Source organism: Lontra canadensis, unplaced genomic scaffold, assembly GCF_010015895.1.
Source record: "Lontra canadensis isolate GAN:19392208 unplaced genomic scaffold, GSC_riverotter_1.0 scaffold58, whole genome shotgun sequence".
Lineage (NCBI taxonomy): Eukaryota > Metazoa > Chordata > Mammalia > Carnivora > Mustelidae > Lontra > Lontra canadensis.
In genome coordinates this window covers 3,150,355-3,205,656 of record NW_022631052.1, presented here as the reverse complement: position 1 = coordinate 3,205,656, position 55,302 = coordinate 3,150,355, and the positions used below count along the sequence as shown (strand labels likewise).

General features: G+C 46.5%; 1 protein-coding gene across 4 annotated transcripts; it reads right to left on the bottom strand.

Annotated features, from left to right (window-relative positions):
• Positions 1-3,966: 3,966 nt before the first annotated feature.
• On the bottom strand, positions 3,967-49,252 carry FBXO21 (F-box protein 21). 4 transcript variants are annotated; one of them, XM_032876190.1, is made up of 12 exons: positions 48,980-49,251; positions 47,957-48,092; positions 45,767-45,861; positions 38,504-38,625; positions 35,694-35,840; positions 35,252-35,388; positions 34,185-34,321; positions 25,280-25,459; positions 24,049-24,181; positions 16,801-17,012; positions 15,211-15,368; positions 3,967-6,388 (listed from the first exon to the last, which is right to left on the bottom strand). In XM_032876190.1, the coding sequence occupies exons 1-12, from the start codon at positions 49,216-49,218 to the stop codon at positions 6,201-6,203; spliced, it is 1,884 nt and encodes a 627-aa protein (XP_032732081.1). In that variant the 5' UTR covers positions 49,219-49,251; the 3' UTR covers positions 3,967-6,200. The 4 variants fall into 4 exon arrangements, with proteins under 4 accessions (XP_032732081.1, XP_032732082.1, XP_032732084.1 ...); XM_032876191.1 differs by having other exon boundaries at positions 16,801-16,991; XM_032876193.1 differs by lacking the exons at positions 45,767-45,861; positions 47,957-48,092; positions 48,980-49,251 and adding exons at positions 40,762-40,841; positions 42,041-42,258.
• Positions 49,253-55,302: the final 6,050 nt, after the last annotated feature.

Below are 55,302 nucleotides of genomic sequence, written 5' to 3'. Positions count from 1 at the left end.
TGTAAGAGGCCAATGAGGGCAAAGACTGTGTAATATGTACCCAGAAAGGCCTTGAGAATATGTAGATTAGCACTTACAGGGGACAGAAACAGACGTCTCCTGGCACAGCTCCTGGCACTAAAGGTGGGCACATTAAAAGACACTCAAAGGGGCACATAGGTGGCTCGGTTGGTTAAGCGTCTGCCTTTGGCTCAGATCATGATCCCAGGGTCCTGGGATGGAGCCCCACTCCCTGCTCGGCAGGGTGTCTGCTTCTCCCTCAGTCCCTCACCCTGCTCATGCTCTCTCTCAAGTACGTTTTTTATTTAAAAATTTTACTGAAATTAAAATTATTTTTAAAATTTTATTTAAGCTTATTTTTATTTAAATTTATTTATTTAAATTTATTTAAAATTTTTATTTATTTTATTTATTTGAGAGAGAGAGAGAGAGAGAGAGAGATAGCACATGCATGAGCAGGAGGGAGGGGCAGAGGGAGAAGCGGGCTTCCCGCCGAGCAGGGAGTCCGATGCAGGGCTCCATCCTAGGACTGTGGGATCATGACCCGAGCCGAAGGCAGATACCCAATGACTGAGCCCCTCAGGCACCCCGAGTTGTACATCCAGGTGGCCCAAGATTTCTGTCATTCTAAGGGAAGTAGATGGAAAATCTGACCATGCAAGGATTCTGTAATGCATGCTCTTCCCACTGGTTCTCCCCCAAATTTCTTTCCTTTATTCTGTCAACTCCTTAAGTTCACTAAACTGGCTTTTAGCTCTTTCCTGTCCCCAGAAAACCCGCCATCTTGTCCTCCCCACCACCCCCCCCTCAGCCTAACAAAGGAGAACTTCCCATGGAAACATTAGCCCACTTTAAACTCAACCACCCTCCCCACCACCCTGGCCACAACAAAACCCCGGGAAGGGGATTGCCGTAACAAAAACCTGGACTGTACGGAGTCCGTTTGGCCTCCAGGCACACAGACAGCAGGTTGGGAAGTGGGAGGACTGTGTTTGGGCTGCACGGGGTAAAAGGTGGGCTTACGGTCTGCAAGGTGGACCCGCTGGTGCTGCAGCTGGTCTAGGGGAAGCAGGTGAAGAGGGAGAGGATACAGTGTGCTGGTTGCCCTTTGCAGCTTACACAAGGTACGACATGGGGTGGGGACAGGCACGGGGCAGAACCGCGAAGGAAATAAAGCAGACCCGTTCAAGTTCTGGAAAAGAACTTGGGCTACAATCATAGGCAGATAGGTTAATAGCCTGCTAAGTGTCCAAAGGAATCATTGCCGTTAGATTCACAAGCTTGTAAAGATACACAGAAGTCTGGGGCTGGCCCCCAAACCCTGCAGCAGGCAGAAGTACACAGTGCAAGATGCCCACCTCCCAGAGAGGATGCACCCCCAACCTGTCCTAGTGAGGGGACAAGGGAGGCGCAGCAACCACTCTCCCCACACCTGCCAGGACGGTGGTGGGGGTGGGGAGTGTCTTCACAGTGCCTGCCCAGCAGGATCTCATCACTGCGGCTGCCAGGTCTCCACATCCCCACATCCCCACCGAATGGGTACTGGGGGGATGGGTCAAAACTTCTGGGTCATGGGGCTGGTCCCCAAGGAGCCATGCTGGACTGACCCTGGGCAGGATGCAGGAAGTGGGTAGGAGAGGCTTGCGGGGAGAGACACAGACCAGGCAGAGCCCCCAACCTTTCCTTTTTCTCCTGGGCACATGGGAGGCCATTCCCCAGCCTCATCTGGAGTTAGGTTTTGGGTCTGTGACTTGTCTGGTTACCGAGGCAGAAGTGACATATGTGGCTTGGCCTGGGACCTCCTCTTTCCCTCCCATGGTCATCTGATGCAGTGACAATGGACGGTGGCTAGCAGCAGGACCTGTGAAGACTCACTCCCACCGCCTGGGGGCCGTGGTGTGGCAGGAGCTAGCTGTATGTTTCTGGTCGTCACAGCTTGACCTCACAGAGGCTGTCTCCCTGGGAAGGGGGCATGTCCTGCTGTGACGAGAGCATACCCAGAGTGGACTGGCCACTGTGTTTCTGTGTCTTCATTCCCAGCCTCCTTTGCGAGATGTGAGTGGCTGTGCCAAGGGCCACCCCCAGCCTCTGTGCTTTGAACCCTCCCAGACATGTCTTTCCATGCTCGCTCCCCTTCGGGGCCACACAGCTTCCAGCAGACAGACAGCCGTCTCCCCCCAACCCCATTCCCCTGCCTGGTGGCAGGTGAGCAAGAAAGTTCTTTTGTGTTCGAGCCACAGGATATTTTTGGGTCTATTTATTACAGAACTAGCATTACCCTAATACAATCATCGCTAAATGGCCATAATACATTTGTTCTATAATTGCACAGAATTTTATTCACCAAAGGAATGTCCTTTCCTCTCAAGAGTCTAAGTGTTAAAGAACTGAAACGTTTAGAAGTTGAAGTGGCTGCAAGGCAGAAGATCAAACCAGTGCGAGGTAGTTGCTCAAGTTGGCAGTAGTGAGCTTGCCAAGATCGGAGCTCGGAGGTCACACACCTGGGCGTCCCACCAGCCGTGCCGCCTCCAAGCGGTTCGCTCCCGACCTCCCGGCTGGACAGTGGGATGCGGGCAGGCCTACACCTCGGCGGGGGTTGGCAAACTGCGGTCCATGGGCCAGACCCAGCCCACGGCCTGTTTCTTTACAGCCCTCAAGCTGAGAAGGGTCTTCTACGTTTTTGAAAACAAAGAACATGTGACCTTCTGGGGCCCGCAGAAACACTGACGACCTGGCCCTGCCTTAGGGGGTTGCTGTGAAGAGTCTAGCTGAAGCCAGTGCCGGCTCGAAGGAAGCTTGGATACAAAAGCACACACGCAACACAACTGCTGACGTCTCCAGAAAGAAACCGGCTCACAGCCAAATGCTGCATTTTGTCTAGGTGAACATTCTCTCCTTTCCTCCAAAAAAAAACCAAAAAGTAAGACATGAAGAGCTACATCTTGATTATTATGGCCACAGGATATCTCTAAATTAAAAAGTTGCTGGTAATCCAATTTTAGTTACTTAGAATATGGAGGAAGGAAAAAAGAGCATTTCGCCTTCTGATGGTAGAAGAAAGCCTAGAACGTGAACGTTTGACTCAATGTAATACGTTAAGAAAGACTGAGACATTTTAAAATTAGAGCAAGACTTTGAGTAGATATTAGAAAATGTAAAACTGACGGAGCAACAGTGTTAATGCTGGTTTTCATGATAAAACAATTTTGCTGTGTAAATGCACTTATAATGAGATCTGTCATGAGGTTCAAGCAGAGACAACATGAAGCCGGCTGTCCGAAATCCGATTAGATGGAAGTTGTTCAAACAAGACACTTGGCCAAACTGGTCTGAGGCAAACGGAGACTAGGTTTGGACATAACTGATGACACAGTGTTTCCCAAAGTACGTCCACAAACACTGGACCTTGGGGCTGCTCTGTGTGTGTCTGTGTGTGCGTGTGTGTCGGGGAGGAAGGTTCTAGGGGCTAAGTAGGTAAGTCACGGCACATGACATTCTCCTCTCACAAAGTCACAATGCACGACAGTACGTCCCAGGTCTGGGACCCACCGCAGCGCAGATACTGGGGACTGGCCTGTGCCTGGTCCTCTCTGCACAGCACACAGCGCATCACCCGGGGACGGGCGCCCCGCGTCCCGCAGCTATCCTACCAATGCTAACAACGCACCGAGACCCCGCACGTCCCGAAGCACCTGCCCTTCCCATTGCACAACACAGACTAACAACGGACAAGCTGCGCTGTTCGCGCGACAACCACGTGCTCTCGCCTCTCCTAGCCGGCTGACGGGAACTGGCGTCGGGGAGGAGCCAGCGGAATAAAGGTGCCCTGTGCACTCACCAACGTTAGGAAAAATTGGGTAGAGCAAACGTTTGGATGTTTGGAGCAGAAGAGAAGCCAGGGACACTCTGCTGTTGTCAAGGCCGGACTTTCTGTCCCGAAACGAAATTGGGCAGAGGCCGCTTGTGGGTTTCTCTGGGTAAGTTCCATTTTATTAATCATTGTACAAAAAAATCTTGGCATTCATTTGAAGAGAAAAGAAGTGACTATATCCAAATATTTAATATTTTAACATCGTGAAAGTCCTACTTTGTTGTAACAGGGCTTTCTAAAATGGAGAAAACTTTTGGAAAAAATTTTAAAAAGAAACTTATGATTTATTAGAGTACAGGAGATCCAAAACACGTTTTTAGAAAAATATAAAGTGCCCAAATACCAACTTACACAGGTGACACAGGCTTCCTGGAGCCGAATGAAGCATTCATGAAGAAACACATTTAAAAACGGTCTACATACATATTTACATTGGGTCAGTAAAATTAAAACCATCCTTCTTGGCTTCGATGTTACTCTAAGAAAAAAAGGAAATCAAACCAGAAAACCCAACGGTTACAACTCAGCATGCTCCATAGTTTCTTAGTAACGCATCTGGTTAGTATTACCTCCGGATTAACTAGTTTCTCACCTTTAAACGAGAGTAGTGTTAGACCCCCGGCCTCAGCAGGCAGGGCACTGTGAGTGGTCACGTTGCCCGGGCAGAGCGAACCCATTGGGCCCTAGATCTGACTGCCGAGGGACGCCGACACTGGCGAGCGCGAACTCGGGCTGGCAGGAGCCGGCCCGCCAGACCCTCACCTCTAGTAACTGCTTACCAGCCGCCAGGTACCACTACGTGGTCTCAGGTGGCTTCCCCAAACCTCGGTCATCCCAGGGCTTCCAAGGGCAATATGAGAGGCAGTCATCAAACACGGCGTGGAAAAACAGCATGCAAATGCTCGGACGGGCGGCGAGGCGGGGCAGGATCCCAGCCCCCGGAGCCTCACTCACCAGAGCAACTGGGTTCTTCTCAACTCAGAGAGGAAAGTAACTAGGTCCTAACTCCAGAAGTTAGCTTCTACTGGTTAACTACGAATTAGCTAGCTCACTTGAGAACAGGCAGGGGGAGAGTGGCAGCGTTTGGAGCTGAGCAGGGACCCGGTGCCGTCACGCACAGGGACGGAGGGCACGGAGCAAGAGCCAGTGGTATCTTCGGAACAGCAGTGCTTCGAGAAAGCAGAAGGACACCCTGCCTCCTTCCCCACGGATCGGACACTCTTTTAAGACGTTTCGCTTGTTTCCATCCCGCCACACTCAAAAGGGTCTTAGAGTGATTCTTATGGATGACAGGGGGCATGGAACCTCCTCTTTCCTTTTTAAAAAACGTATAAGGTTCATTATTTCTTTTTTTCCAATTACAAAAGTGAAACCTCCTTTTTAGGTTTTTGGGAGACCACCGTGTGTGATTTCTAAAAGCAAACATTTTAACACCAGATTAATACTTCCTACAATAAAGAGAACCCATCACTGACTTAAGATCTAGTCATGATACTGGAACAATTTTTAAAATTAAAAGGAAACAAAAAGTAGTTATTTTAAAGGGAGGAACAGTAGATGAATGTGGGAAAACCCATCCATAAAGGCCATTATTATGCACTTTCTTTAGAAAATTTTATGTAATGGAACAGAAAACTAAGAATTCACAGAGAGATGAGCATAAGTGTGAGAGGAACACGGAAGGAAAAGCTATGCCATTCTCCCAAGTCAAATCAGGGAGAAGATAAAATGCCTGAAATCTGTTTCAAATATTAGAAAAAATAAATGCGGATGACTCTGATTACATTAGTCTGTTAATGTCCCCATCTCTCAGATGTTGCCACAATCACTCACCGCTTCCCCTCTGAACAAGCAACTAAATTCACGGTGAAAAGACAAGCAGCCCCGGTGTTCCGCAGAGAAATCAGAGAGAAAGTATTGCCAACACAGGACCACCCCCTTCCTGCCTGGCAAATGAAATGTTCTGAGACAGGTGGGAGACAGAGACGTATGGGAAGTGAGCAGGAAGAATGACTCTAAGAGCGTCGACTGTGAGACCTCATGAAGACAGAATGTCACGAACTGTCACCACAGGACAAGCACACAAGCCATGCCACTGAACACAGTGCCGTCAAATGAATTCACTAGTGTAGGCGGAGAGCGACATTGTCTTTGCAGCTGGAGGAGAGCACACGTTATTTAGACTTGGTAGGAGGCAACCAGCACTACTGGTTAAGTGGCTTTCCTGGTGGTGTGAATCCAGAGGGATCCGTGGAGACATCTTCTTCCGGAATCCTGTTCTCCTGGAGGACAGCAGCAGCGGCAAAGGTGCAGTGTCCTCTACCAGACGTTACTCTGTGTCCTCCTTCTTTGCACTGTAAATATTCTGCACCGTCTCATACACAGACTCCAGATCCTCTGGATACCGGATTTCTAGCTCTGCGTTCGGGATGTAGTGTGTGCCGGTAAACTCTGAGAAATAGCGTCCGACATCGGGGTGTGAGATTTCTTGAGGCTCCACGTTATACTCCAAGTTTTCTGTTGGTAAAGAGGCACATGGACAATTGCCGTTAAAATGGACATGGCTGCAGCGTCTTCCTATCTCTCACCCCTTTCGTGTGGCATTTTGACATGGAGGAAAAGGAGAGACATGTTTACGGAATCTGGAAGAGGTAAGAGGACAATGGCAGCGGGGGGCTGGGGACGGTGGGATGGGCCCCCGCAGCTCCACACTGAACAGAACGTTCTCCTATTCTCGAGCAAGAGGTTGGCCCCAGCAAATCTCCAGCTGCTTCTGGAGGGCCAGTGAACTACGGATTCGTCACGTTCCTCTGACTTGATCGCACTGACAGCCAAGCATACGGGACCAGGGCATCCGAGCCTGCCCTTCGTCTACCAGAGTTTCGACCTGGGAAGCCTCCACACTGTGTGGCTCCAAGTCTCGCACCTGCCACCGTTCTTGTCTGCTGACGGAGTGCTCCCACACAGACGGCACTCCTGCCCCTGGCTCCCTTCAATCCTGGCCGTGTTGAGAGCCCGTGGGAGGAGCTGGCGAGCGGCTCGCACCTCCAACCTGTGCACGGATGTCGCTTATCACTACTTGTCCAGTCTCCTAGGAAACCAGGCTACCTCCTCTCCCTACTAGCCATTCTGCCACCAGAGAAATAGCAAGACTCCTCTAAAATGGAATGATTACAACAAACAGATGACAATACAGGCAACGTATTCAGAAGGGTGAAATCCTTTCACACCACTTCTCCCCTGCAAAACTTTGAAAAACAGCTCCCCCTCGGGGCGCCTGGGTGGCTCAGTGGGTTAAAGCCTCTGCCTTCGGCTCAGGTCATGATCCCAGGGTCCCGGGATCGAGCCCCGCATCGGGCTCTCTGCTCAGCAGGGAGCCTGCTTCCCCGTCTCTCTCTTCCTGCCTCTCTGCCTGCTTGTGATCTCTCTCTGTCAAATAAATAAATAAATTAAATCTTTTAAAAAAAGAAAAGAAAAACAGCTCCCCAAAGGCCCAATGAAAGGATGGTGTCTTGAGCCCCCGACCCAGGAGTCGCTCAGCCACGTCCCCCATGACCTGGCACCACGAGGAGCTGGGCCAGGCAGATCCTCCCGCTCTGACCGGGGACCAGGACGGTGCCGGTTCTGGCCAACCCACAGCCACACCCCGCACAGCCCTTCACTCGGATGCGAGTGTGCCTAACACACGCAGCGCAGCCCTCGACGGCTGGGTCAAACATGCGGACACGCCAGTCCAGGGCATAGCGCCGTCCACGCAGAGGCCATGCGTCCCCGGCGTCCCCAGCCACCACAGGAACATCTTTTGGGAGCACGGACTTGCCCTGGTGTTGGGAGAGCGGGAAGGAGTTGCATGATTCAATCTAACTTTTTTTTCCCCACAGGACGGGGAGGGATTTACAGACATTTTGTGGTAACAGACTGCGGGTCGTGGAACCTGCTTAGGTATTCCAGGAGCTCCTGAGGGAGACGCACACGAACCTGGTACAAAGAAGAGCGCCGCACGACCGCCTTACCCTCACTTAGGAGAGCACGTGAGAGCAGTCGGACTGCCCACTGCAGTTCCCGGGGCTCACGACAGCACACGCGCTCCTCGGAAGACGAGGCCGCCAAAAGAACAAGTGACCAGTTTCCCACACGCTGAGAGGGAAGGGGCAGTAAGGCACCACACTGCTGGACGGCGAGCCTGGAGGCCACATGTCGGGGCCGCCCCGTCCTCAGCACAACTACAGATTGCCCGCGGGGTTTGCCCGGGGAGGGGGGCTCCTGCCACATCGGCCACTGTGGCAGCCGACCGGGCTCCAGCGCCCAGTGCGCGCACACACGCGGCCTTCCCCACGGGGTCCCTGCCGACTGAGTGAACTGTGACGCGCACCAAAAGCCCTGGCGCAGGAGGCAGCCGGGACTCGAATCCCAACAGCCCAGGACCAGAGCGGAGGGCTTCAGAGTAGGAGACGCACCAGAGCAGGGGCAGGGACGCAGGACAGGGGACTGACTCAAGGGCCCACCGTGGTCCTGGCAGGGCAGGCTCTGACTGACGGTGCTCTGTGGACACAGAAGCCCAAGGTTCTTCAAAAGGGAGACGGAGTAGCCTGCAAACCCTGACTGCTACTGCTGACGACGAGATCTCTGTAGAGAACTTGAGCTCCTCATGTAAGGGTTACAGGTTTCTAACCTTCCTGCATCTGCCCCTGGCGCCCCTCCCTGAGGGCAGCACTGCAGGCGCACGGGGTGGAACCACGGCCGGTGCCGTAGCCAGGGCAGCTGCTGAGGGCCTCGGGGTCCCCTGCAGAGGAACGCAGAAGTATGGGGGGGCTGGGCTCAAGTCTCTGGAGGAACTACCACTACCTGTCATCAGCAGGCAGGATGGAAATATTTAAAAAAGACTCAAGTCAGTAATTCAGAACAACAGCTCTGCTGCCAGTCTACGGAGAGCAGTGGTTCTCAACAGGAGGCTGTTCTGCCCCTAGGAGAACAAAGAAATAGCTGAAGCCGGATCCGGCTGTCACCACTGGGGGCTGCCACTGACATCAGGTGGGAAGAGGCTAGAGTCACTGCGAAAGAAATGCACAGAACGGTCCCCACCACAAAGAACTGTCTAGACCAACATGCTGACAGCAACCGTTCAAAAGAATTCAAACGTATGTTTTAACATTGTCTCTCCCTCCCCGTTTTTGTGTGTATTAAGTAGCAGCTCGAGTACTGGGAGGAGAGAAAGGTCAAGGTCAGATTTTGATCATGGATCTGGAAGGATAATGTGAGCCAGTAGTGGCTGCGCAGGATTCTGTGTGTGGGCCGGAGAGGCACGGGAAGCACAGACAGATTGTCTGGGAAGCCTTGTGAGGGGTCAGCAGCAGCCCAAGGCAGTGCTCGTGGCCCCCTGCCTAGCCAGTAAGAGGGACAGGGGCTGGGTTCTGTGCATTTATTTACCTGCCCAGGCTCCTAGCAAAACAGGAAAGAGGTATTAATAAAAACATTACTTATTTATTTTTAAGATTTTATTTATTTAAAGGCTTAACCCATTGAGCCACCCAGGTGCCCCAATAAAAACATTTTTTAAAAAAATATTTATCTGGGGTGCGCCTGGGTGGCTCAGATGATTAAGCATCTGCCTCCGGCTCAGGTTATGATCTCAGGGTCCTAGGATTAAGCCCTACAACAGGCTCCCGGCTCAGTGGGGAGCCTGCTTCTCCCTCTACCTCTGCCTCTCCCTCTCCCTCTGCCTCTCCCTGCTGCTCCTTCTCTCTCTCTCTCTCTGTCTCAAGTGAATAAATAAATTTCTTAAAAAGATTTTTTAGAGAGAGCAAGAGAGCATGAGCGGGGGCAAGGGGAGTGGCAGAGGGAAACAGAGAGGGAGAGAGAATCTCAAGCAGACTCCTTGCTGAGTGCAGAGCCCAATGCGGGGTTCAATCCCAGGACCCTGAAATCATGACCTGAGATGAAATCAAGAGTTGGATGTTTAACTGACTGAGCCACCCAGGCGCCTTGATAAAAACATTTCTGAGAAGAAAAGATAATGAAGATAGCGACTATGTATTAAGAGGGGGAAATCCACTAAATAAAGTTTAAAAAAAAAGTTACCTGAAGGGGAATGAAAAAACTAAGCAATGTAAAACTTTCGTGAGAAAATATCAAACAGGGCCTACTTAAAAGTCCTGGAGAAATCCTAAGTCCTTCCCAATTTCCTTGACATTTTTATGGAAATGCGTCTGCTTATCTTATTTTAAATATTCAGCTACCCCAGGGCAGGCTGGTTGGCTCAGCTGGTAGGGCATGCGACTCAATCTCAGAGTCATGAGTTCGAGCCCCACGCTGGGTACGGAGCCTACTTAAGAAAAAATAAAATAAAAAACTTCAGCCACCCGGGTACACAAATATAGTTCTATACAACTATGGCAATACCACGTAGAGTCATCCCCTCCTGAGAAGAAACCACCCACTGTGAGTGTATCCTTCTAGACCCTCTTCTGTGAACACAAAGAGAAGGAGCTAAACATAACTACGTATAAAGAGAATTAGGATTGTTTTCAATTAGGATTGTTTACAGCATAACTGCATACATGTACGCATGTGTGTGCAGTATTATACCACACGGTAAGCATTTATCAGCAACGGGACTGACTGCAGCTTAGCATTCCAGAGTTTGGACAGATCCCAGTTTACCAGGGGAGTTGCACGAATGATACCTTTGTCCTAGTATAAGAAGAATACAGAGACCTGTGTCACTGTGTCTCCAGTGGACGGACCCAGGGGTGGCACTGCTGGGACACGGCAGAATGGGCACTTGAGATAGCCACAGTTTAAAACAAACAGCCATGCCCCGCTCGGCAGTGGCTGGAAATGTATACTCCACCTGCACGCCAGCACATGTGGACTGCCACGGACTGCTCGTGGGTGGAAACTCGTTCTGAAGCGTCAGACGAAGGACAGAAAGGGGAGCTGACGCTTGGCGAGGCCTACCATGCACCAAGCATCCTCTGAGGCGCGTGCTCATTCTTACACAAGACACACGTAAGAACTGGGTTCTCACACTGCAGGGAATGACGGGCCTTCCAATACGGGCAGCTGACTTGATTCTGACCACCTGTGGTGCTCACTTTCTGCAGTAGCTAAGAAGTACAGAGGGAAGCTGAGATAGGATGCGCTGCTCCCCCCTGGTGTCCAGAAAGTACTAAAGCATGCCCCCTAGTGGGAACAAAAGTTAAACACATGCAAGATGCTATCTACCACCCCATTTGGATTTAAGTACAGTCTAACATATTGAGAGAAAAATTCTCTTAATTATGTAGACTAAAACTATTTGAGGATCTCACACATGCACGTGGCTTATAATTCACTCTCTCAACTCTCTGTGAAGGGCTTATAATTAGGGAGGCATTCATCAGTGGGCTCTACCCAAGTTAAAAGGATTACCTGAGTCACAGGCTGAAAATTTAAAGCAAGAAAAAATTTAAAAGCAAAATAATCTGATGCAAATAAATTAACCCAGAAATGTTCAAAAACATATTGAAGTAAGTTGGTTTTTTTAAAAATATTTTATTTTTAAGTAATCTCTATACCCGACATGGGGCTCGAACTCAGGACCCCGAGGTCAAGAGCCGCATTAGCAACTGAGCCAGCGAGGTGCCCCAGTATTTTGTAAACTTAAATTTAGCCTCTCAAGGTTTACGTTTGGCTAAACATGGGTTAATCTTAGCATAAATTGTCCCAAATGATTTTAACACATTGACTAAATAAAAATCTAGGAATTTATGGGAGGAGAGGCACAGAGACAAAGTAGAGGGATAAGTGGGGAGGGAGAAAGGGGATGGGGGGACTGGAGGCAGGAAAGCTCTTGTTTACAGAAGCATGGAAAACAACAGCAGTAAAAATCATCATGCTGCAGCTCTCCTCTAATAATTTAGGCAAGGAGATTCAACAGATGCTAAAACAAAATGAAGGACTGTGGTCATTGGGGAATGGGATATTCACAGGACGTGACAGTATTAGCTGCAAAGGGAAAACTCCCTTACACGATCTTAGCCAAGTGGCCAAACTCCACCTACTGACAGTGGGACATCAGAGAGCAGGGGCTCTGGAGAAGATGCACGTGACAGACACGCATCTGACAAGAAGCATTCTAGCCCAAAAAAATTAACCTGACCTAATCAAGCCTCAGACCTGATTGGCCTCCGGTTTACAGACAATACAGATAAGGAAACAGTGAGACAGATCCAGAATGTGAGGCAATTTCTATGACAACCGGCCTGGAGAGTTCAGAAAATGAAAGTCACATGAAAAAGGAAGAAAACAAGGTGAGGAATAAGGAGCTAACTGGTTTTATCAAGAGAGGACTACGCCTTTAGAGAGACAACAGAAACCAAGTGCGGAATCATTTGTGTGAATCCTGGCTGGATCATGGCGTGAAAACAAACCAACAGCTATCAAAGTTACACTGTGATAATCGGGATGTGACCACTGACCCAGGATGAGACAGGAGGTCAATGTTACTTGCTACGTGCAGTGATGTAACTACAGTAACGCAGAGAAGCATCTTATTCTTAGAAGATGCGTGATTCAGTATTTAAGTCCTGATGTCTGCAAGAGTCTTCAATGGTTCAGCAAAAACCTAAAATCTCTATCTATAGATAAAACACAGACGCTAAATGCTAGCTGTTGTATCTAATGTAAGGTGTATGGGGTATTTGATGTTTTAGCCATATTTTAAGCATATTTGAAAAATATGCTTAACTTTAAGAAAGACATAAAAAAAGCTAGCACCTGAGTAGTGACCTGCTACTTACACGCATCTCATTATCATGCACTTCCGTTTGCAGGCTACTCTGTCAGAGATGTGAACATCTACGGGGACTCATCACGGGACAGGCAGACTGGGCTCTGGTTGTGCTCTCATGGAGCTTACTGGGCTGAGAGCCAGATGGTTCGATGGGAAACACTGCAACTCTCCCAAAGGTGTGAGGACTCAGAAGGGGAGGGTGTCAGGGAGCTCAGGGCAGGGACAGATGACCCGATCTGAGCCTGTGGGGGAGTGGCAGCGGGGAGAAAAGAGCCTGTTCACAAGGGACAATCACCTGTGTGAAAACCTGCAAGTAGGATGGTCTCAAGGAACCACAAAGGTTGATGGGCTGGGAACAGAGATGAGGCTGTGAGGGAGGGTCCAGGTCACCTCTGGGCCCTGCAGGGGAGTCTAGGGGATACCACTGAGAAAGTTGGCATGGTGCGGCCAGGAATATCTATAGCCCCGTGCGAAGAAGCGCTGGGAATAGCCACTAGTGGACGGAAACACGAGGGACAGACATTCAGGAGATGGAGTTGGTGTCATCTGCAGACTACCGGGACTACAGAGGAGGGGGAAAGACAGAGAAGTCAGAGATGCTGCCACAAGAACTTGAGACCCCTGAGGCACCCCTGAGCACGTCCAAGTGCCCAGGCCCAGGGTGCTGCCTGGACCCATGATGCCGCACCGACCTGGCACGCAGCAGATTCCCGGGAAACCGCAGGCCGATGGGAGCCCTGGGAGAAGACGGACCGCTCTCACAGGGGAATTCCAGCTGTTCACGTCAAAAACGTTCTGAAAGTCTCAGAATTTAAAACTAAAAAAGGCAACTTGCTGACATTACCCACAATCACTTTGCTCCATTTCAGTTTTAGAATGTAAAACTGCAACCAGATATCAAGTGTACTATTTTTTTTTGCAAAGTCATTACCATATCATAACTCTAAATTTTACATTGCATGTTTACTTAGATCTGTTGAGATGAATTCCTGAATCTTTAACAGACACCAAATTCAGAACACCTAAAACCTGAAAAGCCTATTTCATTTTATGTTATTTTTTCATTTTTAAATTTCTTTAGATTTTTTTTTTAAATCTTATTTTATTTATTTGACAGATAGAGGTCACAAGTAGGCAGAGAGGCAGGCAGAGAGAGAGGAGGAAGCAGGCTCCCTGCTGAGCAGAGAGCCCGATGTGGGGCTCCATCCCAGGACCCTGGGACCATGACCTGAGCCGAAGGCAGAGGCCCAACCCACTGAGCCACCCAGGTGCCCCATCACTTTTAAATTTCTTTAAAAGATTTTACTTATTTATGGGAGAGAGAGTTAGTGAGAGAGGCAACACAAGCAGGGGGAGTGGGAGAGGGTTCCCGCTGGCTCGCCGCTGAGCAGGGAGCCCCATGTGGGGCTCAATCCCAGGATGCTGGGATCATAACCCGAGCCCAAAGGGAGACGCTTAACTGACTGAGTCACCCAGGAACCCCTATGTGATTTTTTTTTTTCTTTTTTTCTTTTAATATGGCACGACTTCAAAGTCAGATAACCTCCCTGTCTGCCCCTTGCTCTGACCCGGGCACACACACTCTCCTACAAATTCCGTTATACTGAAGGAGGTTAAGTGACTTGCAGCCTCAATGAACAGACTTTCTCTTGATTCTGTATACAATTCTCTCTCAGCTTCTGATGAATCAACACGAATAGGAAACTTCCTAGTCTTTTGATACTTCTGAGATTTTTACACACCCAGTATCTTCATTATTGCCTTTTCCAACAGCTGTGGACTGCAGTTCCCATCATGGCCACTGGAGGGAGTCTCCACACAGGCGGGGTTGGGGGGGCCTTGGGAGGGTGTGGGTGGAGCACAACCGGAGGCCAGTCTCAGGGTGCCAGAGGCTGCTAGGGTTAGTTCCTCCCAACAGTGTCCACTCATTGCCCTCCAGCTCCAACAGGCCATACGCGCATGGCACAGGCTGGCCCTCTCTGCCTGGAGGGAGCCAATCACAAGGCCTGGCAAGCAAGACTTTCAGGAATTTGACTGGCAAAGGGAATGACCAATCAGAACAGAGGTCGGCAACAGTACTCGAAGAGGGTCTGGGTGTGGTGGTGATGGAGGGGACAATCTGGGGGATCTGGGGGCAGTGAGTAATTAACCCATGGCATGGCCACACTAGGGCACACCTATCCACGTTTAGCAGGGTATTGGCCCTGATGAGGTTAGCCATGGGACAACTGTCAATTGTCATCTCTAAACAACATTGATAACTATGCCCACAGTATCAGCGTGCTCAAATGTGTGCTTAAGATGTGCCTAAATGGGCTGCCTGGGTGGCTCAGTGGGTTAAGCCCCTGCCTTCAGCTCAGGTCATGATCTCAGGGTCCTGGGATCAAGCCCCACCTCGGGCTCTCTGCTCAGCAGGGAGCCTGCTTCCCCCCCCCCCCGCCCGCCCCGCCTGCTGCTCTGCCTAATTGTGATCTCTGTCAAATAAATAAATAAAATCTTAAAAAAAAAAAAAAAAAAAGCATGCGCCTGCATGTCATTACAGGTACACAAAGAACTAACTACTTACCTTGGGCTGCATATCTACAAGAACCATCCTCCACCAGAACGTTATAGAAAGGCTGATGATGGCCATGAGGCAGGCTGTGAACGTTCATGTTTCGGATCCACTCGTGTCCCATCATGCAGGTGGGGTCCCAACCATAGATCACACAGTTATAGCCATACCTAATTAACATAAGAGCAATGGCAAATCAGTTCCCTGGGACCCTGTCACGGTGACTATGGATGTATCAATAATGGCTTGGTTCTCCTAAGCTCATGCCCTTACAAACTCACCTGCGTTTATCCCTGTTAAGCATTTTTCAGGACCGTCGTGGCCCCCTTTGTAAGCCACTCTTATTATCAACATAGCACCGCAGTTGGAAAAGAAAAAACTTCAACCAACCGTCATGGGACAATTGGTTATCCAAATGGAAAGGGTATGAAGACTTGGGCCTGAGAGCAATGCACAATGTTAGCGGGACGAAGGCCTAGATGTAAAATGCAGAATTTCTAAGATAGCTTCGTGACATAGGATGGGTTTAAGATTCCTTAAGCCAGGTAGGAACAATTCAGTCCCTAAGGATAGAGTCTCAATCCATTCAGTAGTATTATAGGAGCCAGATCCAAACAGGCTGTTAGAACACATACAGGCCACCAGGCAACAGGAACCCTGACCAGACTGTGACGAGGTGAAGGAACGGTCTTTCCTTAGGTGCGACAAGAGGACGGTAAACGTTCTTCTAAGCCACAGAGCAAGCCTATACCTTTTAGGGACATGAGATCCAACAGCTACAGAGGGAATGACGTCTGGTACAGGCCTGGGGAGGTGGGTGTGTGGTGGGCCTGGGGGAGGAACAGCGAGGCGAACCCTCGCAACGGCTGAGGCTGGGTCTGGGAGCACGTGCCCCTGGTTCGCTATACTCGTCTTCACGGGTGTATGTCTGAAATTTCCATAATGAAGTTGGAAAAAAAAATGCAATAAAAGAATGAGGAATGCTAGTACCGCACCAGGAATAGGTATTTGCCATGTACACGCATACAGACGCCAGCGGCAGGACACACGGCTACGAACCAACAAGAAAGGCAAATGACTCGGGTGAAAAGTAAGAATATTGGAAGAGACGCTTCATAGAAAGAAACCTGAAGGAGCTCTTTTTGTACGTTACGAGTCACTCTGGGAAACGCACACGAAAACCACGGTGAAATACCACTGGCCATTTACTACGTAAGCAAGTGCGTTCTCAACAGTGGGGCAAGAACACAGGCCGGTGAGAGTGGGCACCCGCCTCCCAGCCAGCAGGGGTGGGGGCATTCGGCACAGTTGCCGTGGAGACACTTGCATCTCGCCGTACTCCGCAAACCCTACCCAAGACTCAGACGCAAAGGGATGGAGATGAAAGGCAGCATCAGAACAATGAGGAAATGAGAGGGAAAAGAACCCTGCGGCTTACAGGTCCTCCTGACAGAACAAAAAGAGTGGATCCGGTTCAGACCAGTTCAGCCTTCGGTGGTTTCTGCCGTGGACACTCAGACGCAGTGGCTCCTGAGAAGCAAGCTCGGGGGCACTCCGGGCGTCCTCTGCAGGCGCGGGGGGATGGGCGGCACAGGCACTCACCTCTTATGCTTCATAATGAGCCCAATGGAGTAGCAGACGTCTCTGTGCTTCTCGTGGGAGCGCAGCTTCACCTCCACGCCCACCTCCTCCTTCTTGCGCTCAATGTGCTCTAACGTGTGCTGCACCAGATAGCCCACCGCCCCGTGCTGCCCGGGGTCTAGGGTCTGAATGTGCTGGAGGATGTCAAGCACCTTCAAGACAAGACAGAAAGACTAGGAGATAATATTTTCATTTAGGCCTTTTCTTTTTCACGGCACGGGATTTAGACCTACATAACCTGGCGAAGGACGGCAAGGCAGGGCCGTGCTGATGGCGCCCGCAGTCTGTGAGCTGCTGGTCGCCCTTCAAAGGCTGGGCACTGGCCCCAGACTCTCAAATCCGACCAGCAGGAACAGAGGAGTGACTCAGAAACTCGGTGCACTGCAGTAAGCACGGGGGAGGAGGCCGGGTGGCCACGTATGGATTATGGAACTCTAAAAGGTTCTAACGGTCTTGGTCAGTGTGGGGATTCGGTTTTTCATACACTAAAAGGAGACAATTATAATCTGCCACTTGTCAACTGGGGGGGGGGGGTAAGAGAGCTGCTAAGCTGCTTTGGTCCAGCTCAAGGGGACAGAGCTGCCTTTGCCGCACAAGGTGGAAGGGGTGACAGACAACACCTGAGTGATACGAATGAGCTGAGCTGAGGAAGACGGGTCTCAGGTTCTAGAAGCGTATGCATCCTCAATCACTGTAACTCCCCATGGAACGCTGTACATGAGTGGCAAGGAGAGACCACATCTCTGTGGAATGGAAATGACTAAGCCACTAGCAGCAGAACCGTCTGACTCCAAGGTCACGGTTCCTCCTACCGTACACAGTGCCTCTAAGGAAAACTGCAGATTCAAATGAAGCTTCACACACACACACACACACACACACACACACACACACAATCATCCAGCGCCTGTTCTACTACGGCATTCGGCAGAGGCTCTCAGACGTGCTCCTCCTTGGGGAACAGGATCTCTTCCTCTTTACGGAGTCCTGAGAAAGAGCATTCGAGCAGACAGAATGACCTGGATTCTAGTCCCAGATCCATCAAACTAGCTGTTTCTACGTCTAGTTTATTCACTTACCAAAAGATGATTAATAACTGTCCTATTTCCTGATACATTTTGACCCAGTAAAAGTGTTGTAAAGACTAGTTATTCGCAATGCAGGATGTTATTCCGAAACCTGATCTTGTCTTCCAGATCGAGACTTCCATGATCTCGGTATTTACTGAACGCTGCTTCTCCCCTGATCACTGTGCCCAGCCCACCACGTCTTACTTCCTTTACTCCTCCCAAGCTGAAGGTCGGCAGTACCATCATCGAGGACTTCCAGAAGAGGAATCAGGCACTATGAAGTTAAGGAGCTTGCCTGAGGTCCCTGGGCTGTGAGGGGAGGGAGGTGTGGACCCGAAGTGGACTTTCACTATCAGGTCTCAACCACCATCTGACCAAAGCGAGACGAGGAGCATTTTAATTCACTGTTAGGAAAATGGACCAAACGGTACAACCCTACGTACCTCAAATCCAGTTTCAACAAGTAGCACCTGACTGCCAGTTTCCTCCCACATCCCACCTCTAGTAGTGGGGGACACGGACAATATGCATACTTTCTAGCTGAAAGCATGGGATTTGAATGGTGAGCTTCTATTTCCTCTGCGTGCATATGGCTTCCCTTGTGTTCCCACTCGCAGTTCCAAGCACAGCAGACCCCTGGGCTTGAACTGTGTGGGTCCACTCACGTGACGACTGTTTCTAGTACAGGGCTGCAAATCTATTTTTTCTTTGTGATTTTCTTAGTAACATTTCCTTTCCTCTAGCTTCCTTTATTGTAGAACAATCTTACTTTATTAAGAATCTTACTTTATTAATCACACAGTACACTTTCATACAGCGTGTATATGTTCATCAACTACTTGCTACCAGTAAGGCCTCTGGTCGAGAGCAGGCTGCTAGTTAAGTTCTGGGGAAGTCAAATCCCGCATCGGGGGCCGGCACCCCAACCCCCAGGTTGCATAAGGGGCGACTACAGTTACTTTTAACTGCTCTTCCGTGACGTTCTACAGCTCCCCGCCCAAACCAGCAGCCCCTCCCCGGCAGGTAAGCGGAACAGATGTAACTCTTCTAAGCACGAAGGAAGTCTCCAACTCACCCGGAGATCAGAAGGAGATACGGTTCAGGGGTAATTACGGCCTCCTCCTCCTGATGTGTGGATGACAGGGTGAAGGGAGAGGGCAGAAACAGAAAAGAGAGCGGGCTGGGGCCCTGGTGTGCTCCTGAAGAACCACGGCAACCAAATGTCCGCGCCAATAATCCCAGAAGCCCACGGTCTTGGGGGTAGAGATCTTAGAACGAGGGGTGGAGGTGTCTATCACTCACATTTGGCAACCCTTGCTGTAAAGAGCCCGAGAACAAATGCTTCAGGCTTTGTGGGCCATATGGTCTACGACCCAACTACTCGTCTTTGCCCCCTGCGGCTGGAAAGCAGCCAGAGACGGAGAGAAAACAAATGGGCCTTCTACGAGATGTGCCTTCAAAGAAACGTGACAAAGCCAGGTGGCAGAGTCTGCTGGCCCTATTCTGTTCTCCTAACTACAGGTTCCCCCCGAGACTCTCTACGATGCGCTTGGCTCCGGGCCTCAGATATCCATTTGTCTGTGGCCTCTGCTGCTTCTGGGGCTTTGGCCACCGGGTGCTGATGTGAGGAGCCCCTGCCGAATGCCCTCAGACAGCTGCCCTCGATGGCCCCAGACTGTATCAAATCCGGCATGCCCCAAACTGGACACCTTCTCCTGTCTCTGAAACAAGTCTGCTGTCCAAACACTCACTCTTCATGTGGCCAAACCTTGTGGAAAAGCTGGACATCCTCTCCCTCATTATAAGTTCTGTCACTTTTTTTTTTTTTTTTAAAGATTTTATTTATTTGGGGCCCCTGGGTGGCTCAGTTGTTAGGCAGCTGCTTTTGGCTCAGGTCATGATCCCAGGGTCCTGGGATGGAGCCCCACACTGGGCTCCCTGCTTGGCGGGAAGCTTATTTCTCCCTCCACCACTCCGCCTGCTTGTGCTCTCTCTCTCCCGCTGTCTCCCTCTTTATCAAATAAACAAAATCTTAAAAAAAAAAAAAAAGATTTTATTTATTTATTTGAAGGAGAGAGAGAAAGAGAGAAGCAGACTCCCCACTGAGCAGGGAGCCTGATGCGGTGTTCAAGCCCAGGATCCAGAGACCATGACCTGAGTTGAAGGCAGTCACTTAACTGACTGAGCCACCCAGGTGTCCCAAAGTTCTGTCACTTCTTAATCATTCATTCCAGCATCTTTCTTGAGCACCTACCATGTTGTGGGAGCAAGGGAACACCTCCCTTCACCGTAGTGCTAAGAGCAAGGGCAGTAGCTACGGTGAAGAACAAAGCAAATGTGGTCCTTGTCTTTACAAAGCCTAGTCCGTGGCGAAGGCACAGTAAACAAACAGCGACGGTATGCTTACAGAAAGGTTTTCAAAACGACGAGCACATGGCTGGTGGGCCAGGGGAAGCTGACCGCCATGGAAGGGCCGAGGAAGGGCTTTCAGAGGCGAAGCTGAAGCTTGGCAAAAAGTAGCCGACACATGGGACTGAGGGCTAAGGAAAGGTGTTTTAGGCAGTGCTGCGGGCCACGCCAAGGACCAAGGCAAGAGAACAGGGACGAATGGAGGACACAGCTGGGGAGTGGAGCACCAAAGGGGCAACTGTGAGAGCTGAGAAGCTCAAGCTGGCAGGGCCAGACCCCCAAGAAACTAGTAAGCCGTACTGAACACAATGAGCCGGATCTGTAAGGCACCGGGGTAGCCACTCAGAGGGCTCTGAGCACTTTAGGAAGGAAGACTCTGGCTACAGCATGTTAAACAGGTTCAAAGGGTCTAAGGGCAGAGGGACGAGCAGTTAGGCGGCCTCTGCAATACTCTAGGAGACAAAGCCCTGTGCAGATGTGCAGCACACATGGGGGGTGTGGGTCTGGAGCCCAGGGTCCAGGCAGGACGTCGGTCAGAAGCGGTCAGCCTACAGATGGTAACTGAAGCAAGGAGGCCCAGCGGCCTTTCAGGGGAAGGAAGAGAGTCAGCAGAAGTCTAAGAAACTAGCCTGCAGTGAGAAGCCTCTAGGGAAGAAACACAGGACAAGGAACTAGCAAGAGCCTGAGAACCACGCGCCAGAGAGTCAAAGGAACGGAGCGTTCCAGGCAGGAGCGGCCCCAGCGATCAAGAGAGATAAGAAAGACAAGTTATCTGTGGATCTGGCAACAAGAATGGTCTCAGTACGAAGGGGTCATTGGCTCCCTTGGCAAGAGCAGTGTGTGTGGAGGGGGAATGATCACGGTGTTCTGGCGCACGGGAAGGAGGCAAGGCAGGTGGCCAACCCACCAAACGGTCGCACGTAGGCATAGCTGGCGGGGGCTTGAGCCCTGAGGGGGAGGAGAGAGATAAGGAGGCAGCCGCAGGGGAATGCCAGCAGGGCTGTCCTGGGAGTGCTTTTTGTTTTCTTCTCCAAGGATGAGAGATAGTCCAGTCAGTAGAATCCTAATGGCAGAGAGCAGAAACAGGGAGTTGCAGACAGAGGAAAACAGAGTGGGATCCAGGGCACAGACGGTTGCCTTGGACAACTAGAAGGACATCTTTTCCAGCAAGATGTAGAGGAAGAAAGGGGAAGGCAGGGCCAGGAGTCAAAATAAGCAGGAAGTCCAGCAGCAGAAAGCAGACTTTGCCTGGGCACAGGCTTTACCCTCTCCCCGGAGCCTGCTGGCGCACAGGGGTGAGGCATGAGGGTGGGCTTAGACACCAAACTGCTCTCCCACAACTCCTGAGCCATCAATACCTGTGCAGGTGGCCTCAGCAGGTTACCCGACTTCGGCTGCCTTGGTTTCATTATTTATAGAATGGCAAAAATCCAGCATCCATCCCACAGGGTTGGAAGGACGTGTCTGATAAGCGCCAGCGACTTTTCAGAATGTGACCATCCTACACTCTCTTCCCATCATGGCCACAGTAGCCCTGGATCTTGGCCACAGTGACCCAGTGGACCTGCGTTTCTTAGCTCTTCCTGATTTACTTCAAATGAACACAAGGGGACTCTCCCGTCTTCCCAGTTTGGAAACACTTCCCTTTTACCTAAAAAGGCCAAACTAAGGGGCGCCTGGGTGGCTCAGTGGGTTAAAGCCTCTACCTTCAGCTCAGGTCATGATCTCAGGGTCCTGGGATCAAGCCCTACATCGGGTTCTCTGCTCAGCAGGGAGCCTGCTTCCCTTCCTCTCTCTCTGCCTGCCTCTCTGCCTACTTGTGATCTCTGTCTGTCAAATAAATAAAATCTTAAAAAAAAAAAGGCCAAACTAATTCCAAGTCCTCCAGAAACTGATCCAAAAAAAAATATTTTACACACTCACACACACATAAACACACTCACGTTCATATGCATATATGTGTATAAACCCTCATCAGTTGGGTCTGTAGCACCGAGCTGGCCCACCTCTGTGCCATGGATAGGTGGAAATAACCTACTTTTCTGTCCTCTGAAACGGTTTCCCACCCTCCAAGGTCCAACTCAAACCCTTGTTCTGGAAAGGAGCCTTTTCTAACTGCTTCAGTGTCCCCCGAATACTTCCTCCACAGGAGCCCCAGTTTTGCTACTCCGTCTCAGGTCGCTCCCCTAGCTCAAGGACACACATATGGAGAGGGAGTCACCGGAGCAGAGAATGAGCTACTTTGCACTCCTGATTCCCAATGAGGGGGCGTCTAAGTGCTTGAGCCCAAAAGCAAATGAATGGTCATGGTGGGAAAAATGTTCTGTGCATAAGCAATCTGGAACTTGTTTGCGTGACATGTGCTTGGCAGGATGGCGTTCCTGGACCGTCCAAGGAGGATACGAAGTTACCTCCCCAGTGGGCAACGTGAGCACTAACTACACGGAGTCCGTCATCAAAGGTTAAGGATGTGAGAGCTCCTGTAGACTCTCCCCCAGAGCCGAGTTTCACCTCACCCCTTCTATGGCTCATGTGTAATTAAAGTACAGAATTTACTTATAAAAAACCAAGCTTTGAGAGGCTCTCTGCATTCTATAAATTATCACAAAATTCCTTAAAGAAAAAAGTGACAGGAACGAGTTACGTAGACCGCAGTCTCAAAAATAAAGTGAAAAAATAAAAAAAACAACTGAACTCTGGACAAGGGGCTTCTGGGAAGTGGACGGTCACTTCAGCAGAGAAACTAGTTCTACCAGATCACAGGATGTTCTGAGAGGACATCTGCTAGCTGGACAACATGGCATTTTAAGACAGATCCCTTCCCTTGGGATTTTCCTACTGATGTGCCCTTTCTTAGAACTATGTTAGACCACTGAAGTGGGGAATAAATAAGCCAGTTTAATTCTATGCAATGTGGAGTTGGACTATGTACCGCTCTCTAATAACATGAGCAGATGATTTTATGGCGACGTCCCTGTGAGCACTCAGTACGAGAATTCTCTTGGCAGGCTGCTCTACACAAACAAAATGGATTCCTAGCACATTCCCACCGCCAAGCCAAGGCATAATGGAAATGCGCAGCTGCCCCCATGCCGTAGCCGCCGGGCTCCCTCCCTGCTGCACCCCCAGCTCGCTGAGGAGTGTTTCCGATCGCAGACGGCACGGTCCTCTCCAAGGGCTTGCCGCTGGCCACAGGGGCCGTTAGCACACGGAGAAGCCCAAGTGGGCCCGGCTCAAAATTCAACTTTCCAAGTTGAATTCAAAATTCAGCTTTCCAAGACAGAGAAAGTCCTTCAAGGCCAGCAGTATGACCCGAACACAGCAGTATGATCCATTTTTTCCTTGTCAAACGGGTGTTTATGTACCTTTCTGGACTACCAGCACAGCTGGATGGGGAACATTTAGTTTTGCTTCCCTTTGTGGAGTCGGGGTGACCTGGGGAAAACACGTGTTTGGGCAAGAGCAGGTGAGACGCAGAGCTGAGGCCTCGTGATTCTAGGGGCTTAAGGCACGGACCACAAAGAGAAGAGGCAACTCCTAGCAGTATATGCAATTGTTTTAGAGTAAAGGAGACAAAAAGGATTTAACTGAGGGGCCAAGATCGGGAGAGTGGATCAATCTGTGTTTACCACTCCCCAAGCTGACGCAAGGATGAACTCCCAGAGCCGCCTTTTCGAGCTAGAATTTCCCTCTCTAAGGCAAGAGCAAAGCAGCAAAGTCAAATAATTACCTTCTCTGGCCAGATTCCCAGGTGGAAGTAGAGCCTGGCTTGAAGGAGGAGGAGCTGCACCTGGTCCGGGTACATGGCCAGATAGAGATCCAACGAGTCTCTCAGGAGCTGGTAGGACTGGTCGATGCCTTCCCTGGCAGGGGACATAAATCACCGTCTTATTCTGGTGCTTCTGAGCTGAGACCCTCCATTTCAAGGCCCGGGTGGTAAAAGTAACGGACACAAATGCCACACCTTTTCTAATTCTGGAAGTTCCTTTCTGTTCAGCACGTTGCTACAATGATTTTAGTAATAATGATAGTCCCCAAAGAAACAGAACTTTTGTATCCTGCTTTGGTGATGGGCATTAAACTAAACTCACAATCGCATTCCCTATACAATCACCTCAGTCACCCTGTACATAATTAAAAATAAATTCTGAACACATAGAGCTCAAAGGACTCTTACGCCAACAGGAAAACTGTTCTGTACGATACCACAACGGTGGACACATGTCATGATGCATTTATTCAAACCCACAGAACGCGCACCACAAGAGTGAAGGCAAATGTGAACCATAAACTCTGTTAATGACCTGGCCTTGGAGGTTCGTCAACCACAACTATCGTCCCGCTCTGATGGGGGACGGTGACAGTGGGAGAGTCTATGGTGGAGAGAAGGGCCAGGGGCGATATGAAAACTCTCTGAACTTTCTGCTTCATTTTGTTATGAACCTAAAATTGCTCTAAAAAAAGAAAACCTATTTAAAAAGAAACAAAACTATGACTTCAACAACCTTCTATTTTCCCTTAGAAATAAGACAAATCCCCTTTGACTCAGAAGCGAAATAGTTTCATACTTTTCTTATCTAAGTGATAGAAATGTATAAATCAAGGGACTTGACAAAGCACTTGGACGTGAGAACATCCTGTCCCCGAAAAATAACCTTCACTCATCTAAAATACCCTTGTTACTCAAGAATACTTTCAGTATTATGGACAGCTTGCACGAGCAGACTGCGAAGGTGTCAAAGAATCACTTAGCACATCTTAAACTGGACGGCACCATGTCACGGGGATGAGTTTCTTCCCGCAGTGGGTTGACGGCTGTAGATAATCCCAGCTGTGCCCCACAGCATCCACGGCTTCGCCAAACCCACCATTCGTGCATCAAATAAAATCCTCCGTAAGGCCATCCATGCCTCCAAAGACATGCACTCGGCACGAGTGCTGGAAAACCAAGAAAACCTTACCGCTTTCCCAGACTTAAAAGGTTTCCCACCATGCGCTGTAACACTTTCTTCACGTTGACCACCCCGTACAGCGCCGCTGTCACGTGCTGGCCAATCAAGTATTCACACTCCTTCACGGTCAGCTGCTTCCCCTTCCCGAAGGCGTCTATGTAGATGTAGTCAAAGATGTCCAGGCTTGCCCTATGTGAACGGCACACGAAGTCAGCCAGATCTCGGATCAGAGCTGAACAAGGCATTTATCCAACCACTGCCCCCCCATACCCCCATCTCTAATTTCAGTAGCTGAAATTAGACCCTGAGCACGAACACAGCAGCATTCCAAGTATTAGAGCCTTGTCTAAAGTTCAAAATCTACCTGCCCTGCTGCACGAAGACTGTAAGACACAGGATTAAGGAACAGCACTGACGTATGGCATCAAATACAGTTTTGGGGGCTACTAAGCCAGATTAAACCAAATTTGAGAACAAACTAGAATTCATCGACTTGGTCTACAAGACACTCAATCCAAAGTTTGGTTGAGAGCAATACAGACGGAAGGCTGAGGCCCTCTGTGCACTCTGCAGTTGGTACAGTGTCTGTGGGCTCTGAGGCTTGGGGCTGTGAGGAAAGCTATAGAGCCCTGCCCCTAAGTCTGCAGACACGTTCAGGTGGTCAGCTCGGCCTGGGAGCCTGCACCAGACCAGAGAGCAGGGCCCGGGCACTCAACCGCGCCGTCCCTCCTATGAACCGTGCTCTCGAACAGGGTGGTCCACGCTGAGTGGAGCAGTGGGAGGAGGTCACACAAAGCAAGTCCTCACCGCATTACCAAGAACATTCTATGAGGATTCCTGAGAGATTCAGTGGGTCTTTTTTTCAGAGATAGTTGTTTTTTTTTCTTGAGCGACTGTTCCACTTTGATCTTATGCCCACTGCAAGCCATGTTAAGAGGTTTTCTCTTTGGTTTCTTTAAAAAGCCCAGATTTCTTCCTAGAGTCCTACCAATATCCCTTCTGTGGCAAGACAGATGGAATGTTCCAGAAACAAGGAAGGCTCTTCAACTCTTATTATGAGTCTAGGAGAACCATGCATATACACACAAATTTATAGGCAAAAATCCTAAATAAAGCACGAGCAAATCATACAACAATGTGTTTTTAAAAATCCATATGATTAAGACAGATGTACCCCAAGAACGAAAGGAGAACTGAGCGTTAAAAATCTATTTCCGCACACATAGTCTAAAAGAGAAAACTACATGATTATATCAGACACAGAAAGGATATTTTGGAAAAAAATAAATCTAATGCCCACTTTTTTTTTTTTTTAAGATTTTATTTATTTATTTGACAGAGATCACAGGTAGGCAGAGAGGCAACCAGAGAGAGAGGAAGGGAAGCAGGCTCCCCGTGGAGCAGAAAACCCGATGTGGGGCTCGATCCCAGGACCCTGGGATCATGACCTGAGCCGAAGGCAGAGGCTTTAACCCACTGAGCCACCCAGGTGCCCCTAATGCCCACTTTTTAATAAAACTGAAGCAAACTATAAATTTAGAAGGCAATTCTGATAATCCCAATGGAAGAAAATACCCCAAACATCATGCTTGATGAGGAAATTTTAAAAGCATTCCACCTAGGGGCGCTTGGGTGGTTCAGTAGATTAAGCATCTGCCTTTGGCTCAGGTCATGATTCCAGGTCCTGGGATCGAGCCCCGCATCAGGCCCCCTGCTCAGCAGGCAGTCTGCTTTTCCTTCTCCTTCTGCTATTCCCCCTGCTTGTCCTCTCTCACTCTCTCAAATGAATACATAAAATCTTTTTTTTTTAAGCTTTTATTTATTTATTTGTCAGAGAGAGAGAGAGCACAAGCAGGGAAACAGCACACAGAGGGAGAAGCAGAATCCGTGCCAGGCAAGGACCCCAAGGAAGGGCTCAATCCCAGGACCCTGGGATCATGACTGGAGCCAAAGGCAGCCACCCAGGTGCCCCTGAATGGGTAAATCTTTTAAAATAAATAAGTAAAGAAAGGCATTCCACCTAAAGTCCTACCTAAGACAAGGGTACCTGCTATCACTGTTTCTACTCAACTTTTTGTGCAAGAGGATCCAGTCAGCACAGTAAGTACAAGAAACAGAAACATACAAGGGCTAGAAAGAAAAGAAACAAAACTGTCATGATTCACGGGCAATATGATGCTCTACACAGAAAACCCAAGAGTTGACAATGAGCTCTAATAATTTATTCAGCAAAGGGATTATCAGGGGCGCCTGGGTGGCTCAGTGGGTTAAAGCCTCTGCCTTCAGCTCAGGTCATGGTCTCGGGGTCCTGAGATCGAGCCCCACATCGGGCTCTCTACTCGGCGGGAGGCCTGCTTCCTCCTCCCTCTGCCTGCCTCTCTACCTGCTTGTGATCTCTGTCAAATAAATAAATAAAAATCTTGGGGCGCCTGGGTGGCTCAGCGGGTTAAAGCCTCTGCCTTCGGCTCAGGTCATGATCCCAGGGTCCTGGGATTGAGCCCCACATCGGGCTCTCTGCTCAGCAGGGAACCTGCTTCCCTTCCTCTCTCTGCCTGCCTCTCTGCCTACTTGTGATCTGTCTGTCAAATAAATAAATAAATAAATCTTTAAACTAACTAACTAAATAAATAAAAATCTTTTAAAAAGGGGGGGGATTATCAGATCTATCCCTAAATATCAATCGTGTCCCTATACATCAACACTTAGTAAATGTAATTTTTAAAAACTACCATTTATAATAGCAACAAAAAATTTAAGGTTCTTAATGAGTAAAACTAGCAAAAAGCCAAAGAACTCCATGAAGAACATAATATCTTTTTAAGGGGGCACCTGAATGATTCATTCAGCTGAGCGTCTAACCTGATTTCAACTGTCATCTCAGGGTCATGAGACTGAGCTCTACGTTGGGCTCTGAGCTGAGCGTGGAGCCTGCTTACGATTCTCTTTCCCTCTCCCCCCTTCCCCATCTAAAAATAAGTAAATAAGTAAGTAAATAAATAAAATCTTCTTGAGGACATTAAAGACCAATGTTTAGGGAGGTATCGTGTTCACAGGCTCACTGGTGAAACACTGACGATACCGTTCATTTTCGTCTATGACTCCAATCCAAGATAAGCTCTGGTGCCAGTCGATATCCATATGGGCTTCTGAAGGAGTCTGGTAAATGGATTTTTTTTTTTTTTCATTTATTTGAGAGAGAGACATAGTGATGGTGAGAGAGAACAAGCAGGGAGGAGAGGTTGAAGCAAGCCCCCGCTGAGCAGGGAGCCCGACGCAGGGCTCGATCCCAGGATTCTGGGATCATGACCAGAGCCAAAGGCAGACGCTCAGCCAACTGAGCCACCCAGGCGCCCCTGCTAAATGGATTCTAGAACTATAGAAGAGCAAAAGGCTAAGAATAGCCAAGGCAATTTTGAAGAACTCGATGGGGGTCTGACCAGCAGGTACTAGTTAATCACAGAGCTACAGTTAAGTAGACTATATGGTTTTGGTGCCAGGGCAGAGCGGAGACCAGATTAACAAGGAACATGGGTGGAAGTGAGGACCTGGAGGGCCTGCAGCCCTGTGGGTGCTTCAGATGCGGTGTGCGCCCCACTACTCTCACCGGCTTCCTCTCTCGCCTGAGGACCCAGACAGGAGGCTCAGTGTTTACTTCTGCCAGGTGCCTCGGGTGCTAACAAATTACTTCACTGTTCGGCTACATGGCTAGTGTGCATTTGCTGCAGCCTAAGGAAGAACGACAGTCACCACGCACACAGTACCCAGCAATAAGTTACTTTGGCAAATAACATGGTAATTAGTTTTAAATGCTTTATATCATGCAGAGATCCTTGGTGGATTATTACATGGCCACTTAAGAGCATTTATGAGGTACGTGGGGAAATTGGTTGGGTTATTTAGGGAGAGAGAATGGGCTGAAAAAGCATACTTCCCATTTACAGTAACGGAAAATGGGTGTCTGTTATCCAAAAAAGAAGTCATGCAACACATTTTTAGAAATAGATATTGGAAAAGAAAGGAAGCCCATACACACCATTTAAGGAAATATACGTATGTGATGAACTATAAAAATTTGCAGGGAAGTGAGAAAACTTCCAGATAACTGGTGGGTATCTCTGCAGAGCAGGGGAAGAAGGCGATAAGGAAGGATACCCAGAAGGTTCCAATGATATGTGTTTTACTTCTTGAACGAGGTGTAGAAATAGAGATGAGTGGGGCACAGGGGGCTCAGCTGGCTGAGCGGATGTCTGACTCTTGACTTCGGCTCAGGTCATGATCTCAGGGTCCCGGGATGGAGCCCCGAGTCAGGCTCCGTGCTGAGTGTGGAGTCTGCTTGAGGTTCTCTCTCCCTTGCCCTCCGCCCCTCCCCGAACTTATGCATGCATGCTCTCTAATAAATAAATCTTAAAAAAAAAAGAAAGAAATACAGAAATAACTTATAACTTTCTTCTAGGTAGGTCTCACAATTCTACTAGGTGTGTAAAGCAGTGGGTCGTCTCAATCCTCCAAACCATTTGAAAAACACGTGCCCCATTTTCACAGAGTAAAAAACTGAGACTCAGAGGAAGCAAGTCTGAACCCTGCCCGACTTCAAAGCTCAGGTATTTTCTACTATTCCATTCACCAAAGGATATCACAGTCATCCAAAGAACAGGATATGATTAAATAATGTTTCTTTTTTCTCTAAATGGCACATTCAATGAGAAGATAGTTCTGCCTATTTGACGAACTGTTTCTTTCAGAAAAGCCAAGCTCCAGCTGATAAGAAATCGAGCATTTGCTTTGCACATGAGTGAGAATGTGGCCACCCTGTCCTTTCCTCCACCTCCCTCCTTGCCCTCCCCCCCTTCCTCCTCCTCTCTCTGATGAGGAGGGGGGAGATTTTATGGAAGACTACAAAGTAAGACTTTCTTTAAGAACTCTTTGATCTAGATGGATTTCACAGATATATCAGAACATTTCATCCTAAAACGGCAGAATACACATTCTTTTCAAGTACACATGGGACATTCTCCAGAATATATCACGTACCGGGTCACAAATCAGGCCTCAACAAATACAAAAAGATTGAGATCATACCATGCATCTTTTCTGACCAACCACAAGAAAAAATGTGGAGAGACCACAAATATGTGGATATTAAACAACATGTTACTAAACAATGAATGGGTCAACCAGGAAATCAGAGAAGAAATTTAAAAATACATGGAAATAAATGAAAATGGAAACACAACTGTCCAAAACCTCTGGGTTGCAGCAAAGGTGGTCATTAGAGGGAAGTATATAGCAATACAGCAATACAATACATTAGAAGCAAGAAAAAAATCTCAAACAATCCAACCTTACTCCTAAAAGAACTGGAAAAAGAACAAGAAATGAAACCTTAAGTCAGCAGAAGAAGAGAAATAAGAAAAGTAAATGATATAGAAAAATAAAACAAAACCCCAACAGAACAGATTAATGAAACCAAGTACCGGTTCTTTGAAAAATTAATAAAACTGATAAACCTGTAGCCAGACTTATCAAAAAGCAAAGAGAAAGGACCCCCCAAAAATAAAATCACAAACGAGACAGGAGAAATAACAACCAACACCACAGAAATACATCCAGTTATAAGAGAATAGTATGAAAAATTCCGTCACCAAATCAGACAATCTGGAAGAAATGGATAAATTCCTAGAAACAAAGTACCAAAACAAAGAGAAAGAAAAAGAAAATTTGAACAGAGCAATAACCAGCAAAGAAACTGAATCAGTAATAAAAATAAATCTCCCAACAAACAAAAGTCCAGAGCCAGATGGCTTCACAGGTAAATTCCACCACACATTTAAAGAGAAGTTACTACCTACTATTCTTAAACTATTGCAAAAAATAGAAAAGAAAGGAAAACTTCCAAACTCCTCCTATGAGGCCAGCATTGCCTTTATTCCAAAACTAGATAAAAACTCCACTAAAACAGAGAACTACAGGGGTGCCTGGTGGCTCCATCAGTTGAGCACCAGACTCGACTTTGGCTGGGGTCATGATCACACGGTTGTGAGACTGAGCCCTGAGTTGGGCTCCACACTCAGCACGGAGACTGCCTGTCCTTCTCCCTCCCCTCCTGGCACCCCCTCACACTGGTGCATGCATGTGCACGCTCTCTCAAATAAATAAAATCTTAAAACAAAAACAGAACTACAGGCCAATCAATATCCCTGATGAACATGGATGCAAAAATCCTCAACAAAATACTAGCAAACTGAATCCAACAACACATTAGGAGAATCATTCACCATATAATCAAGTGGGATTTATTCCTGGGTTGCAAGGGTGGTTCAGTATTCACAATCAATCAACGTGATACACCACAGTAATAAAAGAACAGAACCAGATGATCACTTCAACAGAAGCAGAAAAAGCATTTGAGAAAGTACAGCATCCACTCATGATAAAAACACTCAACAAAGTAGATTTAGAGGAAACATACCACAACATAATATGAAGGCCATATACAAAAAATCCCCATCTTCAGTGGGAAAAAACAGCGCTTTTCCTCTATGGTCAGGAATAAGACAAGGATGTCCACTCCCACCACTGTGTAACACAGTACTGAAGTCCTAGGCACAGCAATTAGACAACAAAAATAAAAGGCATCCAAAGAGGCAAGAAGTCAAACTCTCACCATCTGCAGATGACACAAGACTCTATATAGAAAACCCCAAAGATTCTACTAAATAAAGTCACAAGATACAAAATCCGCCTACAGATACCTGGTGCATTTACATACACCAAAAATGAAGCAGCAGAAAGAAAATTAAAAATCAATTTCATTTAAAAGAAAATCAATTTCATTTATAATTGCACCAAACAGTAAGATACGTAGGAATAAACCTAACCAAAGAAGTGAAAGACCTGTCCTCTGAAAACGATAAAGCAGTGATGAAAGAAATCGAAGAAGACACAAAAAAATGAAAAGACATTGTGTGCGAGAATCCATTTGGCAAGAACAGCCAAAGCAACCTTGAAAAAGCAAAGCCAAGCTTGAGGCATCACAATTCCGGACTTCAAATATAGTATAAAGCTGTAGTATCTCCAAACAGCATGGCACTGGCACAAAAACAGACACGTAGATCAATATAACAGAACAGAAAACCCAGAAATAAACCCACAATTACATGGTCAATTAAACTTTGATAAAGCAGGAAAATATCCAGTGAGTAAAAAGGCAGTCTCTTCAACAAATGGTGCTGGGAAAACTGGACAGGAATACGCAACAGAATCAAACACAAAAATTCAAAATGGATGAAAGACCTAAATGTGAGACACGAAACCATTAAAATCCTAGAGAAAACAGGCAGTAACCTCTTTGACATCAACCACAGCAACTTCTTTTTAGATACGCTTCCTGAGGCAAGGGAAACAAAAGCAAAAACACACTACTGGGATTTCATAAAAATAAAAAGCTTCTGCATAGTGAAGGAAACAACAAAACCAAAAAACAACCTATGGAATGGGAGAAGATACCTGTAAATGGCAAACCTGATAAAGGGCTAAGATCCAAAACCTACAAAGAACTTATATTGGGGCACCTGGCTGGCTCAGGGAAGTGTGCGACTCTTGATCTCGGGGTTGTGAGTTTGAGCCCCTCATTGAGTATAGAGATTATTAAATACAAAAACAAACAAACAAACAAAACCTTATAAAACTCAGCACCCAAGAAACAAATGATCCAGCTACAGGATGGGCAGAAGCCATGAATAGATGTTTTCCCAAAGAAGACATCCAGATGGCCAACAGACACATAACAAGATGCTCAGTATCACTCATTACCAGGAAATGCAAATCAAACCTATACCAAGCTATCACTTCACACCTGTCAGAATGGCTAAACTCAGTAACATAGGAAACAACAAGTATTGGTGAGGATGTGGAAAAAGGGGAAACCCTCTTGCACTGTTGGTGGGAATGCAAACTGGTGCCACTGTGGGAAACGATATGGAGGTTCCTCAAAAAATTAAAAATAGAACTGACCTGTGACTCAGCAATTGCATTAGTACAAAATTAGTACAAAAATACTAATTCAAAGGGATACGTGCAGTCTGATGTTGACAGCGGCATTATCTACAACAGCCAAACCGTGGAAACAGCCCAAGTGTCCATCAACAGATAAGTGGAGAAAGAAGTGGTATACTTATTCACGATGGAATATTACTCAGCCATCAAAAAGAATGTAATCCTGCCACTCGCAACAATATGGATGGATCTAGAGAATATAAAGCTAAGCAAAATAAGTCAGAGAAAGATAAATACCATACAATTTCACTCATATGTCGAATTTAACAAACAGAAGAGCAAAGGGGGGAAAAAAGAGGTGCAAACCAAGAAACAGACTATTAACTACAGAGAACAAGCTCATGGTTACCAGAGGGAAGGCAGGTGGGGTGTGGTAGGAAGGGTGAAATAGGTGATGGGGATTAAGGCTTATGGTGATGAGCTCTGGATATTCTACAGGAAGTGTCAAATGCCCTGAAACTAACAATATGCTATATGTGAACTAACTGGGATTTAAATAAAAATGTAAAATAAATAAATAAATAAAAAGCAAAATTCCTTAAAACAAAACAAAACTCTCTTCAATCTGTTGTGCTTTGTAACAAGGGACTTGGAGATCCACCTAAAATGCTGAACTCCTAGTCCTACTCTTTATACATACTTTGAGAGACTTGTAAATTCACGTGTAGCTTTAAGAAATAATACAGAAAGATCCAGAGTGCCCTTCTCCCAGAATCAGAGTCCTGACACGGATGGCCAAGGATCGGACAGCTGGCCCATCCCCAGTGCTCTGGTGAACCTCTGTTCAGTTACTGCGCTTCCTCTCACCACCGAGGGAGTGAATCCTGAGGCCCAGTCACGACGTGGCCTAGTGACTCACCCTTCTGCACCTTGGCACCACCTTAACAAGAAGTGACTGGGGAAGTTGACAGGCTCCAGTGGGACCCCCAACTGCCGGGCAATTGTCAAGTAGAGCAGGGACATGCTGATCGGGATTCCTGTTCTGCGAATCAAAACCTAAAGGAAAAAAAAATCCTTCAGCTTCATGGAAAGGAACCGCACCTCATCGCTCCTACCATGTAAGTGCTACCGGGCACCCGCTGTGCATTGGGAATGACACTAGGTTTTCGTGGCTTAAGTGGAGGAATATTTGATTTATTTAGATCAGGGGTCTGCAAACTGCAGTCTGTGGGCCAGATCTACTCCACTGCCTGTTTCTGTATGGGGCCTGCATAAGAAGAGTGTCAACACTTTTTAGTGTTTTAAAAAAAGTCAAAAGAATACTATTTCGTGACACATAAAAATTACATGAAATTCAAATCTCCGTGTCTGTACAGGAAGTTTCAAAGGAACACAGCCACACTCGTTTGTTTTTGCGGTGTCCATGCCTCCTTTCAACTCCAGCGGCAGACCTGGGCATTGAGGACACACGGCATATGGCCTGCAGAGCCAAAACCTCTGACCCTTGACAGAGAAAGTTTGCAGCCCTGGGATTTAGGGTGTTCGTCTTCCAAAAAGAATAAAAGGCCATTCCAAGGAAAGAAAAAAATTAGGGTAGCACAGAGGGCAAAAGAATAGATTTGAAAACGGTGACGAGGACAAAGGACATAAAAACTAAGTATCAATGATGCAGCCGGCCAAGTTTCTTCTGACCCTTTGAAAGGCCAGTGCCGAAAAAAAGACCTGATTAGTTTAACAGTTTTGTGTTTGTAAGATACAAACTGAGTCAGAGAAATACCTATTTCCACACAGGAAATGATCTCAAGGGTTTTCACACAGAGTTAAGGAATAAAAATCCAGAGGAATATCCTGATGGTAGAGGCAAAAATGAGTTTCCCTGGGCACTGAGAGATGAAAAGACAATGCATTTGCCCTCAAAGATGACACAATGGTCAGAAATGAGCTTAAAAAATACGTATTGTTCTGTTCTAATTCACCCACATTTACCTGGTGCATGTACAAGTTGAGGGCATTATAGTAATCCATCCGGTTCCCCTTAAACTTGAGCTGGTCGTAAAGGACATAGTTCATGGCATCCAACACCTGGCTCTGGAGTTCTATCTCCATTATCATGGAGGATTCGCCTGAAACACAGAGATCTACTCTGAGGACACAAGCACTCCCCAAGGTGTGACCATCATCCCAAACAACCCGCACCACGCAGACACCAGCAGTGTCCCAACGGGACCCAGCAGGTACTGCCAGTCCAGGGTGGAGAAACCAGTATGAACTCAGAAGTCTTTTCGCATCTCCCGGTGAGCACGTGGTAGTGTCACTAACTGCTTTTCTGGTGACGTCAGAGCAACACCCTGCAGAGCTTCTCAAATCAACCAATTGCTCTGCTAGGTTCTCTTTTGCAAATACAGCTGGATCGAAAGCAATTCCACACCTGCCTTGAAGGCCAAGCTGGGGTGCCGGCTGTTGATGCCCCGGAGGGTTTTGCAAACGAGCTCCACGATGCTGTCAATCTGGGCCTGGATATCTTTGAGGCTGATGTCAGAGAGAGGATTGCAGTACTGGTCAATATATACAGCACCTGAAAATGAAAAGGAATTATTGAATAAGTTCCTATTTTTACCCTTTCCCTCTCAGTTGCTCATTCAGCCCAGACACCTGGAGCCACAGTTCTTTGCATCATCTTCCCAGGTAAGCTTCACTCGTGGAGGACAGACCTTGCTGCTAGTACACGGAGAAGGAGTCACATTCTCACAACAAAGGAGTTTAAACACTTTATTTTTAAAAAATAAACCAAATCCTCTCTCAAACGTTATGGACTCAAAAATGGGCATGAGACAAATCATGTTCCCATATTCTATGGCAAAGAAAAATAAACGCTATAAAGGAGCTCATTCCAGGAAGTCTGAAAACATAATGGCCTAAGACAATCACTTTACTTAAAAAAAAAAAAAAAAGTTGAGGGGCACCTGGCTCGATGGTTAAGTGTCTGCCTTTGGCTTGGGTCACAATCTTGGGGTCCTGGGATCGAGTCTCGCGTCAGACTCCCAGCTCAGCAGGGAATCTGCTTCTCCCTCTCTCTCTGCCTCTCCCCCTGCTTGTGCGCGCTCTCTCCCTCTTTCTCTCTCAAATTGAATAAATAAAATCTTTTAAAATTTTTAAAAAGTTGAAACCCTCAATGAGGAATTTCTACAATTTGTACCCCTCAAAGATGAGAGAGTGAATGAACTTTGGAGAGGAGGCTGTACTTTCGAATCCGAGAAATAGTGACAGTCAGCCAACCTGCTGCTGAAGACTTAGACAAAGTAGACCAGAGACACGGTCTCTGGAATCCAGCTTGGTTCTCTACTGCCTTGGGCCATTTTCTAACCAGATGCCAAAGGGCTAACTTGATCATTTGGTTCTAAGGCCTTTTCACTTGAGAAGCTGCAGTTATGACTTTTTTTTTTTTTTTTTTTTTGGAGTAATTTTAAATTCAAGAGGTCAGGTTCTTGACCCCCTACTTACACTGCAAGGAGCTGAAAGCAGACATCAAGAGCCGGACCCCAGTCCCAGTTTTGCCCCTTAGCTAGTGACGGACTCCTGGGCTTTCTTGGGATGGTTTCCTCACCTGTTGCCTGAAGTCCAATCCATCCTGATGCTATGATTCCCAGACTGCATTAGTCCTATCAGATTATTCTTGTTAGTCTCCATGGATCAAAACCCTGGAGCTGACTTCCACTTGCTCAACTACTTGTTCAAAAACCTTCAATGGCTACCCAGTGCCTGTAGCACTGATCTGGATGAGTTAGTGAAAATCGTACTATTACTTTATATTTGGAAGATGAAAAAGAAGTCATCGTCTTCATAAATAAGCTACAGAAAACAAAGCCTGTCAAATCATTTCTCACTGGGAAAAAACAGATAGGGTGGGTGACTTTCCACTCCAAGACACACAGGAGAAGATTCCGGGGTGGTGAGGCTGTTGGAGTTCAATCAACTGGAACAGATTTTTCACTTCCTTCTGGATGATGAGACTTTTACACCATCAACAAGAACCTGCACTAGGCACTGTGGAGTACACAGTGATCAGAATCATGTTAAGGTCAAGGGACACAAGAAACTTCATGATGAGCTGGAGAACGAAATGCCCACACTGTGCCGTGGTTTACTAGTCAGTGTTACTGCATGCACGCCTCCGGAGGCCAGTAAATCTGCAAGCGTTGCAGTAATCAGCAGAAACTCTATGGAAGTTAAATCTGAACTGCACTTCTGCGGGCGAGCAGGATTTAAGAGGGAATTCTAAGAAAAATGAAAACACCACTAATGAAGATACGAAGCCAAGTGGGAAGACGATGACCTGGCCGGAGCAAAGGGGGCGTCCTGGAGAGTAACAGGCAAAGGTTTAGGCTTTGGCAGGGTTTGGGGGAGGGATCCCAGATTATGGCAGGCACTAAAAAGCAGGCAGAGTTAATTAAAAAAAAAAAAAAAAAGGCCAAGTTTCAGGTAGGACCGGCGCTAGGTCTCAGTGGCCTTGAGGCTCTGGAGAGCAAGTGCTGCTTACAAAGCGGCTGCTGGGAGAGGCGGTGACAGCCCGCACGACCACAGGAATAAAATGGGGACACAACCATGCCAGCACTGGAAAGGAAGAAAACTGACGAACAGGGTAAGTCACAGGGAGGATGGAATGAAAGTGAATGAACAGTCCTATCTGCACTTCGTAACAGTAATTTATGGCAGGGCTTATGCAATACGCTAGGAATTTAAATTAGTTTAAAAAAATGAAGTCACATTTTGTTCTTGTCTGACTTAGCAGGAACGAAGTTACTCTGTTCGTCATGTCTGTCCACTCGACTTCTTTCTCCTCACTTCTTGTCATGGACAAGCAGACTCGCTGACGCACAAGAACACTGGGTCCTCATTCAACTCCAACCAGGGAGGGGAGCTGAAGGGATCGGCCCGAGGTCACACAGAGACAAAACTGGCCAAATTTATTTCTGATTTGGAAATGATGCTTCAAAGCTCAGAAAAAGGGAATTTAACCTCATTAGCTCAATTATCAGCCTCATGCTTTGAACTGACGATACATCTTTAGAAAACAGTCTCTTCAGCTGACAGCCAAACACTCTGGCAAAATCTTAGCTCTGCGTTTAGCAGTTCTGCCTAATTGATCAGACGGTATAATCCCGCCCTCAAGGACGGTCTCCACTACTGTACTGAGCGACAACTCAGCTGCCAGTCAGAAGATCTCTGTCAGAGCCTCACCTTCAAGATACGATTCATAGTCATCAGGCTGCTGAAGAAATGCCTTAAGGTTATTTAAAATTTTCTGTTGGCGTAGGTAGTAGAGAATTTTTTTAGCGTAGTATTTCCAGGTCAAAGCTTTTCTGGAAAACAAACAAAAATAAGTCAATGAGAATCAAGACACTAACACCTTGATTACCTTACTTTTTATTTCACAATGATCATAGGATGTAAAGAGCCTACTTAACAAGAAAAATGTAATTGCTTCGTGATCACACAGCACTTGTTATCATGGAGGCAGACAGCACAATTTACAACTTTGCATATGTCACCAACACTAGATTATTTGTGCTGAAATCCAAGAAACACTGACCTGTTCGGCTTCAGATTTACTAAAAAGAAATCTAGGAGAAACCTGAAAACCGGGGCAGCTGGCTAAGGCTCACCAACCAGGGGTGAGGTGTCTGGAATCCTTTGCTGGCCCCTGGGCACCTGCCTTAGGGAACTCAGGCCTTGGGCTAACGCTTTTCTCTTTCTACGCTATTCCATGGTGATCTCGTTCCATCTCACGGTTTCAAATATTATTTCCACTAACAGCCCTCAGTTTATTTTCCAGTATGCATTTCTGCTCTAAACTCCAGACCTGTATAACCAACGCTACTCCACATCCCCACCTGGGTGTCTGGTGAACTCCTTAAGCATGCATCCCCTCCCAGTCATCCCCCCCTCAGGTAAAGGTAATCTGCCATTGCAATTAGGCTAAAAACCTTGCAGTTCTCCTGGCCTCCTTGCTCGCTTGCTCTCAGAGGCCACATCTAACCCATCCACCCGTGCTAATCGTTCTATCTTCAAAGTCTACCAGACATGTGAACTCTTCTCAATCACTCATCTAAGTCCCCAACATCTTCTGTGTTATAAAAGCACCTGAATTGAGCTCCCAGCTTCAACCCTGCCCCTTCAGTCTCCCCTCCACATGGCAGTCCAAATGCCTCATTTAGCATGGTAAGTCTCAGCACAGGTCACAGCAGGGGTTTTCCACTTTGCTCAAAGTAAAAGCTCCAGTCCTAACGGTGACCTAAGAGGTCCTCTAAACTCTCCCCCAACGGCCCCTCTGACCTCAATTCCTGCTCTTCCCTGCCTCCTCCAGGCCTCTGGCCACACCGCTTCCCTGTCACTCCTTCACCACACCTGGTGGTGCTCACCTCAGGCCTCAGCACTCTCAGCTCCTCGACAACATTCGTTCCCTGGCGATCTGCAGTCTGCACCTTCGCCTCCTTTCAGGTTTTCATTCAAATGTCATCTCGAGTTAGGTCTTCTCCTCTCACCACCAAGCCAAATACCCCTCCTTGATTAGTATTTGTTTACAGCAACTCGAATCTTCTAATGTAATCAATCATCTTCAGTTGGTTAGTGACTATCTCCCCCACTAAGAATGGAAGCCCAGTAAAGATAGGGCTTTTGTGTTGTTCACTAGCGTATTCTCGGTGCCATCAGATAGAGCCTGGTACACAGCAGATGCTTAATACTTGCTAAGTAAATGAAATGCTTCACTAGATATTCCAAATGCATACATGGATCATGGGAAATAGGAGGGAGACTGATTAGTTTATCAGTGTGGCTTCAGAAATAGAGAACTCTCTGGAGCTCCTCGGTTGCTTAGTCGGTTAAGCAGCTGCCTTTAGCTCGGATCATGATCTCCAGGTCCCGAGATCGAGAACCACACTGGGCTCCCTGCTCAGTGGGGAGCCTGCTGCTTCTTCTCCCTCTGTGCTGCCCCTCCCCCCCACCCGCTTGTGCTTTCTCTCTGGCTCACTTTCCCAAAAAAATGAAATCTTAAAAAAAAAAAAAAGAAAAGAAAAGAAAAGAAAGAAAGAAAGAACTCTTACTCTTCGGTTAGTAAATGAAAATCAGAAGAGCTAGGTTCTACTAGCTTTTAACCTCTGAGTTGTAAGGTATGCCAATCTAGAAAACTGCATGAAACAAACAAGCAGCTTCATGAATTAAGCTCAATGCATGATTATAAGACAAACATCCTCATATCCACCTATCAGGTTAAGAAACGACTTCGCAGACGCCCCAGAGCCCTCCAGGGCCCTCTCTCCCATCTACAGCCATCACAACCCACACCTCCATGCTCATGATTGCCTCACCAAACGTATATCCCCGAACACTCTAGTCTAGCCCATTTTGAGGTCATTCAAGTCTCTTAATGCACAGGATCCCCCTCCATCTTTTCTTTCCCTTGCACTTGATTTGTTGAAGAAACCTGGTTGTGTGACCTGCAGTTTCCCACAGTCTGGAATTGGTTGATTGCTTCCACAAGGTATGGTTTCACATGTTCTTCTGTCTTCTGAATTTCCTGTAAATTGGATGTAGATGCTTGATCAGATTCAGATTCCATTTATTTGGCAAGACTACTTCACAGGTGGTAGTGAAGTCCTTCCATCAGGAGGCAATCATGCCTTGGCTGGCCCTTTCGGTGATGTTAGCAGCCATTGCTCCTCAATGCCCAGGTCCATTAATTCATTAGAAGTTGCAAAGTGGTGATATTCTAATTCCACCATCCTTTCTTCATTTATTAGCTGGAGCATTTCTATAAGGAATAATTTCCACTCATCCACTATTTGATTCCCCCAATGGCACAGTATTTAGGAAAGGCAGGATAAATGCCTGTGTCTTTCCTTTTGTTTTTCAAAATAATTTGGATTCTTATGATCCTCCAAAGGTGAACAATTAGTTGTTCCTGAGTATTATTATGAACTAACAGAGCTATACACAGTCGGTGTGATCCAACCCATCCCAGTTATTATTCACACTGCTGCTCAAATCACATCTCTAGCCAGTGGAGGCCTCTCCATGTTGGCCCCTGAACACTTACAACATGAAATATTGGTACTTCTACTGATATCTGGTTCCAGACTTCCAAGATGCTCCAGCCGCATCTTTTTACAATGACCTGGAATCAGACCTAGAATCAGCCCTTTCCCCCAAACCATGGCTTCTTCTGATGGGAAAGGATGTATCAAGATCGCCTTCTGGGTACTAGGGATCATCATTTCTACTAGATTGGTTATTGTTTCTAGACCTTTCCAACAGACAGAAATAATAAGTCTAGTGTATCTATGTGTGTGTATCCACATACACACCCCTACATATTTTTAAACATATCTCGGGAATTCATACCGACACTTCTAAATCAAATTCAGAACTAAACATCTTCTGTTTTGTGTCTCTAACTTTTTTTCTTCCAGGAATATCCTACTTCTCCAGAACATCAGAGATGAATTAGAATATTACCTAGGTACTCGTTTGCTTTATTCCACATCTTAGAAGCAAACACATGCCCAGCTTCAGAATAATAAGACCAATATTTTCATCACCTTGATGAGTACAAAAAACAGCTAAATATTTGTTTCCATTCTCCCCTATTCTCTGTTCATTTCTTTAAACAACTGTACTAGATCTATATTGAAAACGCTTATGACCATTACATACAATATTTTTGACCCTATTAACTGTCGCTTGAATTCTAAAAGCAAATACATATTTAATGCTCACCATTAGTCCTTGTGCCAGTGTCTCTCTGGTTGTTTTCGTTGTTTGAAGCTCATTTTCTACCACATTTCTCCTGAAGGACTCCAAAGTCCCCAAGTCCCCGCAAGCTGGTTAAGTTTGTCTGTAGCCTGTATACTTGAAGTCAGTTTGGCTGGATATAAAAATCCTTGGCTGACATTTCTGATCCTTCAGCACCTTAAATACATTACTCTTTTTCCCTCTGACACAGAGCAATTGTTGAGAAGTCTGATGATACTTTGATTCTCTTAACCTTGTAAGTGACTTCGTTTTTTTTTTTTGGTTGGCTGCCCAAAAAACTTTTCTGTCTTTAAAATCCAGTAGGTTTACTGAAATATGTCTCAGTGATGGTCACTCTGGGTCATTTTCTCAGGCACAGCATATGCCATTTTTAATAGGTCGTTTCAAATCTTTATTGTAGATGTACTCTTTTTAAAGATCACAAAGAACACCATAAATGCAAATTGTTTTCAATATTGAGATTGGTGCTTCCGCATTTATGGAAAACTATCCTTCCTTCCGATGCTTTCCATATTTGCACAATAAGCACTTGCCAGGAATGAATACAAACACGGTCCTTCAACAAAACCAACATCCGAAAATATTTTAAAATGTGAGTATTCCCTCTTATTTAAAAATAACCGTCTTAGGCTCAAAATATGTGTCAGGCCAAGAGGTGACATATCTATGACACTCACTGCTAAAAAGACTAACTGTGCTTTTTAGCTGGCTGCATATATTTGTCATGTTCGCCAGTCTGCTAAGTAAAAAAGTCAGTATTTCGTTGTTATTTAAGATCTCCTTGCAAAGTGAATTTAAAGATCTACAGGATTCTCAGCCCTTTGGATCTGCTCTTCTGTGAATGTCCTCCTCTTTTGTACCTTTTTCAATTTCTTCTTAGAAATTTTAAGAATTCGGGGCACCTGCATGGCTCAGTCATTAAGCATCTGGCTTCGGCTCAAGTCATGATCCCGGGGTCCTGAGATTCAGTGCCACATTGGCTCCCTGCTCAGCGGGAAGCCTGCTTCTCCCTCTCCCACTTCCCCTGCTTGTATTCCCTCTCTTGCTGTCTCTTTCTCTGTCAAATAAATAAATAAAATCTTAAAAAAAAAAAAAAAAGAAAGAAATCTTAAGAATTCTACTGACTTCTTTATGGTTTCTTTGGTCAAAAGGAAGTTTATTTTTTATTGCAAAACTCTCTGTCTAGGTGTGCATGGGTGGCTCAGTCGTTAAGCATCTGCTTTTGGCTCAGGTCATGATCCCAGGATCCTGGGATCGAGCCCTGCATCAGGCTCCCTGCTCTACAGGAAGCCTGTTCTCCCTCTCCCACTCCCCCTGCTTGTGCTCCCTCTCTCGCTGTGTCTCTGTCAAAAAAATTTTAAAATCTTAAGAAAAAAACAAAAAACCCTGTCTATATCCTTGTATTGTTTCTGTATCATTGGTCTTAGTTAAGTAGGTCTCCCTACATTAGACACAAAGTTTGCTATTTTATTGAGGGATTTTCATGGTGCTAATTTTTAAATTTAGGTTATTTAATCTCCTGGAACTTAATTTTTGTATATGATAGCAGTTTTACTTTCTTCTAGATGAATATTCAGTTACTTCCAATAACAATCACTAAATATGGCACCTTTTCCCCTCTGCCTTTAAATATATTAAATTATGTTCTATGCTGGGACACGTTTCTGAATTCTTCTTTGTCACTGATGTAGCTCTCAACTTCTATTTAAACACTGTTTTTGAGGGGCGCCTGGGTGGCTCAGTGGGTTAAAGCCTCTGCCTTCGGCTCAGGTCATGATCCCAGGGTCCTGGGATTGAGCCCCACATTGGGCTCTCTGCTCTGCGGGGAGCCTGCTTCCTCCTCTCTCTCTGCCTGCCTCTCTGTCTACTTGTGATCTTTGTCTGTCAAATAAATAAATAAAATCTTTTTTAATAATAAATAAATAAACAAACAAACAAACACTGTTTTGGTTATAGCGAGCTTTATCTATGTCCTATTACCTAGTGATGCAAAATTTACAATGTGATTATTTAAAAAATTTTTTTCTGACTTGTCTAGTGAATTTATTCTTCTCAGCCTATTATCCAATTAAAACAAAAAAATTCTTTTTGGATCCTAATTGGAATGGCACCAGCGTTATGTGTTAATTTTAGAAGAACTGACATTTTTGTAACGGTAAGTCTCCCCAGTCAAGGACATGCTATCTTTTATGATTTTCATAACATTCTATAGTCTGACCTTGGACACTCATTCCCAGGAGACTACTACTTAGAAATTAGACCACAAAAACCAATACCCTCCACAATAACATAAGATGGAGAAGAAAGTGGTTGGTCATCAACAGTAGGATAGTTAAATAAGTTACAGTGTGTACTGTAAAACAGTATATAGCCATTAATAAAGTGAATTTGACTTTTTATCAGTTGATTAGATTTCCACAAGGTAATGCTGAATAAAAAAAAAGATACAGAAAAGTACCTATTTTATGATCACAATTCTGTGAAATAAATCATCTCCCTCCATTCCCATATATATTGATGTGTATGAGCACGTCAGAACATAGCCTAAGCTGTCCTCATTAACTACAGGGGTGGGAAAGGGAAAGCCAATGCAAATGGAGGGAATGGGGAGGAAGGGAGAAACAGTATAAGCAAGAAAAAACAAAGTCTGCACTCAACATCAAATCAAAACTAAAACAACCAATAAACTTAATATATTTGACACTATGTTTATGTATTTGAAAGCATACTCATATATATGTAAAAAAGATAGGTCGGCTTTTATTTTTAAGGCTGCACAATACTGACTATTAGATCATACTTCAATTCATTTATAGATAAACCAAAATAGAAACGGAAAAATGACCTCTGCATCTGAACTCATCCAAGGCCTAGAATAGTGGCACATCTTACCTCTCCCCTACAGTTGTTCCACTGATAGATAGCTCTCTCTCCTAAACCCCTTTAAAAAGAACAAGGAAAATATCCTACAACTTGTTTGTGAGATACTGCACAGTAAGCTCTAAGGGAGATGCTAAGCTAGCCTTCTTATCTTCTATCACTAATAGTTTCCAGAACTTTCAGAGCAGAAAATCTTTTTCATAGATATGTTACACTGGAAGCCAAGTCATCTTTTAGGTAAACTGGAAAATAACCTTCGCAGCAGAAAATATGAGGCATAAAAAATTTTAAACAACAAACAAAAGATGGTGGATTCTTCTGGATCAGGAGAGAGAGGTTCAATCAGATGGCAACAATGTTCATGGTCAAAGATTATTTCTTAACGAAATTCAGAAATCATAAAAAAAAAAATCCTCCATTAAATTAAAACATGCCTAAGAAATTAAAAAAAATCCATAACAGACAAATTTGGTGATGGTAGGTGGAGAGATCACAAAGGAAGGGTAGTTTATATTACTAAATGACATAATAGATATGAGTGCCGAGCACAGTACTTAACCCATAGCAGGAATAAATACTAATTCTCTTTTCTTTCCAAAAGGATTAATGCAAGGTTTCTTTAAATATCAACTGTCTCAGGGTATTAACATTATTTACACAGAATTTTTAAAAAAAATATAACTATGGCAAGACATGAAATATTTGGAAAACACATCCCAGGGTTCAGCCACATACAAACTACAGCAGTTAATTCGGGGCATTATTAGAATGAACAAACAAAAAACAATCCCTGCTAAGACCATGACTTACCTTCCTTCCATATTGAGGATACACACCAATTCATCCTCAAAAAATATCTCGGGTCCCTCAAGATTCTCAATGTCACTAAAACCGTTACAAGGGACCTATGAAGGAGACACATACAAACAGGCCTCAATAACAGGCACTGAACGGTCTGTCACTCTCACACACAATTCTGAGTTGCAAACAGAGATGCTCAAGTGCGTGGAAGCAGTAACAGCTGTCCTACACTAGCCTGCACCACCCACCATGGGTGGAAAGTAACATGGGGAGTAACAATAATTTGTTCACATCTTACTGCCAGTTGTAAATTAATTATATTTCCATGGTCTGGAATTCCTGAAATTACTCAGAGTACTAATGTGAGAAAAACCAGCTCTGAAACAAGGATTAGAAATACAAAATACCGTAATTTACAACAGTGATTTCATGCAATTTATGTTGTACTCAATCAAGCTGCAGCAAAGGGCCAGAGAGAAGCCTAGTACCTTGGGCAATTCACTTAACCCACTGGGCCTATTTTCTCCTAGGTAAATTAAGGTGGTGGTACCAATGAGCTTTAAAATTCTATTACTTCTCCCATTTTGTTTGAAAGTAGGCAGGAAATTTCATATCAACCTGTGTGCACGCAAGAATTTAAGGGTCCTGAGCCAAAGTAATCATCCGCCCACAGATCAATCTTAAGTCTATTCCTGCTATGTTCAAAGTCCTTGACATATTTCTAATTAGGCAGTCGTACAGGGAAAGAGAGAGCTAAGGAAAAAACACAATAATTCATCATTATTACACAAATACACAGGCTGTTAAAAATGCACACAAAACCAGCTGGACTAGAATTAGAGGATGCAAACTAGTAGGTCATGACCAAGTGCATCAAAAACATCTAGCACCCAAATATGTGTGTACAAACATTTTGTATCAGTTTTAAAATGTGATATGAATGCTTCTGGCCAGGGCAAGGCTTATCCAGAATAGAACATCAATTCTGTCCACCTTAGTATCAACAAACATTGAGTGCAGAAACGACTTAAAAATAAAATCTTAAAAAAGAAAGGAAGAGAGTAAGAAAAGAGGAATTAATCTTCAGTAAACCAGGGTAGTAAAATAAATCAGGGGCACCTGACTGGGTCACTCAGTAGAGCATGTGACTCTTGACCTCACAGTCCTGAGTTCAAGCTCCACACTGGGCATACAGTTTACTTAAAACAAACAAACAAAAAAACCCCAAGCCCAAAAAATAAATAAATCAGACTGGCTTTACTTCTAGGCCCTCAATCAGAAATAAATTTATGGGGTGCCTGGATGGCTCAGACTGTTAAGTCTGCCTTTGGCTCAGGTCATGACCCCAGGGTCCTGGAATAGAGCCCCACATCGGGCTCCCTGCTCAGTGGGGAGCCTGCTTCTCCCTCTCCCTCTGCCATTCACTATCTGCTTGTGCTCTCTGGTTCTGTCAAATAAATAAATAAAATCTTTTAAACAATAAATAAATAAATTTAAAATAGTAATGTGAACTATGTCCCAGAATTACAAAAAGTTAAGAATCATAACCTAATAAACTTCTGAAACACTTTGTGGGAAAACAGAAACAACTACAAAAAAACATGCATTTCAGCAATAATAAAAAAACAAAAAACGAAAAACTTTTCAGGGACAATGAACGCAAGATCATTTAACTGAGGGAGTAATAAATCTGATTTGCAGATAGCTTCTAATCCTCTTGTTAACTTAAGAAACAATGCTATTCACTACTGGTTAGTTAGAACTTGCAAAGCCAGAGAAGAAAAACCGTATGAATTTCGTCAACCCTTCTGGGAAAACAACTGGGCAAAATCTGTAGTGTTCGATCACTGGTGATCTCCTAACTCAAGCGGAGGCTGTGAAAAATACGTTTAACCTCCTGGAGGAGAAATAATGCTGATCTGGATTCCCTCTACATTGTGCGGCAGGTCCCTCCCTCCCTCTCCACTCCCCATTCTCTCTCTGGCTTTAGAAAAGTAAAGCTGGCAGGGACAAATGGCTTCGTGTTGTTGGACGGGAGGAAAAGGACACAATGACTCTTGCGGCCATCTAAGTGAGTCAGGGATTGTGAGAGAACTGAAAAAAGAGTATCAGAAAGAGCTAGATGAGCTAATGCCTACAGACCCAGACCCAGACACCACTAGCAGGCAAAAGCAGGGAGCTACATCAACGGATCCTTACGTGCTCTGAAAAGAACCTCTTTGAGAATGAGGCTACAATCTTCCGGGCTTCTAACCCAGCTTTTTGCCGAACTTTATACTCCTCCAACCAATTGACGTAGTCGGTGGGGCTGTAGTGTTTCATAAGGGAAGGCCACCTACAAGGAGAGAAAAACCCTCTCAGCTTAACAGAGACTCAAAGGCAGACAACAGGAATCAAAGGCAGCCTTGAGAAACAGGGCAAGCACTATGGTTTAGTGGCACCAGGGGCCCCGGCGGTGGCCCTCGTTCAAATCTCCACCCGGCACGCAGCTCGCGGCGTGACCTTGGCGTAGCAGTAGGAATGGCTCTGTCTTCACTCCCCATCAGTAAAATGGGGACAGTTGCAGCAACAATAACAGGGACGACAAGGGCTGCTAACATTGATCGCGCGCCTCCCAAGGGCCAGGCCCTGCGTAAATGCTCCTTACACATCATCTCATTTAATAACCACAGTGAAAGGTAGGTCTGAAAGGTAGAAAGTCGATGAATGAGGCTCAAAAGAAAAGGGAAGTCGCTACCCACCCCACCAAGGTCATAAGGCAAGTGTGCCAGGGCCAGATTTATCCGGGGTCCCCACACCGAAATCTGTGCTCTCGGTCCGGAACCCTGGAATGCTGCGTCCGCTTCCTCCAAGGGCTGTTAGGATCACTGCATCGCCAGATCCATGTAAACATTTTAGCTCGGAGTCGGGCACAAAGAAGCGCGCAGGATGGATCCGCAGCGATCCTATCGTCGTCACCCTCTATGGCGGGCCCCGGCTGCCGGGCGCTTCCCGATGCGAATTTGGGCAGCGGCGGGTCCGCGCGGCGTGGACCTCAGGGGCCCGGGGAGCCGGAGGCCTGGAGGCCTTTGTCTGTCGGTCCGCGGGCAGGGGTCCGGGGGTGGCCTCCGGGAAGGGGGTCCGCGCGCGGGCTGGGAGGCGGCGGCGCTGGCCGGCCAGGCCCGGACCCGGGGGGCGCGGGGCGGGGGCGCGGGCGGCTGGGTGGCGGGGCGGCGGGCTCACCTCACCCGGAACTGCTCCTTCCACACCTTCCCGCTACTCTGGCACAGCTCGCGCAGCCGCCGGCAGGTGCTGGAAACGCGGCCGATGTCGGCGGCCGTCAGCGAGCCGCTGCACAGGATGTACTCCAGCACCTCGCCGGGCAGGTTGACGAGGCAGCTGAGGCCCGCCGCCTCCGGCGCGGCCTCCTCTGCCAGCGCCGGCACCACCTCCATAGCGTTGTCGACCACTGCTGCCGCCATCTTGTCCGCGTACCTGGGCCCGTCGCGCGCGCGCGCGCGCCAGGGCGCCCCTTTCGCCCCGCCCACCCGCCTCGAGGGGCGGGCGTACGGATCGCCCCGCCCACGCCCGTGGCCACACCCTCTCGGCCCGAGTTGCAGGCTGTGGGAGGCGGTCTGCGGGCTGCGGGTTACGGCCCGCGGAGGGAAACCCGATCTTGTCATCTGTGCGGTGGGTCCGGGAGCGGAGAACCGGGGTGGGGAGGGGGTCGGAGGTGGGGGGTTGAGGGGGTCATAGCAGCCTCCATCTTGTGTGTCCGGAGCGCTTCCTGTGCATGAGCTCAGCGGTCCTTCCCAATAACCCCATCAATTCTTACCTCCCCGAGTTACACATGGGGAAACAGGTTCAGGGAGCTAAAGGGACTTGCTCAGAATCCCGTGTACTAGATGTTAATTCAGAGCCACTTGACTTCTGCTTGACTATGCTCTAAACCAGTATGCTGTAATAACCGCTAATTTAATATTCTTGAGTGGGTGCTGTGCCAAGCATTTTACATTTCTTTCTCCTCTAGCAGAACCCTCTCTGTTGGATGCTGTAATCAAACCTATTCTATGAATACTGAAACCAAGGCTCATAAAGGTGGAAGTCTCTGGTTCAGAGTCACAGATACAGAAAGAGGTAGAGCCTGGCTTTGAACCCTTAAAGCAGGAATTACCATCCAGGTAATTCAGTGCCTGCACCAATACTACTACTACTACTACTACTAATTATTATTATTATTATTATTAGAAGCATCCAGAATGGATCAGCAGCGATCCTATTATTATAATAGTATTTATTAAATATGTAAAATCATTAAATATAATTATCATTATAATGGTTATTATTAAATATTTATAATATACAATGTATATAATACATATATATTTATTATTAATAAATATCAAATAAATATTTTTAACCGGAGCCCTGTGTTGTGTGCCTTGGGGATACAGATGTGAGTAAGATGGTGCCTTGTCCACGGGAGCTCAAAGTCCAGTTGGGGTCAGGGTCTGCTGTCAGTACAGGGAAGCTCACCTACTGCCCTCAGAAATGAATCTGAAATTCCTGGGGCGCCTGGGTGGCTCAGTGGGTTAAAGCCTCTACCTTCAGTTTAGGTCATGATTCCAGGGTCCTAGGATTGAGCCCCTAGGATCGGGCTCTCTGCTCACCAGGGAGCCTGCTTTCCTTCCTCTCTCTCTCTGCCTGCCCCTCTGCCTACTTGTGATCTCTGTCTGTCAAATAAATAAATAAAATCTTAAAAAAAAAATGAATCCGAAATTCCTAACATTGTTGCAAAGGGATAGTCTCCAGTTTACCTCTCCTTATCTATTTGAAGCCATTTCTTTCCTTCACTAGTCACACCCCAGCCAGCCTGGTCTCTTTCCTTCCACTTCTGGCCTTCACATGTATGCCTGGAATATATTTTGTGCTAAAATGTCCTCCTCCTAGCTACTTCTCCTCTTCCTCCAGGCCTTGGTGTAACCTCTCCCGATGACCTCCTTTCCCTCACCGCAGCCCTGCTGCCCCAGATAGGATTCCTTCCCAGCACTTTTCAGTCTTGTCGTTTCTTACTGAATTAACATATAACTGTTCCACCTTTGTCTTTCCTGCTAGATCAAAAGCAACTTTAGCATCAGGACTGTATTTAATTCACGGGTGGGTGTCCCGTGACTTGGCTCAGGACCCCTATATAGCAGATCCTCAATAATTACCTGTTATTTGCAATTGTCCAACCAGCTTTTTAGCTAGAGCAGGTCAGACGTTCCGAGGGAAAGCTTCTCATCTGTAAAATGGGGATATTAAGAAGAATGCTGGCCTCCTGGGATGGTCATGAGAATTCAGTGAGTACATTGACGTAAAGTGCATAGCACTTTTTACACAGGGAAAGTGCTGGGTAAAAGGGTGTCATGGGGGAATCGGGAGATACTGCTTCATGGGTACAGGTTTTATTTTGGAGAGATGGCAATATTTTTGGAACTAGATGGAGGAGGTGGTTGCACAACATTGTGAATGTACTAAATGCCGCTGAATCGTTCATTTTAAAATGTTTAATTTTGGGAGCACCTGGCAGGCTTAGTCAGAAGAGTGTGGGACTCTTGATCTCTGGGTTGTGGGTTTGAGCCCTGCATTGGGCATAGAGCTCACTTTAAAAAAAAAAAATAACCTGGGCACCTGGGTGGCTCAGTGGGTTAAAGCCTCTGCCTTTGGCTCAGGTCATGATCCCAGGACCCTGGGATCAAGCCCCACATCGGACTCTCTGCTCAGCGGGGGGGAGCCTGCTTCCTCCTCCCTCTGCTGCCTCTCTTCCTGCCTGTGATCTCTGTCTGTCAAATAAATAAATAAAATATTTTTTAAAAAAAGAACTAAAACATTTAATTGAATGTTGTGTGAATTTCACATCCATAAATTTGTTCAAAAGGGCATTACAGTTTGTATTAGTCTGCTAGCACACCATAACAAAGCAGCCCAGATTGGCTTGACAGAAATTTATCTTTCCACAGTTCTAGAGGCTAGAAGCTTGAGATCAGGGTGCAGGCAGGGTTAGGGTCTTCTGAGGCCAGTCTCCATGGCTTGTAGATGGCCACCTTCCCCACATGGCCCTCCCTGTGTCCTCATCTCCTCTTAGAAGGATACCAGTCCTCTTAGATTACAGGGCCACCCTGATGACTTTAAAGACCCTCTCTTTATTAATTTAAGTGGCTTTATTATCATTATTTTAAAGTCATCTCTACTCACAACACGGGGCTTGAACTCACAACCCTGAGATCAAGAGTCGTGTGCTCTACCTACCGAGCCAGCCAGGTGCCCCAAAGATACAGTCGTACTCTGAGGTCTTAAGGGGTTAGAGCTTCAACGTAGGAGTCTGGGGGTAGGGAACGCTGCAGCTGTTGCTGCTACCACAGTCATGAAAACAGAGAGGTTTAGAGCTGCGCCTGGAGTGTGGCAAATCTGGGACAGAATCTGGGCCTTCCCTCCTGAAAATCCAGTGGCAGAGGTGGACACTGTTCACCAAGCCTCTTCGGGAAATGCGGGGTCCTCACCTTCTCCTGGTTCTCCCTCTGGGTGGCTGCCTGTTGGGGGGGTGGGAGAAGGAGGGGTGCCTTGGGACCTCAGCCACAGCCCCCTCCTTTCACCCTCTCACCCTGTCTACACCTTGAGTGACGATCCAAACCTACTTTAAATGTTCACAACTCTCTCTGTAGCCCAGTTCACTCCTCTGAGATCTAGATTTGCTTATCTACCTGCTCACCTGACATCCCCTTTGGGTCCCTAAAACTCGCTGTGTCCAGGGGAAAATACACAACCTCCAACAACTTCACTTGTCCTCTCCAAGTGGTTCCTGTCTTAGGAACAGCTGGCCATCCATCCATTTCTGCAAAACTAGAACTTGTGTGACTATCCTTGGCGCCTCCTTCTCCCTCACCATCTACATCTGAATGCCCAATAGAGGTTAATTTCTCAGTGCCTTGGTTTCCTCCTCTATAAAACCGGGATAACAACAGATCTTCCTATTAAATGAAACAATGTATATTTGTTAGTTACTTTGGGCCTCATAACAAATAAACCCAACACCCAGCAGCATAAAACAACCTTGTTTTTATGCTCTTGATTTTGTGGACCAGGAACCAGGAAGGTCTTAGCTGGGCAGCTCTGAATTGGAACGGGGCGGTGGCTCCAGATTCCATGCTCTCAAACACTGAGTGTACTTACCTCGATCAGATCCTACAGAGCTTGAAAAAGGGGTTGGGATCTTAAGTGTGCTGGGAAGCCCTCTCCATACTCAAACGCCCAAACAGAGGTTGTGTTCTCTCTGCCTGTTTCTCTGAGAAAACTTTTTTTGCTTCTTTTTTTGTTTTTGTTTTCTTTTGGAATAAGGAAGCAATTTTCTTCTCTAAAAGATCACTCCTAATAGTTAGCAATCTGTCTCTTTCTGTTTCCTTAGCCACGGTCCCCATCCATGTCCCCAGCAAGGTTCCTGAATGTTCCCTGGGCTTTCTCCCTGGCTCAGAGAATGTGAAATCAGCCCCAATAACACTCAGACTTTGGTAACCAAAGTTTTCAGCCCCTTACGTGGAAGGCAGACCCCAGATTTGCACAGGTGATTGGAAAGCTCTTCTCATGAACAACTACTGTTTCCTTATCAATGCCACCCAGACCCTCCTTCTTCCTGTTGTTTTTTGTTTTTGTTTTTGTTTTTTAAAGTATGCTTCACAGCCAAGTGCAGAGCCCAATGCGGGGCTCAATCCCACCACCCTGAGATCAAGAACTGAGCTGAGATCAAGAGTCGGATGCTTAACCAACTGAGCCACCCAGGCGCCCCTCCTTTCTCCCATTTCTGATCAAAGATGACCAAGATACCGTCAGGGGGAAAAAAATAAAATCTCCTGACAACCCAGAAAAACCTCTCCACAATTCTAGAAAAGAATAGTTTTAATGGTGAAGCATTAAACTAGATTTGAGGCACAGCACAGGAAATCTGCTAACAAGATTACAAAGACGAGAGAAATCCCCCCCTTTCATACACAGCCAAATACTGACGGCATCCTACACGTGCTCTCAAGATTAATGCTAGCTTGTCCTCATGTGGAAGGATCTGATCACATCTTTCCTAGTTCATCCTAAACTCACTTGGTAACTGCGGTACACACTGTGCTAGCTAATTGCCTTTGTCTCAAGGAAATAATAAAACTTCTCATCTTAACCAGCTTGGAATGCGTTGCTTGGGCTAAACCCCCAAGGAGTTAAGGACACCAGCTTCCTTGGTATTTACATTTCAAAGAGATGTTTCTCAGGCCTCTAAGGAAAACATTCCTGGATTGTACTACTGGCAAGAGGCTTGATGGGTGCTTAAAAAAGATTTGCAGGGATGGCTGGGTGGCTCAGTCAGTTAAGCACCCGCCTTTGGCTCAGGTCCCGGGATTGAGCCCCACATCGGGCTCTCTCTGCCACTCACCCTGCTCATGCTCCCTCTCTCGCTCTCTCTCAAATTAATAAAATCATTTTTTAAAAAAGAAAAGGAAATGTGATGCTAAGTGAAAGAACCCAGCCACAAAAGGACAACTATTGTATGATGCCTCTTACACGAAACATCTTGAACAGGTAAATTCATAGAATTGGAAAGTAGATCAGTGGGAGGGCTGAGAGGGAGGAGGCAATGGGGAGTTACTGCTTAATGGTTATAGAGTTTCTGTTTAGGGTGATTGAAATGTTCTGGATGTTCTAGAAGTAGATCCTGGGGATAGTTATACACCATAGTCCTTTATTTTTTTAAGGTTTTTTTTGTTTTTGTTTTTGTTTTTGAGAGAGAGAGAGAGAAAGTGCATGGGGGCGGGGGTGTGCAGAGGGAGAGGGAGAGAATCTGGAGCGGATTCCCCACTGAGCATGGAACCCCATGCAGGGCTCAAGTCTCACGACTCTGAAATCATGACCTGAGCTGAAACCATGAGTTGGAGGCTCCACTGACTGAGCCACCCAGGTGCCCCCACCATTGTCCTTTATACCATTGGATTGTATGCTTAAAAATAGCTAAATGGGGGGGCACCTGGGTGGCTCAGTGGGTTAAACCTCTGCCTTCAGCTCAGGTCATGATCCCAGGGTCCTGGGATCGAGCCCCGCACTGGGCTCTCTGCTCGGCAGGGAGCCTGCTTCCCCCCACCCCGCCTGCCTCTCTGCCTACTTGTGATCTCTGTCAAATAAATACATAAAATATTTTTTAAAAAATAGCTAAATGGTAAAATTTCTGCTACATACAGTTAACCAGAGTGATAAAACAGCAAAAGATCTACATACATATCAAAGACATAGAGGAAAGATTTACACACGCACATAGTTTCTCCAGGAAACGCTCTAAGAAGGGAAAAAGAGGATGAGTCTCCTTCTGCTTGGGCAACAGGGAAATATATAAATTTTAAATTTATCTTGTAGTACCCTCTTACCAAACTGCTCACTGATTGTATTGGACAGAGAGCTGATCCCCACACCCCCAACTCCTGCTTAAAATTACCTAACACAAGTCTAAATCCTAGACTAATTCCCTCTGGCCCCTCTCACCTGACACCCCAGGT

Excerpts from the sequence above, each read along its gene's own strand:
- FBXO21 (XM_032876190.1), bottom strand. The coding sequence starts at position 49,218 with ATGGCGGCAGCAGTGGTCGACAACGCTATGGAGGTGGTGCCGGCGCTG. Across the intron at positions 38,626-45,766 it reads ATCCTCAATATGGAAGGAAG|AAAAGCTTTGACCTGGAAAT; the intron begins GTAAGTCATGGT and ends TTTGTTTTCCAG. Across the intron at positions 6,389-15,210 it reads TTGTAGATATGCAGCCCAAG|AAAACTTGGAGTATAACGTG; the intron begins GTAAGTAGTTAG and ends CTTTACCAACAG.